This window comes from Ictidomys tridecemlineatus, chromosome 2, assembly GCF_052094955.1.
Source record: "Ictidomys tridecemlineatus isolate mIctTri1 chromosome 2, mIctTri1.hap1, whole genome shotgun sequence".
Classification (NCBI taxonomy): Eukaryota; Metazoa; Chordata; class Mammalia; order Rodentia; family Sciuridae; genus Ictidomys; species Ictidomys tridecemlineatus.
In genome coordinates this window covers 7,094,731-7,149,958 of record NC_135478.1, presented here as the reverse complement: position 1 = coordinate 7,149,958, position 55,228 = coordinate 7,094,731, and the positions used below count along the sequence as shown (strand labels likewise).

At 39.6% G+C, this 55,228-nt stretch overlaps 1 protein-coding gene across 1 annotated transcript; it reads left to right on the top strand.

Moving 5' to 3' along the window:
* Positions 1–23,170: 23,170 nt before the first annotated feature.
* Positions 23,171–42,349, top strand: LOC144369299 (uncharacterized). The gene is made up of 6 exons (XM_078028814.1): positions 23,171–23,302; positions 25,639–25,691; positions 27,277–27,403; positions 35,231–35,329; positions 36,131–36,314; positions 37,219–42,349. Exons 2-6 carry the CDS (start codon positions 25,644–25,646, stop codon positions 38,990–38,992), a joined length of 2,232 nt encoding a protein of 743 aa, XP_077884940.1. The 5' UTR covers positions 23,171–23,302; positions 25,639–25,643; the 3' UTR covers positions 38,993–42,349.
* The last annotated feature ends 12,879 nt before the right edge of the window (positions 42,350–55,228 follow it).

The following is a 55,228-nucleotide window of genomic DNA, read 5'->3' as shown; positions in this document are numbered from 1 at the left end:
AGAGTGCGTATTCTTGGCCTCCACCCCAATCTATGCAATCAGAAACTCCAGGGTCAGGAAACTCTTTGTGTCTAATAAGCCCTCCAGGTAAGTCTTATTTCTCCACAGTGAAAGTTCACAACAACTACTGTAGGATTTGTTAAATGGATGAGGAAAGACCCACACAAAGCTGTGTCCTCAGAGATGCTCTTGCTTTCAAACCTCACCTACACATCTAAAGAACTAATGACGTACTCATCTTTGACTTCATAAAGTTATGTCTTCACTTGCTTTTTCATCTTATGCATTTATCTGAGAGCTTTTTGGCAATAGTTCTTTTCATGTTTATAAGCTCTAATTTCCTAATGCTTCATGTTCAGTCAAATGCTTTCTACTTAAAATCAACATTTTACATATAATTTTAAAGGTGAATCTTTATTTTTCTATCTGAGAATGTGCATCCCTCTTCTAACACACACACACACACACACACACACACACACACACACACACATTTGTTACTGGCTCTAAAGCTATCAAATTCATTTTGATGTTTTTATTATTAGTTGTTCAAAACATTACATAGTTCTTGACATATCATATTTCATACATTTGATTCAAGTGGGTTATGAATTTCCATTTTTACTCTGCATACAGATCGCAGAATCACGTTGGTTACCCGTCCACGTTTTTACATATTGCCATACTAGTGTCTGTTGTAGATCTGAGTTAGAATAATTCATGTGCTAAGTAGTGCAAACAGTTGTTCTGAAAAGGAAGAGGATTTGAATCCCTGGGAGAACCATGACTAGCCTGTGTTGTCTTGTCCTTAACCTACTGACGAAGGTGACCTTCCCTTTCTCATCATCTTGAATGAGCTTTATTTTTAACTATTATATCTCATTTTATTGTTGTTCTTTGAAACAACCAAGTTGTTTTGTTTCTTGTTAATTAAATCTATGCCTTTTTAAAAAGAATTTCAGCTTTAAATAAAATGCTTTAATTCCATTGAGACTTTCTAGGGGTGGATGCATTTAACATTTTCCAGTTCCCTCTCTGCTAGTTAGGGTCATGGTGAGTTTCCCTGCTCATTTCCACAGTGACCAGATGTGGCAGATCCCTGTGCTTTTCTTACTTTGACATCCCTTCACTTATTTGCTGTTTTTACTCTTTATCAGCTAGGATATTAGACACTATGATTAACTTGGCCGAGAAAATAGTAGATAGGGTTCCTTATGGGTGAAGTGTTTCAAGTTTAGTATAGTAAGTTTTTATTTAGCATCATCTTTTTTTAATATTTATTTTTTAGTTGTAGGGAGGCATAATATCTTTATTTTGTTTTTATGTGGTCCTGAGGATTGAACCCAGTGCCTCATGTGTGCAAGCACTCTACCATAGAGCCACAACCCCAGCCCCTTTGCATCATCTTTTGTGATCACGGACACTGACATTTCCTTCTGGGTTTGCAACTGGATGATAAAAAGACAAGTCTACTTGTAATTGCATTTTGGGGTATTTCAGCTATAGTTAAAGCACTTGGCAAAGATTAGATTTTAGCTGGGCCTGGTGGCACAAACCTAAAATCCCAGTGACTCAGGAGGCTGAGGCAGGAAGATCACAAGTTTGAGGCTAGCCTCAGTAACTTAGTGAGGTGGTAAGGAACTTAGTGAGACCCTGTTTCAAAATAAAAATAAAAAGGTCTGGTAATGAAGCTCACGGTGAACCCTGAACTATATCAGTATACATAGACACGTGGCTTCAACCCCCAGGGCCATCACAAAATAAAACACAAGGGTCTGGGGTGGTGGCTCAGTGGTAGAGTGCTTGCCTTGCATGTGTGAGGCACTGGGTTTGATTCTCAGCACCACATTTAAATAAATAAAATAAAGGTCCATCCACAACTAAAACATTATTTAAAAAGATTAAATTTTAGAGACTTTAAAACTGCATGCATGGTGATATTTTTCTTCATAATCTCCAAAATTATTTTAAAAATACATTCTAAATTTCAAATATTTATTTTTAATTAACATTAAAATTGCAAATATTTATCACATAAACATGATTTTTGAAATACACATTTTTTATAAAATTATAAAATTGTGTGTGGTGAGAACATAAATCTCTTATTTCCAATATTCAGGAGTGTAATACATTGCTGTTCACTGTGTTATAAAAATCCACCTGGTAAACATGTTCCTCCTTTCTGCCTGGAATACTGTACCTGCCTGTGCTTTGAGCTGAGCAGACTCTCTACCTCCTGCCTCTCACCATTTAACAACCACCCCACTCTGCTTCTGTGAATTCCACTTTTCCACACGTAAGTGAGATCAGGTGGGATTTCCCCTTTGAGAACCTGATTATAAGAGGTCTCAAAGGGTTGACTTGGTTGAGTTCTATCTGACCACTTATCTTTGACCTGGATTTGTGTATCCTTCTTTAGCTTCAGGTAGATTTCTGTTATTGTATCTTTGTACATGGTTTCTACCCCTTTGGTATTTACAAGACTCTTCCAATCCAACAACCTTAATATTTGCTCATTTAATACTCTCTAAAAATTCCTACAGTCTTTCTTCATCTCGTTTTCTCCTCCAACTGTATTTTCACATGGACTGTCTTCAAGATTACTAATTATTTCTTGTCTTTGATCTGTACTCCTATTGATGCTTTCTATTGCATTTTTATATTTGCTAAGTATTTTTTTGTTGTCTTTTCCTTTCTTTCTTTCTTTCTTTCTTTCTTTTTGATACTGAGGATTAACCATGTGGCATATCCTCAGCCATTTTTTTGTATTTCATTTAGAGACAGGGTCTTGCCGAATTGCTTAGGGCCTTGCTAAGTTGCCAAAGCTGGCTTTGAATTGTGATCCTCCTGTCTCAGCCTCCCAAGCTGGTGGGGTTAAAGGCATGTACCACTGCACCTGACCCTAACTGCATTTTTCATATCAAGGATTTCTGTTTGATTTTTTAAAAAACCTGTTTCAATCTTTTTGTTAAGTTTCTCTGTGATAGTATTCATTCATTTATCCATACTTTCTTTAAGTTCATTGAATTTCCTTTATTTAAATTCTCTGAGAGTTTTCCCACACTGATTGCTATGTGGTTTATTTCTGGCACATTATTATTATTATTATTATTATTATTATTATTAGTAGTAGTAGTAGTAGTAGTAGTAGTAGTAATAGTAGTACTACCAGGGGTGGAACCCACAGTTGCTTAACCACTGATACATATCTCCAGCCTGTTTTATGTTTTATTTAGAGACAGGGTCTCACTAAGTTGCCTAGGGCCTTCCTAAGCTGCCTTCCTGAGGCTGTCTTTGAACTTTGTGATCCTCCTGCCCCAACCTTCCAAGTCTCTGGAATTATAGGTGCACACCACCACACTGACTGGCACCTTATTTGAACTGTTTAGTTAAGTTACATTTTCCTGAAACTCTAACTGTGTTAGGTTTTACCAGCCCAGTACAAGTACTAAGGCAAAGCTTTGTGCTTACTACCCTGTTCTACCCCCAGAGGATGGGGGTCTTACACCACAGTATGCTTCCTAAAATTGAGGTTGTGTTGGTGGAGTCAGTGTCTTGGCCAACTAGACTGATGCTAAACTGGGTCACACTTCAGTCTCATGGCTACAGAGACCTGTACAGCATTGGTAGGAGGGCAGGTATGCCCCAGACCCAATCCAAGGGTGAAAATGATTCTGCTGAGACTTGAGTCTGTCCACTGGTTCACTTATGTCTGCCTGATACTGGGTCCAGTTCAGAGGCTCCGGGAGGTCTAGCCTGTGTACAGGGTCTTCTGTTTTTACTGGATGCCAGGTATCACCAAAGCTGACCTCCAGGAAAGAGCCCTGTGCCAACTTCTGTGCCTGGCTCCCCAGAGAATGGACCCCTGCTCCCTTCTGTCACCTGAGCTGGGAGGAACAGTGTTGATGGAATTCTCTTTGCCAACTGGTCCATGAATTTCAGCAGCTCACTCCATGGTTGTTGGCATGATGGTAAGTGAAGCAGGGCTCTTCCTAGCCCTGGATGTCCCATGGCAAGCCGGGAACTGGATTTCAAGTCTAAGCCATCTACTCTCCCTCCTTCCCCCTTGGGAGGCATTTTGGTATGCACTGGGCTACTTGGGGTAGGGAGAGGGATGACATAGGCAGCTAGTTCCCTCCTAACTTCTTCCATATGTCTTTTCATTTTTTTATACTAAAAGTAGGCACTAAGCATTATCACTTGATTTTCCCAGCTCTTAGGAATGTAATATGCTGTGTGAATATCTATGCAACTGGTTGTGTCTATAGGGAGATGAAAGCTGGTGAATCTCATTCAACCAATGAACGTCTTGCTCTGCCTCCTATGCCTACTTCTGAGATTAAGTAAGATCATACTGGATGTGGAAAGGTGTAAGAATTCCCTAGAGTGAGGGCAAAGAATTCTACACTGACCTAGTATCTATTCATTCTGTGATTTTTTTTGCCTGTGATCCCAGATGTCCTTAATACAGTTGATGCAATTGGTGCCAAACACAGAGGGAAGATCACATGATTATCAGGTCACAATCATTATCAGGCCTCTTCCTAGATGATGGGGGAGGAAGTGGTTATCAAGGAGACAAACCACTAAGATTCTCTTGGAAAGATGTGCTGTGTCTCTAATCAGACAGGCTGAAAAAAAAACATGTCTTCCCTGCTCACTGCATAATGACCTGGTACAAATTACATAAAAACATCATGCTCCTTATTTTGCTGTAAAATAGCAATGAAATAGGTGCTCATGATATGGGAAAGAATGTACATATGAAATGATGCAGACTACTTAGAAAATAGCTCAGGCCCAGGCACCAGGAAGGTCTTAATTATGTTTTGTGATGCTACAGTTACTATCATTCTCATCATCTTCAGCATGACCTTCAGTATTATTTTGGAAGTTAAGAGATCAATTTAGAGGGACTGAGTTTATATTATGTTAACATAAATGAGATGTCTTTGGGAGGAAGAATCCATGGAGGGGAATCAAAACTTTGAATGAGATTTTTGATACTTCCTCCAAGGTTATAGGTTTCACTGTCCTCATACCTGAAATTATGCAAATCAGTAACATACCATCTTGCTACCCAAACTGCAATGTTTGCCCTGATGAAGAGTACACAAAATTAACACCCATAAATCAAATGCATTTGATTTATCAGTGATGATCCACTGTAAGAGAAATCAGGAAAACCACCTCATTCACAGTAGCCTCAAAACAAATAAAATACTTGGGAATCAATCTAACAAAAGTGGTGAAAGACCTCTACAATGGAAACTATAGATCACTAGAGAAAGAAACTGAGGAAGATGTTAGAAGATGGAAAGATCACCCATGCTCGTGGATAGGCAGAATTAACATTGTAAAAATGGTCATGCTACCAGAAGAGTTACACAGATATAATGAAATTCTTATTAAAATCCCATTGACATTCTTCATAGAACTAGAAAAAGCAATCATGAAACTCATTTGAAAAAATACAAGACTCAGAATAGCCAAAACAATCCTTAGCAAGAAAGGTGAAGCAGGAGGCCTTTAAGCAGAACTTAAATTTTACTACAGAGCCATAGTAACAAAAATGTCATAGTATTGACACCAAAACTGATATGTAGACCAATGGTACAGAATAGAAGACAGAGACAAACCCACATAAATACAGTTTTCTCATACTAGAAAAAGGCACCAAAACACACATTGGAGAAAAGATGGCTTCTTTAACAAATGGTTCTGGAAAACCTGGAAATCCACATGTAGCAAAATGAATTTAAATCCATATCTCTCACCCTGCACAAAACTCAACTCAGAGTGGATCAAGACTTAGGCAACAGAACAAAGACCTTGTGCCTAATAGAAGAAAAAATAGGCCCAAGTCTTCACCATGTGGGCTTAGGAACTGACTTTCTTAACAACACTCCTAAAAGTGTAAGAAGTAAAATCAAGAATCAAGCCTGATGCAGTGGCCCATGCCTGTAATCCATCCCAGTGGCTTAGGAGGCCAAGGCAGGAATGTCTCTAGTTCAAAGCCAGCCTCAGTAAAAGTGAGGTGTTAAGCAATTAAGTGAGACCCTGTCTCTAAATAAAATACAAAATAGGGCTGGGGATGTGGCTCAGTGGCCGAGTGCCCCTGAGTTCAATCCCCAGTATCACAAAAAACAAAAACAAAAACAAACAAACAAGCAAACAAAAAACCCAATCAACAAATGGGATGGAATCAAACTAAAAAGTTTCTTCACAGAAAAGGAAAAAATAACATGAACAGGGAGCCTATTGAATGGGAGAAAATCTTTACTACATGTACCTCAGATACAGCATTAATCTCTGAACACCAAAAAAAAAAAAATGACCCAATAAAAAAATGGACTAAGGAACTGAACATACACTTCACAGAAGAAGAAATACAATCTATCAACAAATATATGAAAAAAATGCTCCACATCTCTAGCAATTAGAGAAATGCATGTTAAAACTACACTAAGATTCCATCTCACTCCAGTCAGAATGACAATCATCAAGAATACAAGCAACAATAAGTATTGGTGAGGATGTGGGGAAAAAGGCACTCATACATTGCTGCTGGAACTGCCAGTTGGTGAAACCACTCTGGAAAGCAGTATAGAGATTCTTTAAAAAACTTGAAATGGAATAACCATTTGACCCAGTTATCCCTCTCCTCAGTTTATACCCAAAGTACTTAAAATCAGCCTACTACAATGACACAGCCACATCAATGTTCATGGAGGCTCAAGTTATGATAGCTAAATCATGGAATCAACCTAGGTGCTCTTCAACAGATGAATGGATAAAGACTATTTGGTATATACACAATGTAATATTACTCAGCCTTAAAGAAGAATAAAATGATGGCATGTGCTGGTAAATGGATGGAGCTGGAGAATATCAAGCAAAATGAAATAAGCGAATCCCAAAGAACCAAAGGCCAAATGTTTTCTCCTATATGCAGATGCTAATTCCCAATAAGGGAGACACTAGGGAAGAACAGAGGTACTTTGGATTAGACAGAGAGGAGGAGTGAAGGTAGGGGAGGAAGTATATGGGTAGAAATGATAGTAGAATGAATCAGACATTATTACCCTATGTGCCTATATGATTACACAACTGGTGTAACTCTACATCATATACAACTGGAAGAATGAGAACTTATACTCCATCCATGTATAATTTGTCAAAATTTATTATACTGTCATGTATAACTAACTAGAACAAATTTTTAAAGTTAAAAAAACATTAAGCAATTTTGATTGTCCTTCCTCCATTGAGCATCTCCCACCACACTTACTGAGTTACATTGCATAACTGCTGAGTCATTATTAAGGAGTGTAGACCCAACACCACCTCCTTCCTACTTGTCCAATGAAGGCATAGGCAATTGCATTAAGAAATTTTGATTGTCCTTCCTCCATTGAGCATCTCCCACCACACTTACTGAGTTACATTGCATAACTGCTGAGTCATTAAGGAGTGTAGACCCAACACCACCTCCTTCCTAGTTTTCAAATCAAGGCACAGGCGCCACATTCAGGATTGATATGAATACAGTGTTAGATAAGAGTTTCTGAATGTGGACAACCTTGGAATGAGGATGTGCAAGTATGGAGCCCAGTACTCTTGGAACCACCAGTGAACAGCTGGAGGCATAGGCAGACTAATGACTACCCCTCACCTGAAGACTCTGTGCACAGAGCTTATAACTCACCAAATTGTTCCAAGTTATCCCGTCCTCTCAGGACTGCCTAGTGGAGGAATAAGAAGAGAGAATAAAATGTCCACAAAAGGTTTTGGGCTCTTCCTCTTCTCATGAGGAAGTTCATGTGGACTGTGTGCTATTTTAATTTCTTTCATTTTTTTTTAAAAAGGGACCACGTGTATTCCATTTCCATTGTTTACAATGGAACAACCATTGTTTTAATTATTAATAAAACAGTTCAGTTTTATTAATTGCACTCACATTATTGTACAACAACTACCATCATCCACTTCCAGACACTTTTTTTTTCTGATTTCTAAATTGAAAATTTTCACACATTTGTAAAACTTCCCAATATTCCTTCCCCCAATTCTGGCTACCACTCTTCTATGATAAAACATAATGACGGATTAAGACCACTGAACTACAAGAGTAATGGTGATTTTAAACCTTTTGTGTTCTGTCTTCCAAGTGAATGCTGTGATCTTGAGATTAAATAGTCTTCCTGGGCAGCCTCCGCAGGGCACTTTTAATGTCCCTGTTCCTCAGGCTCTAGATGAAGGGGTTCAGCATGGGGGTGACCACAGTGTACATCACAGAGGCCACTGCACCCTTCCTAGGAGAATGTGGTGCAGCTGATCCAAGGTACCCTGCAAGGCCTGTCCCATAAAATAGACAAACAACTGCCAGGTGAGACCCGCAGGTGGAGAAGGCTTTGTCCTTCCCCCCTAAGGATGGGATCCTCAGAATGGAGTAAACACTTTTATAGTAAGAGAAAAGGATCCCTGAGATGGGACAAAATCTAGAAATTGCAGCAAGAAAACACATGATTTTATTACTGGTGAAAGTATCAGAAATGGCCATATTGAGGAGCTGAGAAGGATCACAGAAAAAATTAGGAATTTCCCATACTTGAAGTAGGGAAAATTTAATGTGGTCATACTGTGCAGATGGCAGTCCAAAAGGCTAACCAGAAAAGATATTAAGAAGCCACAGAGGTGAGGGTGCATGATTACTGGGTTATGCAGTGGGACACAGAGGACCACAAATTGGTTATAAGCCATCACAGTCAGAAGCATACCATCCATACCTCCAAAAAGAATAAACAGGGACTTCTGAGTCAGGCAGAGGACATCTGAGTCAGGCATCCCACATAGGAGATGTGAATTTGTATGTTCACAATCATCTTTGGGACCGTGGTGGAGATGAAACTGATGTCAGCCAAGGACAGGTTGGAGAGGAAGAAGTACATGGGGGTATATGGGTGGGCATCAGAGCTGATGGCCAGGATGGTGAGCAGGTTTCCAAGCACTGTGACCAGGTACATGGACAGGAACACTCCAAACAGGATGGGCTGCTAGTTTGGGTCCTCTGAGAGTGCCATGAGAAGGAATTCTGAGACATATTAGATTCAATGCTTCCATATTGCTCGGACATCTTTTGAAATAGGAAGAACTGTTTGGAAAAGTGATTCAAATAAACAGACATACAATACTCTGTACATAGTTTTAATTCAAATATTGACATGTATTCACATTTGGTTTCCATAAACTTCAACAATATTTATCATTTGTAATCAACATAAATTTGTTATCACTCTTTCCTTGTTCATTTTTGTTTTTCATATCTTTCTATGCATTCTTACTTTATTATTATTTAGATATTATTTTTCAGTGATATTAGAAAACCAAGAATATCAGAGGTAGGTATTTCATAAACACAGTAAAAAACAAAGTATTCCTTAGATAACATAGCTACTAAATATTTTTACTTGCTTAAGGAAAAAATTCCAAATAAGGCAATTCAAACAATTGAATACACCTTATTTTTCTAAGGTAGTAGTACTTCCCTTAAATCAGCATATTTAATGTTTATAAACATTTTTCTATGATCTAGGACAACATTATCTAAACACTTTATCTATGTTGACAGTTCATAATCAGGAAACATTATTATATACCAGTTTTTTCCTAGAAGTTTTTCTTCATTATTGTTTTCTGATTACGTTCCTTTGTGGGTCTAATTTGTCACTCATTCATATTTTGTTTTTGTCTCTTAAAAATCATTTAATATGGGGCTGGGGTGGTGACTCCGTGGTAGAGCACTTGCCTAGCTTTTGTGAGACCCTGGGCTTGATCCCCAGCATCACATATAACGAAATAAACAAAATAAAGCATTGTGTCCATCTACAACTAAATATATTTTAAAAACATTTAATATAAGTCCCTTTTTTTTACATTGGTGGACATCAACATTTCCAAAAATGGCTTAGTTAAATGCATATTTAACATCTATTAACACAAAGGTGACTTTAGTGTTTGGTGCACCTATCAGTGAATACAAAATACTAAAGTATGAAGAAACATAGCAAGGATATATGCTTGCTTTTCTCCTTTATTCTGTGTTCAATAATGGCCTGTTCACATAGGGAAGTGGTTTCTGAAAGCTTCACCCAACTTTTAAAAGTGGAGGTCTTTAGTGGCAGTGAAGATCACAAAGTGCATTTTGAGTCCCAACCTTATGATGGATCTATGCATTTCTGGCCAGTTCTTCCTGATACATGGTTTGCAATTCTCTCACTTCAACTACCCTTAGGTTTATTATTTTATCTGATCAGACTATGACTTAAAAGGAAAAGTTGAAAAAAATTCAGGAACTATGAAAATATGTTGACAGATTCTTCATCTGTATAACAGGGATAATAATTAACTCCTTAGAGGTTTGTTGTAAAAATATATATTCTATTTAATTCTTTTAATTTGCATAGAATATTGGTCCTCAGCCCCATTTATCATCATATCTACCTGTGGGTATCTATAAATGCCCAGATATGTGGCCACAAGTGAACATATTCAATCAGAGTGTCTGCGTGGTGAAGTTCTTGATGGTCATTTCTTCTTCTCCTTCTTCTCCTCCTCCTCTTCTTCCTCCTGGGGGTGGGAGGAATCAGGGAATGAACTCAGGTGCACTCGACCACTGAACCACATCCCGAGCCCTATTTTGTATTTTATTTAAAGACAGGATATCACTGTTTGCTTAGGGCCTCACTTTTTGCTGAGTCTGGCTTTGAATTTTTGATCCTCCTGTCTCAACCTCCTAAGCCACTGGGATTACAGGTGTGACCCATTGCACCCAGCTCCCGATGGTCATTTCTTACACCATAATTAACAACAGCTGCCTTTGAGTATTCCCTGGCATTAAAACAATGGTCCATTTATATTAGTCACATTGATAATACCACTACTTCCAAGAACATATAAAACTTTAATATTTTCATAAAACTCCTACTTTGTGGAAATGCGAATTATCCTCTAGACATTTGAGTTCTTGGTATTTCTTCATGGTTCCATTCTCTTGTATATCTGTTCCCCAGAAGCAACTGCCATCATGAATTTGGTTCATTTATTTTCCTCTCAATATTACCATAGAAGTATTCGTTTAGGTATCAATGGACATTTTTCTTTCAAACTTACCTTAAAGTTTCTAAAGTTAATCTAAGTAGTAACACCTCCTGTCCCTCAAATACACTAGTGTCCCTTGACATGTGGTTTTATATATTACCTTGTGTAATACATACATTGACCTCAAAAGCTTTGTACTTTACAAAGCATTACCCAGGAAAAGGATATCATTTAGTATGTCAGTTTATTGTGGCAACAATCCTTTAAACTTCCTGTGACTCTGTCTGTATAACACAAGTTAGAATTTCTATGTGCCATATTTATGGGAGATAGTTGTTTGACCTCCAATAATTGATGTATGTTCAATTTTAATATTAATTATCTACATTTGATACTCTGATCAAATCGGTTATTATCAATTACATCATTGTATTCTTTATTTATACTATCAAAAATATCCCTGCATTCTGTTTTGTGATAATCCTTCCACAAGAACTCATGAAGACATTTCATAATGCATTGGAATAATATTTCCATTTTTCACTAGTAGTGGAGATAGGAGAATAGTGCACAAGTTAGAAAATGAAAATTTTAGTTCTGTATCTTGGAGTTGCCATTATATACAGAACATGTGTAAAATATCTGTAAAATTGCACACGCTAGGCAACTGAGCTACAACCCCAGCCACTTTCATATTTTTTATACTTCCTCTATGGCATGCAAGGTAGAATAGAGAATAAGAGGTGAAGAGAGCTAGTCATTCTTGTCCAAATATCTGGTATATGATTATCAAATATAACTTTTGCCTCAAAATAGAAATTAGAGAATGGTAACTTCAGGCAACAGCATATTTTGGTTGAATGGTAGGAGATTACCCTTATAATTAATAATTAGTAAAAATAATAATATCTAAATTTTATTTTGCATTATTTAATACATTCATCACATGATAATCACATGGGAGCATCCATTATCTCTTTATTACTAATTCAATGCAGTTGTATCACCAGTAGATCAACTCAGATGACAACATTGTCTTAGAAATACTAACAACCTTCCCCTCTGAGAAGAAATAACAAATTCAATAGATAGTGATCAAAATTAAATAGTCAAGGGGAAGACAGAGCCCCCATAGAATGGGAGAAAAATCCTTGTCATCTTCTCTTCTGACAGAACATTAATATCCAGAATACATAAATAACTCAAAAATTTAACATCCAAATCCTTCAAATATCCCGATAAATAAATGGACAAATGAACTAAATACACATTTCTAAAAGCAAAAAACAAATACAGATGGCCAACAAATATGTGAAAAAAAAATGCTCCATATCCTTAGCAATCAGAGAAATGCCAATAAAAACTACATTGAGATTTCACCTCCCTCCAATTAGACTAGTAATCATCAAGAGCCCAAATAATAACCAAGGCTGGAGAGAAGGCAGGGATTGCAAGTTAGAACATCAACCATTGAAAGCAGTGTGGAGATTTTCCAAAAGAGTAGGATTGGAAACAGCATATAACCCAGCAATCCCATTCCTTGGTATTTACACAAAAGAACTAAAATCAGCGTACGATAGGGGCACAGGCACATCAGTGTTGGTAGCAGTGAGATTTGCAATGGCCACGTTATGGAACCAGACAGGGTGTCCATCGATAGATGAATGGATAAAGAAAATGTGGTAAATACACACAATGGAAGTTTATTCAGTCATACAAAGAAAGAAATTATATAATTTGCTGGTAAATGGGTGAAACAAGAACTTCATGCTACATGAAATAAGAGACTCAAAAAGCCAAGGATCAAATGTCTTTTCTCATATATGGAAGCTGGAGAAAAAATAAATAAATAAAAATGGACCCAGGAAAACAAAAGGGAGGACAGTGGAATAGAGGAAAGGGCTCAAAGGTGGCAGAGGAAGGAGGGAAAGCAGAATCCTGGGGAATGAAACTGACCAAATGTTGCTAAGTGCATGTACAAATGCACCCCAGTGAATCCCACTTTGGGGTAGAATTAAAATGCACCAATTAAAAAAATAGTAATAAGACCACTAAAGTAAAGAAGTAGAATTAGGGGGAAGGAGAAGAAAAGAAATAGGAGAGGCCCGGGGAAAGAAATAGACCAAATTTTGTTTTGCACATGCATGAATAGTCCCAGAGTATTCCACTATTATGTATAACTATAATAATAGTTATAGTATAACTATAATAATGTAAAAAAATTCAGCAGTCATTGTCTGGGTGTGATGCAGTAATCTTGTCTCTTATTTCCCAATTATCAGAAAGTTTTAAGCAGAGGTCCAGGACCCTGACCACCAGTACATCTGGAGAACCCTTTAAAACTCTCCAGTTTCTTGTGTAGGAATGAAACCAAGAGGTGGCATTGACTCCTTTGAGACCGAGTGGGCCAGCAGCAAGGAGGATAGAGAGGGCTTCAGAGTGTCCTGCAGTGGGGAGAGGTCTGTGCCCCTGTTTCCTGTGATCTCTGCCCTTGATCTATTCTTCCCATGTTGGATGTTGCTTTTATGTCAACTGCTCTCTCTTTGATCTTCTGGAAACACCCACAATGAAAAGCAGAGTGAGCAAAGGGTCACTTCTGGAGTGACAGGAGTGGAAATGGCAGATTAGGTTGTCAAGGAAACAGCCTGCTGGGGTTCCTCGGCCCAGAAGCCTGGTGTCCATATTTAGACCACCTCAGTCAAACAGATTTACTCATCTCTGCCTAACAACCTGGCAAAATTTTCATAAATATAATATTCTTTTATTTTCTATATAATAATGTGAACACATGTAACTAAAGAAAGGCTCTGCAGAGACTCTGAGATGAGCCAAGCTGCATGAAACACAGCTCTGAACCTGGCATTTAGGAAGCCCTTGGCGATGCATCACAAAGCTATGTGTGCTGCTATTTTCCTCTTAAACATCATGATCACCTTCATACTCCTCTTGGATTGCTGAGGAAAGAGTTTGGGAGGCCCGCTTTCTGCTAGACTGGATGAGGTGTCTTTTGGAAGTACAGATAGTGGAGGTGAGCTGGAGTTGGAAGTCTCACTCTCAAAACAATCAAGAATATAAAAACCAGATCTCACAACTCTTTGTTTTGCACACTGATATCCTTTCATTTGTCCACCCAGACTATCATATTCATCCTGATGACGTAGAAACAATATTTCTGACAGCCCTTTTTCTATCCAATGTCTCCCTCAGACATACTGGTTAAGTTTCTTCCCTGCTGGCTCATGAACAAAGATTGAGGATCCAAAGTTACACCCTAATCAGGTGCCTGTGAAGGCTCAGAGTCACTCCTCAGGACTGATAGGCACACAGGGTCAGGTAGGAGCTTCCTGCTATAGACAACCCTGGGAGGAGGAGACCATGAATGGAACCCCCTGAACTACCAAAATCAAGTGCTAGAGACACAGGCTGATTCATTTTAATAAACTTGGAGGATCCATGCACAGAGATTGTAATTAGCCAAGTTGCTCTGTTATCCTAATCTCCAAGGACTTCCTCACATGGGTAGAGGTAGAAAAAGAAGAAGAGAAAATAAATATCCCCAGGGTTATGGTCTCTTCCTCTACTCAAGGAAGCTCTGGGGTATTGTTCACTCAATTTGTTTCTTTTCCTTGTTTTGAATGACCCATTTGTGCCTAATTCTATTTCTTGTGATAAAATATACAGGAAACAGCAACTTCCATTTTTATCTATTTTATGTGCATAGTTCATTAGTATCAATTATATTGCTTTTGTTGTTTAACCATTACTATTGTCCATTTCCAGAAAATTTTCATCTTGCTAAACTGAAAATTTGTACCCATTGGCACAACTACATACTTATTCTGATTCTGACCCTGGCTAATGCAACACTATTATCAAACATCAGAGCATATATGTGGTCTACAAAAATAATATTAAGAGGGAGAAGGAATACATTTGTAGAGGCTAGCTTTTGCTGCAGTTTTTCTAGCCTACCTACTAACTATATTCTGCAGGTCCTGAGATTGGACTGTTCTGCTCTGTGTCCTCAGGTCCCAGCATGGAGATGAATGCAGTGCATGTCACTGAGGTCTGGAGTTTTGGCGGAATGGGATACCAACGTGTACTCCAAATCTGGTTCCATAAAATATACAACACCTTACAGGTGAGGCCACAGATGGAGAAGGCTTGATAGCACAACTCTTGATTTGACTCTCACAATGAAGAAACAATTTTTTAGTAACAGAATAAGCTCCCTGAGATAGGAAGAAATCCAGAGGTAACACCAACACCATGCATGACTGCGGGCATGGTGACACACATCTGTGATCCCAACAGCTCTGGAGGCTGAGGCAGGACGATGGGAAGTTCAAAGCCAGCCTTGGGAATTTAGTGAAGCCCTGAGCAACCTAGTGAGACCCTGTCTCAATATAAAAAAAAATAAAAAGGGCTGAAGGTTTGGATCCATGATTTAGTGCCCCTGAGTTCAATCCCTGGCATCCAGAAAATTAGTGAAATGATAACAAACATATTTACATTTTATGTTGTAGATAATGAATAAGTGCTATGTGGATCCCTCCTCCCATCCTGTCTCCATCAGCACATTCTTGGTTGCGCTGACTACCTGCTTGGTCATGACTAAGGACTGCAGATGTGAGAAGCCTCCCCTGCTGGGGGCACAATCAAGGCTCTGACTTGCTACTGAGGACTGATATGAGCACAATAACCAGGGGTGTCCTGGTTTAGAATCCACACTCCAAGAAAAGATGAAACAAAGAAAAATTAGGCCATCCTGCTGTGCAGCCTCCTCAGGGCACTCTTAATGTCCCTGTTACTCAGGCTGTAGATGAAGGGGTTCAGCATGGTGCTGACCACAGTGTACATCACTGAGGCCACTGCACCCTTCCTGGGAGAATGTGAGAGAGCTGTGCCAAGGTACTCTACAATACCTGTTCCATAAAATAGACAAACAACTGCCAGGTGACACCCACAGGTGGAGAAGGCTTTGTACTTTCCTGCTGAGGATGGGATCCTCAGAATGGAGAAAACAATTGTATAATACGAGAAAAGGATCCCTGAGATGGGAAGAAAGCCAAATATGCCACCTATAACATAAATGACTATGTTATTGGTAAAAGTATCAGAACAGGCAAGATTGAGGAGTTGAGAAGTGTCACAGAAGAAGCTAAAATTTCCACATCCTTGAAGTAGGCAAACTGTAGTATAATCAAACTGTGCAGCAGGGAGTTGAAAAGGCTAATTAATAAAGACACCGTGAATAAGAAGCCACAGAGATGAGGGTTCATAATGACTGGATATCTCAGGGGGGTGAAAGATGGCCACAAACTGATCATAGGCCATTAGAGTCAGAAGTATGTTATCCATACAGACAAAATTGGCAAAAAGAGACATTTGTGTCAGGCAGCCTATTTAGGAGATGGCTCTGCTGTGAGTTTGGATGTTCACAATCATCTTGGGGACCATGGTAGAGATGAAACATATATCTGTCAAGGACAGGTTGGAGAGGGAAAAGTATATGGGGGTGTGGAGGTGGGGGTCAGAGGATGATGAGCAGGTTCCCAAGGACAGTGACAAGATACATGGACAGGAACAGTCTGAAGAGGATGGGCTGCAAGTCTGGATCCTTGAGAGGCCTAGGAGGAGGAATTCTGAGACACGTGTTAGATTAGGTTCTTCTATATTACTAGGACATCTGTAGGAATAAAAATGTTAGAATAAGGAAACAACAGGGGTTCAGCACAAGCAAGTACTCACACTTGAATTCCATGCACCTTCAGAAATATTTTCTGGACAAACTGAGTCTTCTCTGAACTCTTGCTTTTCTGGTATCTGTGTTTCATACCCTTCTCTGCTCATATATAAATGAGCAGTGCTAGAGACCAAGATCATTACACATAGCAAGTCTATGATCACAGTGAAATATAGTCCATTTTGACAATTTTATGGGTGTATATTACTTATATAGAAGAGTAGGTTTTATCGTGGTCTATTTGTACATGCATTTAACAATTGATCAGTTTTATTTCCTAGCACCTACCGATTCCTTCCTCACCTTCCCCAAGCTCCTACCACTTCCTTAATGTCCTCCCTCTTATTTTGATGAGTACCATTTCCCCCCTCTTTTCTCTCTAACTTCCACATTGGAGAGAAAACCTGTGCTCCTGAGTCTGGCTTGTTTTGTATAGTCTACTTTTCTAATAAAATAGCAGAACCAGCATTCCTTTTGGACTCCATTCCCAGCACCATAAAAATAATAATAAGAGAGAAGAAGAAGAAATACTGTTCCCATTTGAAAATTATTGTCATTAAAAGAAATCACAAAGCTGTCAAATATAACTTACCTTAAGGCAATGAAAAAAAAATGCTGGCATTAAAATGACTATAAACACTATGTCAGAGAAATTCCTGTCTCTGACTTTGGTGATCTTCAAATTTGATGTATAGTTTAAATGCACATAATAACATAACATCAGTTAGCACAAAGGTGATATTAATGTACAGTGCACCTGTTAGTCAGTGGTTAAAGAATAATGTAATAATAAGACACCCTTATGAAATTTTAACTTTTTTTGGCATTATATTTTTGTTCAACCCCAAGCCATCGCAGGAAGGTACCTGTTAGGAAGATGGATTTTTTGTTCTTATTTTCTCTTGATAATTCATTTAATGATGGCCTGCCAATGCTGCTAGATTGTTGTTCTAATCATAAGCTTTTATTTTCATTTGATGATTTTAGCACCTAGCATATGACCGAGGGTAACAAATCCTTCTCTATTTTTTCTTTGGGTACTAGGGATTAAACCCAGGGGCACTTAACCATTGGCCACAACCCCAACCCTATTAAATATTTTATTTAGAGACAGTATGTTGCTGAATTGCTTAGGATCTCACTAAATTGCTGAGGATTGAACTTCAATCCTCCTGCCTCAGTCTCCTGAGCTGCTGGGATTACAGGCATGCACCCTGCCGAAGTCTGGCTTGGCACAAATCAGGAGCCACTTGTCAAAAAGAAACTAACTTTATTTTTAGAACTACAAACGCCAAACAAAACAGCTTCTCAGGGAAAAACCCTCAGAGCCCAACTGCCACCACCGGCTTCCACAAGCCTCTCTCTCCCACACCAGCCTCTCCACCTCCCACAATCCTCCTGCTCCTGAGGCCGATTGGCTGGGTTGCGTGGGCAGAGCCAAAGAAGTCACCCAATGAGCAGCTCCGTGGAGGAGCCAATCAGCTAGATGTTGCTGGGGCCGCTGTGAGCCAATCATCAGCTGGCAGTCTGAAGGGCAGGGAAACAGCCCAATGAACATCACCGCAGAGGAGCCAATCAGCTAGATGTTGCTGGGGCCACTGTGAGCCAATCATCAGCCGGCAACTGGAAGTTTGCTGGCAGCTGGATCATCAGCCGGCAGCTGGAAGTTTGCTGGGGCCCCTTTGGCTGTGGCTCTCAACACACCCCATGAGCCAGCTTTCTCTATTCATTACCTTCTGGTTGTGCTCACTGGGTCCACACTGATCAAGAAAAGAACCTATTACATTAGGGTATAATTCAGAGTGCCCCAACCAAGTCTGCCCACTATATTTATTTATTTATTTTTATTTAGCTGGAGAAAAGGAAGTGAAATGCAGAAACATCCTGATTGGCTGCAGTTAGCATTTGCCTTATATGCACTTGGTTGTTGAAGCATCTGCTTCACACGAGCATGGGCTGATCAGGTGGCAACCTGTGGCTGGCTGAAACTTGATTACTGTGATTCGCTGAGACTCCATTGCTAAGGTTAGATCCAAATTGCTTACACATCAAGCTACAGTCCACTTCACAGGGGCTCTTTGAGGCCAAACTTAATTTAACAATATCTAATCAGGTTCTTAGCTTTTAACATCCTGGTGATGTATGATCACTTTGGCCTGTGTTTAGCAAGAAATCTGTTAGGTTGGTTGAACCAAAATGCCCCCTTTATCTGTGATAGTTTCCTCTTAGTATATTCCTTTCTGACTTCCCCTCCACACAACCAAGGGATAAGGAGATAAGATGATACCCGAGATAAGATCTTTCTGGAAATCAATGTATTCTTTGATTTTCTTGTCTTTGCACGAGAAGATTTCAAGCAAGACGTGAAACTGAGTAAAAGAATAGCAGAATTTACTAGAAGAGAAAGAAGGGGAAAATATCCTCACAAGACAGAGTCCTTTCTCTCAGGAGAGTGACAACTCACTTCTTCCTGAACTCAGTTTTTATTAGGACAGAGGGGAAGGTTTCTAGAGAATTCCACCTAAGTGTTAAACCACAACTCAAAAAAAAAAAAAGACCATCAATTCCAATTTAAATCAAATTAATGCAAGCTTGTAATTCTGACAGGCCAAAATCTGTGGGAATAGTAGACAGCCCTCCAGCTCTCTAGGAGTGTAGCTTTATAGCACAGAAAGTTGCAAAACGGGGAGGTGTCTTGAGAACTTACAGATAACAGGATTTTTACAAGCATAACACAAAGGCAGGTAGTAAATTTAATGATCCAGCACTTAGGGAGTAAATTTAGATCCTAACACCAGAATTTATGATGTGCCATTAAAGCTTCAAAGAGGGTCATTATCTGGCCAGGAAAAGCCAGAATTTATGAAGCACCACTAAATTTTCAGAGAGGGTTGCTTTGATCAGGGAAATCAAGGCATGGGTGAGTTCAAGACATGGGCAGGCATTCCAAGCAAGTTTAGAAATCACAGTAATTTATAGTAAAGCCAAAATGGGCTCAAAAAATAAAATGTGACGAGATGGTTCCCAGTCTTAAGAGGAAATTAGGCTGGGTTTATCACTAAGCACAACCTCTTTTGACTGATGGTAGGATTGTATCATATTTTTTGGTCCCTACTGTTCATGTTTCTACTGAACAGAAACTCTAGGTCATTTTGGTTTGTGTAAAGTCAAAGATCCTCTTTCATCCAGATCCATCCCAGATCAGTGTAACTTGTGCTTTTTTCTTTGATTTCCATTTCTTTTTCTTATTAGTAAAGGAGTTTTGGGACCTGTGCTCTTCAGCCCTAGATAAAAGAATGTGACAGTGGTCCATGTCATGTTTTGAATATATCCCTTGTTGCTTTTCCAATGAGGCTTATTTTAAAGCTGACTTTCTTTTTTTCTCTTCTCCCTTTTCCCTTTCCTAACTTCTAGGGAAACAGGTTTACCCTTTTTCTATCCTAGGCCCAGTTATCTGTCCTTGAGCACACATCAATCACAGGAATGAAGTAAATAGATCTCTGGGGATGGAACCAGAAGATTTAAGAAATGGTTATCTCTCAAATTAACAAATGAATTACATCAGGGTAAATGTGGACAGTAGCCTTTGAATCACCTCTTTAAAAACCCTCTGTTCCCTGGATAGGCAGAATCATAGCCTATCAGGACAAGGACCAGAACATCCTGAAAACAATAAGCTCCTTAGTCAAGGATTGTAAATACTTCAATCTTTTTATTAACATATTGTATTTTTCATGTTTATTTTTATGTGGGGCTCAGAATTGAACCCAGTGCCTCATACATGCTAGGCAAGAGCTTTACCACTGAGCCACAACACCAGCCCAAATACTCTTATTATTTTTAAAGCACAGCTGAGTTAGAATCGCCTTGTGTGAATTGTTTCAAAGAAAGACATGCTGAGAGTTAGCATGTAGGCTCATGTAATCCAAAATAACTGGAAAAAGGAGTAAACCTCAGCTCAGCAAGCTGTCTTTATTAAGCAGTAGTCGAATGGCACATTTTCAGGGGAGAAAATGGTGACTGGTTAAAAGAGAGGTTTGTTTTTTATAGATCTTAATGAGAGTTAATCATAGCAGAAGATTTTGTGTGACTTAATCATGAGAGACTTGGGACATGTTGGTTGGACAGTCAGGAAACTAGTTGTGCAGGTTAAACATCTAACTCAGGAAAATAGTTGTAAAAGCTTGAAACTCATTGTTACTGGGATAATAATCCAGAGCCCAGAGCCCAGAGCCCAGAGCCCATTTGTTTGCCTTCCCCTCCAGGATACTGGGAAAGGAGGAAAGACCAGAGAGAGCACAAGGCACTTTCTTTGCCTTTTCTCTCCCAGGACCCATTGTCCTCCCTCAGCCCTGGGGGTTCTCATTTCCCTTTTCTAGGGACATGTTGTTTTCCATATTCTTCACTTATATATAGAATTAACCCTTTAAACACCATATTCCCACTGTTCATGTCTACCTAGAACCACCACCATGTTCTTTGGCTTATAAATTTCCACTTATCTGTGCTGTATTCAGAATTGAGTCCAGTTCTATACTGAGGTCTCTACTCCCCTACTGCAATTGTCCTAAATAAAATTCATTCTGGGGCTAGGGGTATAGCTTAGTGGTAGACCACTTGCCTAGCATGTGCAACACACTGGTCTGATCCCTAGCATTGAAAAAAAAAATTCTTTATTGCATTGTAAGGATGAAGCAGACCAGTTACCCTCATCCAAAAGACCCTTGCCATAATTAAGCTTCTTTTCTTGTCAGAAGAATTTTACAAAGGTGTCAATAGGATATCACCAAAAATTTCTGTGGTTTATAGCTTCCTCTTTCTTATAAATGCCAGGTTTGCATAAGACAAAATATGTGAAACCTCTGTCTAGCCTAAAAATGTGGGAAAAGAGTAACTGTTATGTACCCACCCAGTGACATGTAACTACCCCACTGAGTATAAATGTAAAAGAATTTTCAGATTCAGGGTCCAAAGCTTTTTAGGGTTATCCTCCTCTGGACTGTTGCAGCTAAAAAAAAAACCTGATTTCTGGTGTCCAGCCACATCTGTCCTATATCAAGGGGACAGACAGTCTTAGATGTAAGGTGTAAGGGGACAAATAGATGAAGACGGTGGGAACACAAGGTTAAAAGAATAATTCTATAAAATGAGTTCAGTGTGCTGATTCTCCATATGCTTTCTTTTCTAGAAAGCAATCTGCCTTCAGCCCTATCTAGCCTTGGGGGACAGGAAAATCACATTCCTTGCTTTTTTTGGCTATACCTTTTGTTTCTTAATCTATTCTTTAGGTTTGGACAGGAGAGTCTGTTTCTTACAGACATGACATCATAAATCAAGTTGGAGTAAACTATTATGAACTTAATAGTTTCATATACATTGTGTAATATTTATCAAAACTACTGATAAAATGTCTTCACAAAGCAGATTCAAAATAGGACTTGATAAAAGCCACAAACTACAGCTAACATGGGAACCTTGGTGATTATTATTAACCAAGACATATTCATGTTATTTCCTTATTTCTTATCTAACTTATAGTTAGGAGGCCCTGCACAAATAACAACAACAACAAAAATAAACGACTTATGAATATTATAATAACAAAAATGCACAGGAAATATTATTTATATTTAAGTCCAAAATAATGAACTTACAGATATTAAAGTTCAGCAAGGTTTCCAGATAGAAGAACCTAATTAAATACTTTTCAATAGCTTTCCTCTAGCAGAGCAATAGTCAATAAAACAATGAAAGGGAAAAGTAAAGACCTAAAGGACTGAATCAATGGAAAAGAGTTTATCGCACAGGTTGGTAGACTCAGAGTTTTAAGCATGATGGCCTGTGGACAGCGCTCTAGCTAGGGTATTAATGCATTTGATGAGCATCCTACTCCTGGGCCTCAGGGAACCTGTGTGACAGGCTCTAACCTTAGCCCCGCCTCTAGGAATTTCCAGGGGTCTCCCTTGGCAACCAGGACCCATCTTAGACCCAACCTCTGGAATGTTAAAAGTCACGCCCCTTGATCTGGTCTCACCTGAGTCCACTCGGCGGGCCTAGCCTGGTCCCTCCCCAGCCTCGGCCACGGTTCTGGTTCTCTTCTTACCTACAACCCCAGGGAAAATTAGCACATTCCCTGCGATGGTGGACTGAGTGGCCGCCCCGCGCCACGCCCAGCTCCCGAAGCTCCGCCCCTTACGCAGATCGTTTCTCAGAATGAGGAGGGGGGTAGCGGGAGGCAGAAGAGCGTGTCTGCGCATGCGCACCGTAGGTCACTGTGTGCCTTTGGCCGCCATGACACTTTACGCTGTAGCCTGCATCTGAGATATATTCTTGCCTCAGTCCGCATCTTATCCTTCTGGGCCCGAGCCATTCACGTATGGGCCTCCGGAGGCGGAAGGTTGGCTTCCTGTCGTCTGCCGCCGCATCCTAGCCGTCCGGCCCCGCGCCATCCAGGTATGGGCCTCGGGAGGCGGAGGCTGGATTACTCTGGTCCGCCGTCCCAGGGCCCCCTTCACCCGCGCGGACCAGAGTCCCGTCAGCTCCGCCGGCGCCGCGCTCATCCCGGTGACCGCAGCGGGGACTCCGGGCTGCGCCAGCGGCGGGCGCGTCTCCTGCAGGCGGGAGCTGGGGAGCCCCGCGGCCTCTCCCTGCCGAGAGCAGAGGCCTCGCCTGCGTCGGGGTCCGGGTCCGGAGCCTGTGCGGGTCCGCTGGTCTGCACACACCCGGCGTGGGGTGAGCTCGGCCCGCTGCCCCTGGGCCTCGCGCACTGCCCAGCGCGGGTCTGAGAGTTCCCCGGGACCTGGGGCCTGTTTGACGCATTGCATTCAGATACACAAGAGGGAGCTGATTTTAAAATACTGTTAACCCGCCTCCTGGGCAAGTGCATTTCATCCTTAATAAAGTGATGCATTTTAGCCTGGCGCGGTGGTGTACGCCTGTAATCCCAGCTACTCGGGGCTGAGGTAGAACTTGATCCCAGTTCAAGGGCAGCCTGAGCAATATAGGAAGGCCCTATCTCTACACAAAAAATTAGAAGGACCAGGGGTGTACTTCAGTGGTAGAGTGCCCCTGGCTTCAATCCCTAGTTCTGCAAAATTCAGGGAGGAAAAAAAAAAAAAAAAGCTTGGTCACTTATTTATAGATTCTTTAAATTTTGTACAGAAAATGTGCCAGTTTGAATTTTTTTTCTCCTAAATATTTGTGTTTTCCTTTTTTTGGTTTCTAATTACTGCACTTGCCAGGACTCCCAGCTGAATGGAGATTAGCATATAATTTTCATTCTTGTTCCTGATTTCAGAGAAAATTAATCAGTATTTCCCTATTAAATAGAATGTTTGCATTTTGTAACCTATAAAATCTTTTGCTTTCTAATGGCCTAAATTATTATTAGCAATGTACACTGAAATAGATTAGTCATTTCTTTATGTCTAAGGGAATATGTCAAATAACCTTTCTATGAATACTGTGAATTTCATTAATCAGTGACTCAGTTTTTGTTTATTTTATTCTTGTGGTGCTGGGATTGAATCCAAGAACTCAACACTAGTAAGGCACTGTACCACTGAGTCCCAGTGATTTAGTTTTATTCTTTTTTATTTTCTTTCTTTTTTTTTTTTTTTTGGTGATTCAGTTTTTAAGCATCTGTCATTCCTAGGATGAAATGAACTTAAATTGTGATTTATATTTATTGTTTATTTCTCAACTGTTACCAATAGTTTTGTATTATTTGTACTTTGTATGTGATCTTGCATATTGTTTAGTTGTACCCTTCTGGTGTTGGAAGTAGGAAATTACCTTTCCTCTGTACACTGGAATTATGAATTTCCTACTTATTTTGTGAAACTTTCTGTAAAACAATTTGCAACTTCTGTTTCCTTGTGCATGTTTTAAGTATGATTCTTTTAATGACTGGTTACAATGAAATTTTCTTCTTCGTCCTCCTCTTCTACCACTAATATCACCATCCACCACCACCACCACCTCCACTACTTCTTCCTTTTCCTCTTTCTCATCTCTTCTAGATTCTACCTCTTATAGTTCCTGTTACCTCCCAGTAATCCATTCAAACTCTTAATCTATAAAATGGATTAATCCACCAATGAAGTCAGACCCCTTATAATCCAATCGCTTCCCCCAACCCCAAACTCTGAACACTGCAGCACTGGAGACCAAGCCTTCAACACAGGAGGCTTTGAAAGACATCCCATATCCAAACCATAAGAAATAGCTTGATGCTCTTTCTCAGAAATTAGGTTTTGTGGAGCCCATTGGGTGGGTTTGGGATGACAGCAGTGTTCAGGGCTTTGTAGTAATGCCTATTATACTGTAAAATGGTAAACAAGTAAAAATGTTGGTCAAGGAGTCCCAAGAAGCCTAGTGTTTAAATAAATTAGTGCTTTCTTAGATATGAGTCAGGGAGTCTATATTCTTAGGATTGAAGGCACCACTTGATACATTTTATGCTTTTTGTTATGGGGAAATGGACAGCCAGATGTTCTTAAGACTTGAGTTAATTTACTAATAAAATGTTACTATTAACCTCTTTTGTATCATTGACAAGGATAAGAATGTTGTTTTGTATCTCTAGGGGAGAACGGATTGTTCCAGTTTCACACAAGTTCAGTTTGTATTTACTTAGGAGTCATGGTATGCGTGTTGAGTTGTCACTGGTAATGGATGTGCTACAATATCCAGGCTCATGAGTATGGGAACCTCTCTGGAGGATTGGATTCCCATGTCAGGTTCTGTCTTACCTATAACTTCTCAATGTCTTACTTTTCTTTATGAAGGTGACATGGAGGAAGAAAGAATAAGTGTTGGGTTACAGAAAAGTATGATGCAGGTAAGTAAAAGGTATAATGCTCTAAAAGAATATTTCTATTTCATTTGATATCCTGCTGCTATTTTAGAGCACAGGTTAGCAATCTGCTTCTTCTTTTTTTTTTTTTTGGATCACATGGTAAGTATTAGGTTTTGAAGGTCATAGAATTTCTATTACAAGGAAATTGTCATTTTAATACAAAAAAATATTCATAGAGGAACATAAACAAATATTTTATTGTATTGCAATAAAACTTTACTTACATAAGTATGTGATCGGCTAGAGTAAGTGCATGTGCTATAGTTTGGTGAGCCCAGGCCACAATACTATAAAACGGAGCCAGCTGTGGGCCTGACTTGAAAGATGTGCAGGCTCTTGGGCCTCTCAGGATTGTGAGAGGGGAAAAAAGGAAAAGTTCCCATTCACTCTCTGTGTGTTCATTCATTAAAACCTCATCAAGATTTAAACCTGAGTTTGATGTTGTGCTCAATGCCTTAATAGGAATAAAGTAGCAGGTCAAGTTATTCTTGCATGAGGAAGAATTTCTGAATAAGGAATAATATGATATTGTACATCTTGGTTCCATATCCTGACATAGGGTTCCTATAACCCTTCAAATGTTTCTGGAGTGATAAGAGTAGCTTTGTATGATGACTGGTGACCAGGACAGATAGCCTCAGGATGAGTGCTGGTCCAGAAGAACTAAGGTATGCTTGACTCTTCAGCCCTATCCCCTAACCTTGAAGTTGAGAGGTACTGAAGGTTAAATTGATTACTTAAATTGCTAATTTAAATCAGTTATGCTTTCTAGTAAAGCCTCTGTGAGAACCCAAAAAGAATGAATTTAGGGAGCTTCTGTATAGCTGAATTTGTAGAGTTTCCTAGTACAAGACACCCCAATAGGCGTGGAAGTTCTGCAGCTTTTCCTACCCTGCTATGCCATATATATTTCTTTATCTGGATACTTCTCTGTATTTATAACAAGCCATAAGCACAAGGAAGTGTTTGCTGAGATTCTATAAGCCATCCCAGCATATTACCCAACTCAAGGAGGGTACAATGGGGACCCTGAGATGTAGCCATTTGGTCAGAAGTATAAATGACAATGTAGTAGTTGTTATGTTGTTTGAAATATGGGGAAGTTTTGTGGGACTGAGCCCTCAACCTGTGGGATGAAGCTGTCCATGTAGATAGTGTAAGAATGTTATTGAATAACAGGAAACCTAGCTACTGTCTGTTGGAGAACTGCTTGATGTGTGTGGAAAATTATCCACACACCTAATATCCAGTGTTCTGTGCAGGTTCGAAGGAAAATAACTTTGATTTTTTTTTCTTATTTCATTATCATCAACTGCAAAGAGACTAATGTAGTAGTTTAGAAGTATTTTGGTTTTTAGACAGGATTTGTTCAGTCATTAAGTATGTGTGTGTAGAAAGGGAAAGAGATCTGCTGACGGAGTTCTGCCATAGACTTGGGGAGACCACAGAATCTTCTGAACCTCCCCTGAATTGATTCTCAGGTCCCCAGTGCTGTCAGCCTCACCCACCATCTCACACACACTGGAGGAATTGTACCTTTCTGAACAGAGTTTGTGGCATCTTTTAGGACTCGGTGACCTTTGAGGATGTGGCTGTGGACTTTACCCAGCAGGAGTGGGCTTTGCTGGATCTTGCTCAGAGGAGCCTCTACAGAGATGTGATGCTGGAAACCGTCCAGAACCTGGTCTCACTAGGTAAGATTGGCAATGTTGGTTCATGTAGTGGTTTAGAAAACAGTTTTATCTACTAGTTGACCTTGTTCCAGGATCTGTGCTGAGGAGTGGGAGTACTTGGTAAATAAGACAAACGTGGTCACTAACCACAAGATGCTTAGGATCTGGAGGCTTCTTAATGTAAATTAACAGGGGCATAATAAACTTTTTTTTAATTTTTCTTTTTGTGGTTGAAAGCCTTGAGGATTATTAAGTATTGAATGTGTTGGGATTGGGGGGCTTCTCTGGGGTACATGGGGAGTTTGTGATTTGAGACCTTTGAAGATTCTACTGCTGTGAATGTCATTTACCCAGAGACCACCAGGAGCACACCTGTAAGTTAAACAAGCGGGGTTTATTTTGCAGTCATGGGAGAACATACCCATGGGGATTCGAGGGCCATCTTAGTAAGAGGCCGTTAGAAAGTACCTATTAGAGAATTTGTGCTTTTTGGATGATTTAGAGATGAGTCTATGGGGTAGATTATATTGGTTTCTTAGGCTCTCTATGAACAAGAACCATAAGTATAGAAATTTTTATTCTTTCATATTTCTGGTATCTGGGAGTGTGAAATTAGGTGTCACCAGAGCTATATTCTTTCTGAAGGTTGTAAGGAAAAAGTCCGTCCCTGTCTCTTTCTAGCTTCTGGTGGTTGCTGGCAGTCCTTTTTGTTTATAGATGTATCATTCTAGTCTCTGCCTCCACCATTACCTTCCCTGTGTACCTATTTCTAATCTCTGTCCATATAGGGACATCAGTCATTAGATTTAGGGTCCATCTTAATCCAGAATAACCTCATCTTAACTTTACTATATTGACAAAGACCTAGTTTCCATATAAGGCAATATTCTAAGTATGGGTGAACATTTTTAAAATAGGCTTTAAAAAAATGTATGTGTGTATGTATGTGTGTGTTTATGTGGTACTGAGAATTTAACCCAGAGGCTCTCTACCACTGAGCTAAATCTAAATCCCCAGCTCTTTTTTATTTTGAGAAAATGTCTTGCTAATTTGCTCAAGTTGGCTTCAAATTTGGGATCTTCCTGCCTCATCCTCCTGAATAGCTGGAGGTATAGTTGTGCACCACCATGCCCCAGAGTAACAGGCTTTAATTTTTAGAGCAGTTTCAGTTTTAAAGCAAAATTAAGTGGAAGCTAGAGAGATTTCTAACTACTGTCCTCACAACACAGACAGCCTCTTTCACTATGAACATCTTCCACCAGAAAGGTCCATGTTTAATTTACAAATGATGAATGTACATTGACACATCTTCATCATTAACTAGAGTCCATAGCCTATATTAAGGTTCATTTGTGGTGTTGTACATTTTATGGCTTTGGGCAAATGTACAATGACATGTACCATCATAGTAATACATAGAGTAGTTTTATTCCCATAAAAATTTTCTGTGCTCTCAGTTTTTAATCCCTTACTCTCTCCTATCCCTTTGGCAGCCACTGGTCTTTATATCATCTGTATATTTTTTATCTTTTGTGGAATGTCATAATTTTGCAATTTATATAGTATGTAGCTTGTTGAGATTGGCCTATTTCAGTAATGTGCATTTAAGTTTCGTTCATGTCTTTTTATGATTTTCCTTTTATTGTTGAATAATATTATGTAGTATAGATGTGCCACAGTTTATTTATCATCCCGATTACTAAAGGGCATCTTGGATGCTTTCAAGTTTTGACAAGTATGAATTATGCTCTCATAAACGTGTAGTTTTTTGTGTGCAGTTTTGACTCCTTGGATGAATGCCAAGGGACACAATTTAATTGCTGGATCATATGGTAAGAGTTTTTTTTAATATTTATTTTTTAGATGGACACAATATCTTTATTTATTTATTTTTTTTGTGGTGCTGAGGATTGAACCCAGCGCCTCACATGTGCTAGGCGAGCGGTAGCCCCAGCCCCATGGTAAGCGTATTTTTAATTTTATAAGAAACCACCAGATTGTCTTCGTAAGTAGCTGTACCATTTTGCATTCCTATCAAGAATGAATGAGAGTTCCAGTTTCTCTACATTTTTGGCAATATTCGGCATTGTCAATTTTCTGGATTTTGGCTGTTCAAAAAGGCGTGTAGAGGTGTGTCACTGTTTTGTTTTACCTGAATGATTTTAGGATGTGGAGAGTACTATTACTTTTTTACTTGCCATTTCTCTGTATTTGTTTAAGTGTTTGTTTAGGTCTTTGGCTATATATTTACGGTATTTTTTTATTCTCTTATTATTGATCTATAAGACTTCTTTGTATAACGCAGGAAAAGAAATGATTAAGTGTGAAGAGATAGCCTTCAGGATGAAAGAAAATCTTTTCCATCTACTCCTCTGACAGGGGATTAACATCCAGAATATACAAGGAATAAAAAAATTCAACAACAGAACAAAACAAACAAACAAACAAAAAATCCAAAGCAAACAAAAACCAAATAACCCAGTCAAGAAATGGGCAAAAGGGACTAAACAGATTTTTCAAAAGAAGAAATGTGGGCTGGGATTGTGGTTCAGCAGTAGAGAGCTCACCTAGCATGTGTGAGGCCCTGGTTTGGATCCTCAGCACTACATAAAAATAAATAAATAAAATAAATATATTAAAAAAAGATTATTTCTTAAAAATAAAAAGAAGAAGAAATGCAAATTGTTGATTGATTGCATTTCTTCTTCTTTGAAGTGTCTATTCAGTTCCTTAGCCCATTTATTGATTGGGTTATTTATTTTTTTGGTGTCAAGTTTTTTTAGTTCTTTATATATTATAGAGATTAATGCTTTATTGGAGTTGCATGTGGTAAAGATTTTCTCCCAATCTGTAGGCCCTGTGTTGACGTTATTAATTGTTTCCTTTGAGAGAAGAAGCTTCTTAATTTGAATCCATCCCATTTGTTGATTATTTTGACTTTGCTTCTTGCATTTTAGGAGTCTTGTTAAGGAAGTTAGATCCTAATCCAAAGTGGTGAATATTTGTGCCTATTTTTTTCTTCTATTAGGCATAGGGTTTCTGTTCTAGTGCCTAAGTTTTTTATCTACTTTGAGTTGATTTTTTGTGCAGGGTGAGAGATAGAAGTTTAATTTCATTTTGCTACATATGGATTTCCAGTGTTGCTGTACCACTTGTTGAATAGGCTATCTTTTCTCCAGTGATTGTTTTTGGCATTCTTGTCTAGTAGGAGATAACTGTATTTATGTGGGTTTGTCTCTGTGTCCTCTATTCTGTATCATTGGTCTACAAGTCCATTTTGGTGCCAATACCCTGCTGTTTTTTGTTACTATAGCTGTGTAGTATAGTTTAAGATCTGCTATTGTGATGCCTCCTGCTTCACTTTTCTTGCGTATGATTGCTTTAGCTATTCTGGGTCTCTTATTTTTCGAAATAAATTTCATGAATGCTTTTTGTATTTTTATGAAGAATCTCATTGGGATTTTAATAGGAACTTCATTGAATCTGAATAATTCTTTTGGTAGTAAAGCCATTTTGACAATATAAATTCTGCCTGTTTAGGATCATGGGAGATCTTTTCATCTGCTGAAATTTTCTTCAGTTTCTTTCTTTAGTGGTCTATGGTTTTCATGGTAGAGGTTTTTTGTTAGATTGATTCTCATTTGTTTTGAGGGGGGGGGCCTATTGTGAATAGGTTAGTTTCCCTAATTTTCTTTCAGTGGATTCATTGATGATATATAGTAATGTGTTTTGACTTAGGGGTGTTGATTTTATATCCTGCTACTTTGCTGAATTCACTTATTCTAGAATTTTTCTAGTAAATTTCTTTGATCTTCTAGATATAGAATCATGTCATTAACAAATAGTGATAGTTCTTCTTTATTTGTATTTCTTTAATTTGTTTCTTTTATCTAATTGCTCTGGCTAGAGTTTCAAGGATGATGTTGAATAGAAGTGGTGAAAGAGGACATCCTTGTCTTGTTCCAGTTTTTAGTGGGAATGCTTTCAATTTTTCTCCATTTAGAATGATGCTGGCTTTGGGTTTAGCATATATAGCTTTTATAATGTTGACATATGTTCCTACTATCTCTAGTTTTTCCAGTGTTCTGAGCATGAAAATGTGCTGTATTTTGTCAATTGGTTTTTCTGCATCTATTGAGATGATCATATGATTCTTGTTTTTAAGTATATTAATATAATGAATTACATTTATTGATTTCTGTAAATGGAACAAACCTTGCATCTCTCGGATGAATCCCACTTGATCGTGGTGCACTATCTTTTAAATATGTTTTTGTATGTGATTTGCCATAATTTTATTGAGAACTTTTGCATCTATGTTCATCAGGGATATTGGTCTCAAGTTTTCTTTCTTTGATGTGTCTTTGTCTGGTTTTGGTATCAGAGTGATATTGGCCTCATAGAATGAGTTTGGAAGGGTTCCCTCCTTATCTAGTTCATGGAATACTTTGAAGAGTGTTAGTATTCATTCTTCTTTGAAAGTCTTGTAGAACTCAGCTGAGAGTCCATCTGGTCTGGTCTTTTCTTGGTTAGTAGGCTTTTGTTGGTGTTTTCTATTTTATTACTTGAAATTGATTTATTTAAAGCATGCCTGACCTCATCATTCAGTTTGGGTAGGTCACATATCTTTAGAAATTTGTTGATATGTCTAATATCTTCTATTTTATTAGAGTATAAATTTTCAAAATAGTTTCTAATTATTTTCTTATTTCAGATGTGTCCATTGTGATATTTCCTTCTTCATCTTGTATTTTAGTAATTTGGAGTTTTCTCTTTGTTAACATGGCCAGAGGTTTATCTACTGTATTTATTTTTTCAAAGAACTAACTTATGGCATTTGCTGGTAAATGGATGGAAATGGAAAATATCATGTTAAGTGAAATAAGCCATATTCAGAAAGCCAAGGGTCCAATGTTTTCTCTGGTTTGTGGAAGCTTGAGCAAAATAAGAGAGAAACAGGCAGAGGGAGCCCATGAAAATGAAAAGGGTAGGATAGGTAGGGGGCAGATGGGAAGGAAGGAGGAAGAGGGAAAGAGGGGACTGCAAAGTGCACCTGGCCAAATTGTGCTGTGCACATATAGGAATATACCACAGTGACTTTCACTATTGTGTGTATCTGTAAAGCAGGAATTAAAACAATAGGTAAATAGAAGGAAGACCAGTAGAGAAGAGGAATCGGACAGGGGAAGGGAGGAAGGAAAGGAAAGGAGAAGTCCTGGGAATTGAAATGGAGCACATTAATTCCAAGCATGTATGGTTGTGTCAAAATGAATTGCAATATTATGTATGTGATAATACACTAATAAAAATATGTAAAAAAAGAAAAAGCATTCTGGGCTGGGGTTGTTGCTCAGTGGTAGAGTGCTCGCTTCACACATGCGAGGCCCTTGTTCGATCCCCAGCACCACATTTAAAATAAATAAACAAAAAAAGGTATTGTATACAACTAAGAAATATATATATATATATTTTTAAAACCATTCTTTGTGTAAAGAACAGGAAAACAGTTTCTTACCAGAGAAATTTCTTGCAAATGTCTTCTTTTAGTCATAGCTTATCTTTTCTTTCTCTAAATATTATTTTTCACAGAGCAGGAATTTTAATTTTAATGGGGTGTATTGTATCAATCTTTTTCTCATCAATCATACCTTTGATATAGTATCAAAAAAGTCATAGCCAAATTCAACGTCATCTAGATTTTCTCCTTCTATCTTGTACAATTTTTCTAGTTTTATGTTTTACATTTAGATCTATGATACATTTTAAATTAATGTTTGTGAAAGGGCATAGATTCATTATTTTATGTGGGTATGTCCAGTGTTCTAACAGCATTTGTAGAAAAGGCTATCTTTTCTCTATTGTGTTGCTGTCAATATTTTGTCAAAGATCAGTTGACTACATAGTTATTGCTTTGTCTGTAGGGATTTGATACTAGTATCTTCCCAGAGACCTACATCTGTGGATGGTCAAAATCTCTTAATTAAAATTCCCTGGTATACAGCCTAAACTCTCATATACTTTACATCATCTCTTGATTATGTTTAGTGCCTGACAAAATGTAAGTGCTATGTAATTGAAACTGGAGTTTGAAATGAAACCAGATTCTCCACTCTGCTGGTCTGTAGGTCCACATAAGTTACATGCCTCTGCAGCTGAGAGAGCCCATTTTATTATTGCAACTAATCACAGCAGGGAAATGCCTGTCTGGTCAGCTCTATGGGTCAGAGCTGACTCTTCTTCACTATTACTGAGCAGTGTATTGTAGCTCTCAATGGCAGACCTCAGCAGCTGGGTGCCATTTTTTTCCCCCCAAGGTCTTATTCACAGATTTGAAGACAAATCCACAGACAACAGAAGGCAAGAATGAAGATGTGCTATTTTTATAAGTGAAAAGAAAAGAAGCAGAACTCTCAGGGGCCAGAGGGGAACCTGAGAGTAGGTTTCTCCTTAAGTGTACTAGTCTAGGGACTTAAATAGCTACTGGATGAGGCATTCATCAATATCTGTGCTAATCAGGTCTTGGAAAGATACTAAAGGTGTTGGTCAGTATCTATGCTAATCATGTCTCATAAAAGTGCCAATACTATTGGTCAACACCTATGCTAAACAAGTATTGGAAAAGTGCCAAGGCTCTTGGTTTGGTCTGTGACATTCTGATTAGTTAGGCCTTGAGTCTGTAGTCTTCACTCAGGTCGGCTCTATCTCCTTTTTCCTGCCACCCGGGACAAAGAAGTTGGCTGTAATGTTTGGAATGTTTTCTATAGGTTAGTTTTGTGAAATAGCCTCTTCATTTAAAGTCTGTCTGTCTCTCTCTCTCTCTCTCTCTCTCTCTCTCTCTCTCTTTGTTGTGGGGGAGTGCATTTTCTTAACTGTCTGCCTGTTTTACTATCTATCCTATCTTATTCATAATTACTTTTGTACTTCATTGATTTGGACATAAGCACAAAAAAAATACATGTTTAATACAGATGTAATTTTTTCCTATTGTATTTTCTATCCATGGTTACTTGAATTCACAGATAAAGAGGGCCAACTTTACTTATGTAGATCTGTGTCTGTGCTCTCTACTCTGTTTCCTTGATATATTTGGACATGACTTTTGGTGAAACCCTGTTCAACCTAATAAAATAAAGGTATTGTGTCCAACTAAAACTAAAAAAATATTTAAAAAAATAAAAAACATTCTGGCTGTGTCAAATCAGCTCATAATAATATTGAGGTTCCACTGTGAATGTAGGTCAATCTTTTTTTTAAATAATTTTTTACACCTTTATTTATTTTATTTATTTTTATGTGGTGCTGAGGATCAGTCTCAGCACCTTGCACATGCTAGGCAAGTGCTCTACCACTGAACTACAATCCCAGCCCAGATCAATCTTTCTTTCTTTGTCTTTTTGTGCTGGGAATTGAACACTGAGGGCACTTTACCATGAGCTACATCCCCAATTCTTTAAAATTTTGTTTTTCTTTGCTTTGAAACAGGATCTTGCTAAGTTGCTGAGGTTGGCCTTGACTTCATGATCCTCCAGCCTCCCAATTCCACCCTGGGATTATAGGCTTGTGTCACTATGTCTGATTCAGATCAGTTCTTCACATTAGAGGCTGCCTTTCTTCCCACATCTCAGCTTTTTTTTTTTTTTACCTTCTCTATTTTTCTTTTCTTTCTTCCTTCATCTCCCTCCCTCCTTTGCCTTTTTTTTTCTTCAATGGATTTGACATTTGGTTCAGTTAAACTCATCCTTCTCTGTCTTTAGAGTATCAGAAGACCAAAGTTTGACCCAATCTTATGAACAGATATATGTGATTCTTCATTGCTTTCTCTCATGATATTCCTTTCCTCGTATGCAGGGTACCCACTACTCACACCCAATCTGATCTCCCAGTGGGAACAAGAGGAGGAACTGCAGACAGTGAACACAGAACTTATCCTGGAGCAGCACCAGGAAGGCAAGAATCCCTGGGAGAAACTGGCCTGGGAGGAGACAAAAATAAAATAGAAATAAAGCCAAAGTTTTTTTTTGTCTGAGGAGGCTCATTACCCACACATGCCTCAGAGGACTATTTTGACTGTTTATCTGTCCTCTCATACTTTCCGTGATCTTGGCAAAGATCTCATTTGTGCTTTTTTAAAGTTTATTTTGGTATGTGTATTTTATCCTTTCTGTTTTCCTCTCCTAATAATTTTTTAAAAATTATTAATGAAAAATTTTAATATATTTTCTATACTAATATGAAATATCAAGTTAACAGAAAAATTTTAACATAACCTTTCTTTCTTAAAAATGATTTATGTATTTGTTCTAATTTGTTATACATGTTAGCAGAATGCATTTCATATGGAGCACAATTTTTCATGTCTCTGGTCCCAATCATTTCTACTGGTCATGTTACCATCACTGTCGTTCTTCAAAGCACTATTTTTTATTTTTCAGCATTGGGAAACCCAGGACTGCTTTACCACTGAGCTATGTCCCATACCCTTTTTAATTTTGAGACTGGGTCTAAGTTGTAGAGGCTGTCCTTGAACTTGTGAACCTCCTACCTCAGCCACCCATGTAGCTGGGAGTACAAGCATGTGTTACCATACTATGGTGATGTTACCATACTATGGTTTCATGGAAATATTTTTTAGTGAATTGTTTTAGGTTTGACCCTTGTGCCTATTAATAATGAAGTCCTGAAACAGCTGCACTGCTCAAAGTCCTTTGCTCATAGGTAACTTTATTTTGTTTTATTTTTTCGCTTCAGAATTTGAGTCTCTACTTAATACTAAGGAATTAGTTGCTCTTCAAGACAACAATGGAGAAAAAATATCCAATGAACAGAAAATAGTGAGATTCAAAAGAAGTGGTTCCTGCTCCTCTATTTTACATGAAAACCAGGACACTCATCATGTGAATGATTGGAACATCAGCCATGAGAAAGGTTTAAGGTGAGTGCCCTTCATATAAGAGAAGGTATGCATCAGGAAACAATTTTGAGATTTAAGAAACATATTGGGGCCGGGATTGTTGCTCAGTGGCAGGCAGAGTGCTTGCTTCCCACATTTGAGGACTGGGTTCAATCTTTAGCATCACATAAAAATGAATAAACAAAATAAAGATAATGCATCCATCTATAACTAAAAAATATTTTTTAAAAAGAAGCATTTTCAACATAAACCTAGGTCAAAAATTTTGCTTTCATAAGAATGAAATCATGGCATTTGCCAGTAAATGGATGAAGCTGGTGCAAAGAACCAAAGGCCAAGTGTTTTCTCTGATAGGTGGATGCTAATTCACAATGGGGTGGGTGGATTGGGAAGAATAGAGGTATTTTGGATTAAACAGAGGAGAGTGAGGGAAAGGGAGGGGGTTTGGGCATAACAGTAGAATGAATTGGACATTATTATCCCATGTGCATATATGATTACATGACTAGTATATCTCTACATCCTGTATAACCAGAAGAATGAGAAATTATACTCCATTTATGTATGATGTATGAAAATGCATTCTGCGCTCATTTATAACTAATGGAATACATGCAAATAAAAAATAAATTAAAAAAAAATAAAAGAATTCAAATTCAAAATAAAAAAAAATTGTACTTTCACAAAGAATTTTGTCTAGAGAGTTTTTCCTACAAATGATACTGACATATTGAAGGTTTGACACATAGATTGGTTTGACAGAATTATTGGAAAAATCATATAAGTCAAAAGCTCAGTGACAGTGTTGGCTGTGGAAGAGCCTTCTTGAGAACTTTTAGCTTATAAGTTGATGGGGCAGAAAGCATACATATTTACTGAAAATGATAAATTTTATTACTAATAATCTGTCTTTTATTTTAAAAAGTCATGTGGTAGAGAACATCTGTGAATACAATGAAGAAAATCAATGTGGACAAATTTCAAATCTTATGCTCCAGAGAACTACTGAAGTCAAATCCTTTGAATGCTATGAGTGTGGAAAGTCCTTCCTATTTCATTCATCCCTTAAAAATCACACCAGATCTCATGCTGGAAACAAACCCTATCATTGTAAGGAATGTGGGAAAGCCTTCCATTTTCTTTCTTGTTTTAAGAAGCATATGAAAACTCCTACTGAAGAAAAACCATATGAATGTAAGAAATGTATAAAGGCCTTCAGTTGTTCCTCCATGTTCAGAGCACATATGAAAATTCATAGTGAAAAGGCAAACCATGAATGTGAGGAATGTGGGAAAACCTTCAGTAGTTCTTCCCACCTGACAGAACACAAAAGAATTCACAGTGGAGATAAGCCCTATGAATGTAAGGAATGTGGGAAGGCCTTTAGTTGTTCCTCATCACTCTCCAAACACAAAAGAATTCATAGTGGAGATAAGCCATATGAATGTAAGGAATGTGGGAAGGCCTTTAGCTCTTCCTCTCATCTTATAAGACATATAAGAATTCACACAGGAGAGAAGCCTTATGAATGTAAAGAGTGTGGGAAGGCCTTCAGTGAATCCTCAAAACTCACTGTACATTTGAGGACACACACTGGAGAGGAGCCCTATAAATGTAAGGAATGTGGGAAAGCCTACAATTGCCCCTCCTCCTTAAGTATCCACATGAGAAAACACACTGGAGAGAAACCTTATGAATGTCTGGAATGTGGAAAAGCCTTTTATCTTCCCACTTCCCTGAACACACATGTGAAAAATCAAAGTAGAGAGAAACCCTATGAATGTAAGGAATGTGGGAAGGTCTTCAGTTGTCCCTCATCCTTTAAAGCACATGTGAGAGATCACAATGGTAAGGTGCAATATGAATGTAAGGAGTGTGGGAAGGCCTTTAGTCGTTCCTCATCCCTCACTGAACACCTAAGAACTCACAGTGGAGAAAAGCCTTATGAGTGTGAAGAATGTGGGAAAGCCTTCATTAGTTCTTCCTATCTTACAGTACATAGAAGAACTCACACTGGAGAGAAACCTTATGAATGTAAAAAATGTGGGAAAGCCTTTATTCGTTTCTCACCTTTTAGTATCCACATGAGAACCCACACTGAGGAAAAACCATATGAATGTAAGGAATGTGGGAAGGCATTTCGACATTCTTCATACCTTACTATACATGCAAGAATGCACACTGGAGAAAAACCCTTTGAATGTCTGGAGTGTGGAAGAGCTTTCAGTTCTCCCTCATCCTTTGGGAGACATGTGAGAAGCCATACTGGAGAGAAACCATATGAATGTAAGGAATGTGGGAAAGCCTTCATTAGTTCTTCCTATCTTACAGTACATACAAGAACTCACACTGGAGAGAAACCTTATAAATGTAAAAAATGTGGGAAAGCCTTTATTTGTTTCTCAGCTCTTAATATCCACATGAGAACCCACAGTGAGGAAAAACCCTATGAATGTAAGGAATGTGGGAAGGCATTTCGACATTCTTCATACCTTACTATACATGCAAGAATGCACACTGGAGAAAAACCCTTTGAATGTCTGGAGTGTGGAAGAGCTTTCAGTTCTCCCTCATCCTTTGGGAGGCATGTTAGAAGTCATACTGGAGAGAAACATATGAATATAAGGAATGTGGGAAAGCCTTTATTTGTTCAGCCTACTTTTGAAGACGTGAAAATTCACACAAGGGACAACATATAAATGTAAGGAGGAAGGGAATCTCTGCAAGACTTTTTCTGAACTAATACAATTTTTGAAGTCTTATTTTGTGAAGTCTCATACTGTAGAGACACTATAAATGTGTGAAATTGGGAAATTATCACTCATTCTTTTGAAGACTTGAGGACAACTGAGAGAAACACTTTGTTTGTAAGTTATATGGTAAAGCCTTTTGATTTTGAATATAACTTGTGCCACAGTCCGGCTGGGCTGTATCCGGGGGGCGACAAGGAACTTCTGAAGGTTGAAACAGCGGGAGCCCCTTGATTCAGAAGAGCAGAGCTATATATATCCAACTGAATACACACAGGTTATTTCAATTAACATCATCCAGTTACAGCAATGAGTCATTAAGGAATCCTCATCATCTTAATAGCTTGCTGGCATTACTTCTCAAACCACTCCTCCTGGCAAAGTGCCAGGCACCATTTTGACTTGGCTGTGGCTCTCAACACTTGTATAAGAAAATTCAAAATTTGAGCTAGAAGAGAAGATCAGTGCCTCATTAAAGTGGACTTCTAGAGAGTCATTGATTTCCAATGTTTTCTAAGAGGAAGATTTAAGGTTATGTTTCCCTTTTCAGCTTTTATGACATACTTTTGAGTATGAGGTGAGTTTCTTTAGCTGAGATGTAAATGTTATCTTCATTACAAAGTCTTTTGGACTCTTGGGAGATTGTGTGTGTACGTGTGTGTATGCTTCTCCTCTGAGACAGGGTCTGGCTATGTTGTCCAGGCCTGTAACTCCTGGACTTCTGCCTTAGCCTCCTAAGTTTGGGAGTGCAGGCATATATCATTGAGTCTGGCACGAGTGCATTTATTTTTTTTTTTTGCAAGAAGAAAAATGGTGTTTATTTTTTTAAAAATTGTTGTTTCAGTTTGAACTCAAAGCATGGGCACCTTCTTCTTCTTTTCTTCGTGTTTGCCTTGCCTTCTTCTTCATCTTCATCTTCCCCTTCGTTGTCTTCTTCGTCTGGGTACTGAAAGTTGCCTACCCAATAATTCCCCCCTTCCCTTTAAACTAAGAATACCAACTGTTTTTGAAAATATCAGTGTTTACTATCAAAAGCTTTTCATGTGTAATAAAAAGTTTAAGTAGAAATTAATTAGTACAAAGGCCTTGAAAGAGTATAGTGTCATCTGATTGCTGTTTTGTGTTTTATTCTTTATGTTTGTTCATGACTGGAATGTTTATTAATTTAATTTTTTAAGTTGTTGATCTTTATTTTATTTATTTATATGTGGTGCTGAGAATCGAACCCAGTGTCTCATACACGCTAGGTAAGCACTTGACTACTGAGCTACAACCTAAGCCCTCATGGCTGGAATTTTGATCCAATGTTTTAAGTTAATAAAGTGTGTTATATTAATTTGGATATAGCTGAGGACTACATTTTCCTTAATCACTTCTAATCCTAGGTGATAGTTTTCTAAAATAACTTTGCAAGAAGTTTGAAAGGCTTTAGGGAGGGAGCTACAATTGCCTGCTTATTAGGACCACGATATAGGTAGACAGATGAGTAGGGACCTTGTGGGCCCCAGTTTTCAGCTCATTTTTCTGAGTATTGAAGGCCCTGATCCATACTTGCTCAAAACTGAAGGTTAAGTGCTTCACCTCAGTCTCCTCAGGGGCTGCACCTCCACAAACGTCTCCATTAACTCCTGTATCCTGGCCAAACACAACTTAGATTTCTCTGGCAAGCTCTGGTGTTGCCATTTTGGCATTTTTGCTTCGGTTTGCAAAGGATTGTCATCATGCTCACAGTCCAGTCCCATACTTCACTCTGCTATTGATGTCTGCTATTGATGATGGGATTGATGTCTATACAAGCCTACCATAGTCCCAAAAGTGAGTAGAGCTGTGGTTAATGAAGTTATTCTGACTGTTATTGAGGCAAGCCTCAGATAGGCGTCATCCTATTTTGATAGAAGAGTATTTATATTTGATACCTTCAGACAGGGAAGATTTTACTGCCTTTATGTTAAAAGAGGAATGCTATGAGCTGTTTCAGGTACATTTTGCTACCTCCTCTTGTTTTTTAAAACATTGTATTTTAAGGGGTGGTGTTGTGGCTCAGTGGTAGAGCATTTGCCTAGCATGTATGAGGCACTGTGTTAGATTCTCAGCATGGCATATAAATAAATGAATAAAATAAAGGTCTATTAACAACTAAAAATATTTTAGAAAATTTTATTTTATCTCTTAAAAGCATAACTATACCATTTCCCTTAATCACTTTTTACTGTTTATCAAGGTATACATACACTAATGTGCAAGCTGTGTACAGCTTGATGTAATTTCACATAGATGTATACATCCTGGTGGACACATTTCCAGGATTCCAGGAAGTTTTCTCAATAATCACTCCACAGAGGAAATTGGATTTTGACTCTTATTACGCTTGATTTGGTGTGCTTATTGTCACTTTTCAAATAAATGTTAAAACTATAACATGTACTGTTACATGTTTGGCTTCCTTTACACAACATAATGTCTGGTTTGTCACTTGGTTTCTATATGTGGGGAATGCAATTACGGATTGATAGGGCAGTCTTCAATTGTAGTTTTGGTAGATACTTCAGATTTTCAAAAATGTTGGTTCTACCAGTAAGTCCCCAAGAATGCATGTGAGTATTGGCTATTCCGCATATTGGGCCCACACTTTCTAACTTAAGCTCTTCAGCAGAGTGTGTGGTGATATGTTTTTTTTTTATTGTTGTTTTTGTTGAAATATTCATTTTCCTGATATGTCATGATTTTGAGTACTTTTTGGTGTGCTTATTGGTTATTTGGATATCTTTATCAGGTTACCTTTTGAAGCATTTCACCCATTTTTATTTCCTTTTTTCTTTTGAAGTGTTTCCTTGCTGCTAAAAAGTCCTTGGCTATAACTAAGCTTCAATCTGGATCCTGAGGCTAAAAGATTTGAATTTGTCTGTCTCCATGTCTTGGCTGTGCATCCTTTTGCATTGTCTTTTCTTCCAGCTGGGATGTTTTCTTCATAGTAGGCTTCAGAAGTTCTGTGCTGCTTTCTTCCCAAGATAATGCTTCAGGGAGAAGAGTGACATCTTTTTTGAACAGTTCCAATATAATTATCAAAATGGAATCTGAGGAGGGAAGGGGGGATAGTAGAGGATAGGAAAGGCAACAGAATACAACAGACACTACTTTGGCAGTATGTAAAAACGTGGATGTGTAACCGATGTGATTCTGCAATGTGTATATGGGGTAAAAATGGGAGTTCATAACCCACTTGAATCAAATGTATGAAATATGATATGTCAAGAGCTATGTAATGTTTTGAACAACTAATAATAAAAAAAAGAAAATAAAATGAAATCTGATTAATGGCTCATTTTGTCCACCATGGCCAGGGGAATGTTAATACTCTGATTTGTTTAGGACCAGCTCCCAGTTTCTCATTGAGAAACTGAGGTTAGTATTTGTACCCCTAAATCATAGAGCCCTGGCAGTTATGATGCACATGGAGAAGAGAGAGAGGCAGCTGTGAGCAGGTGGGGGCTCAAAATAGAGACAATATTGCACCTTATGCTGACTTCGGGAAATACAAAGTCTGGGAACTTACCCAGTGTTTGTTCCTAGAAATCCTTTTAGAATATCAGATGCCATATGTCTTTTAGATTGCTAAAAATTGCTCTCAGTCTTTACAGCACATAAAAATAAGTAGAGATCTGAGTGTTCTTTATGAAGTATTTGCCTAGACCAAGATAATGAATATATTTTATGTTTTCTTCTAGACCCTTCATTGTTTGACTTCTTGTATTCAGGTTGGTGATGCATTTCAAGTATTTTTGTTTGTTTGTTTGTTTGATAGGGTGTGAGGTAGGATGCAGGTGTATGTGTACAGATTTATCCACTAGATCATGTTTTCCATTTGCTTAGGTAGGCAATCTATGTCTTTTGGGTTGTTTGTCTTTCCTTGCAGCAGCACCATACTATCTTAATTTGTAATGCTTTGTAGTATTTCTGGAAATCTAGTAATAAATTCTAATTTTAGAATTTATTAATTTTTATAAAAATATTCAGGGTCTATTTTATAGAATAACCTAAGGAAAATTAACATCTTTACAGAATTGCATCTTCCAATTGATGAACATGATGCAACAATCCATTTACGTAGGTTGTCTTTAAGTTTTCTGAAGGTGTTTTGTAGTTTAATTGTAGAGGTCTTGAATGCCTTTGTTTAATTTATTTCTAGATACGTGGTGTGTTTTGCTTGTTAAATTTTTTTATTTGTAATTTTTGAATTAGGACATACCTTTACAATATCTTTTTCTTCCATTAGCTTTATAGCTAGTGAGATAAATTTAACTCACTCAAGTAATTCTCACCTGGTTTCTAAAACTTTTATTCATTTTTCTTGTCTTATTTAATGAATAAAGGTCATGAAAATGAATATCTTTTCCTTGTTCCTGTAAAAAAGAGTATTCAACATCTTACCATTAAATATAATGCTACTTGTAATTTTTCATAGATAACTTCTATCAAATTAAGGGAATTCTGTTTTGTTCCTGGATTGTCAGATGTTTTTAAAAATCACAAACTGATATTGGATTTTATCCAGTGCCTTTTCTGTATGTATCAGGGTCTTTAAAAAATTCTTAATTCTATTAACAAAATGAACTATACATTCTTTGATTTTCAGATGGTAAAACAACATGTAATACTGGAATAAATTAAATTTGTACATATTGGTCTATTACCCTTTTTATTTTGCTAGGTTCAACATGCTACTTTAAAAAATCATGTCTCTCTATTTATATTGATGTTTGTTTTATGAATTATCAAAATATATATATGATTTTTTTTTCTTGGTTCTTGTTTTTGGTACTGGGGATTGAACCCAGGGAAACTCTACCACTAAGGCACATATCCAGCCCTTTTTATTTTGAGACTAATTAGTCTTACTAAGTTGCTCAGGCTGACCTTGAACTTACAATTCTTTCTCAGGCTCACAAGTTGCTGGAATTACAGGTGTGTGCCCCTGTGCCTGGCTTGCCCCTTGTTTTTTTTTTTCCCCCACTTTTTCTTAATTTTATTCTTCTTTAACCTCCTGTTGGCCCAGTATTCTAGTTTTTTGCAGAAAAAAAAATCTTTTGGAATCATGCTCCTGGTTTTTGGAAATTATTGGACTTTGCCTCACCCCAGAAAACCATTAAAAGTTTCCACATCTTGCCTTGTTGAAACAGCCTAATTCCTCAATCAGTGCTGTCCACCTTTGGTGTAGCCCTAATTAAAGGCTTGCCTCTGAGTGCCCACAATATTGGACTTGGTCTCATTCCTATTTCCAAGCCAGAAGATCCTGTCTTCAATAACAAAGGCAGCCCCTTGTCCAGCCAGGCTGGTATTTAACTGGATCATGCCCAGTTCTCACACTTCCAAAATTGAAGCTGGTGGTAATGAAGGTGGAAAAATTAGTTCATCCCATACGTCTCTGGTGCTGAAGAAGTTCTAGAACCTCATCTGTAAGTATTGGCCTCTCAATAGCTGTGCTGCCTGAGACTGGGTGACTGGTGGTAGAAATGGACCCCAAGACTGACACTAAGCTGGGTCACATCTGAGTCTCACATCCAGAGGACAGATACAATTTTGGGGAGGCTGGTGATGATATAGGCTGAATGATGTAGTCTATCCCAGGTGGCATGCAGGTATCTGCCTTATGCTGGTTCATGTCTAGAGGCTCCATCTGTGAGCTTGGGCCTACATGGGGGCCTTGGTCACTAATCTGCTCAGTCTCACAGTTGCAGGCCTGGCACTGAGCTCCAAGACAAAGACCCATACTAGACTTCATGACCTTCTCTCCTGTGGAGGTAGTCCTGCTCCTCCCTCAGCTGTCCACTCTTTGGGGAAGGGTGATGGAGAAGTTCTGTGCCCTGGCAAACACAGTTTCAGCAGCAAGCTCACTCAGCTAGTATTGGAGGTTGTGGGACTGTGCATGGCCATAGGTGGTGGTTTTTTTTTTTTTTTTTTTTGTACTGGGGATTAAACTCAGGAACACTTAACCACTGAGCCAATCTCCAGACTTTAAAAATTCTTTTTTTTTTTTTTTTAGTTGTAGATGGACACAATATCTCTATTTTTATGTGGTGCTGACATTCAAACCCAGTGCCTCACGCATGCTAGGCCACTGATCTACCACTGAGCTACAACCCCAGTCCCCAAACATTTTATTTTACTTTATTTTATTTTTTATTTAGAGACAGAGTCTTGGCTGAGTTGCTGAGGATGCTTTGAACTCTCAAGCCTCCTGCCTCAGCCTTCCAAATTGCTGGGATTACAGGGTTTACAGGCTGTGCCACCTTAGCATGGCAGCTGGTTTCACTCAGGCCTGGTAAAGGGTTGGAAATCTAAGGCCTAGACTTGTTTCTCTCTCCCTTGCCTAGGTGGAAAGTATCTCTCCATGTTGAGCTGCTTAGAGATGGAGGAGGATGCCAACTCTTTTTGTATCCTCTTCAAACATCTTTTCTTTCTGTTCTACTAACAGCAGGCACTATGGTCTCTCAACTGGTTTCCTTAACATCCCCTGCCTTCCTACTTGGGAAGGAACCCAGGCTAGGCAAATGCTCCACTACTGAGCTAAATCCCCAGCCCTTTTTGGAAATTATTTATTTATTTAGGTACTGAGGTCTTAACTCAGGGGCATGCGACCAATGAGCCACATCCCCAGGCCTATTTTTGAATTTTACTTAGAGACAGGGTCTCACTGAGTTGCTTAGGGCCTTGCCCTTGCTAAGGCTGGCTTTGAACTTGTGATCCTCCTGCCTAAGCCTCCTGAGCTGCTGGGATTACAGGTGTGCGCCAGGTTGGAAGTTTTTATCTTAAGACAAGGTGTTACTAAGTTGCCCAGACTGGTTTTGACCTCTGGCCTCAGTCTACCAGGGGTGCATTGATTTCCTCAGCTCTTGCGAAGGTAGCTGAGAGCACGCATAGCTCTTCAACTTGGTATCACAGCCAGAGGATAGTCGCCATTATGTTCTGCTTTTCCAAACGACCTGATTATTCTTTCTTTACCCTCAGCCCCAGCAAAAACCATCATTTTCCGACAGCACCCAAGCAGGCCTCAATCCTGCTGGGATGTACCGCCCCAAATCCCAGCCCCCGAGGCCCCGCCCCTTGCTTGGTGTGCCCCGCCTCCTTCATGCAGAAACCGGAAGCGGAAGTAGGCCTCTACACCGGTGCTTTGGGGCCTCCCGGTCAGGTGGTTCCTCACGGGCGCTTCTCCTTAACAAGGGGTTCTCTCGGTCGGTTCCCAGCCGTCCTGGGGCGCATCCCCTGCTCCTAGCCCGGGCTTCCCTCAGCAGGGTGGCCCTAGACCCAGGTGGGCTCCTCCCATGCCTGGCTCCCTGGTGACCGCAGCGGGGACTCGGGGCTGCTCCAGTGGCCTTGGCTGGCGTGTTTCCCATAGGTGGGAGCTGGAGAGTCCTGAAGCATTTCCGGTCTCCACCCGCGGCCTCTCTGCAGAGAGGACAGGAGCCTGGAGAGGGTCTCCGTGGGGTCCCTTCCTTTCTAGCGGGCTACATTGTAGTGACCCAGGCTCCTATGTTGAAATAGGTTTGTCACTGTGTCATGACGAAGGGGATGAACCAGACAATCTTTTTTCTATTAATGCTGTGAATTTTACTAACCGGTGATTAACTATCCTTGTGTGTTTTGTGGTGCTGGAGACTGAGCCAAGGGCCTCACCCATGCTCAGGGATGTTCTCCCCCTGAGCTAGGTCCCCAGCATTTTTTTTGTTTTTTTTTTTTGTTTTTTTTTTTTAACTTATTTTTAAATTTTGAGACTGGGTTCTCGGTGGCCAGGCTGGCCTGCAATTTGTGATCTTCCTGCTTCAGCCTTCCTAGTAGCTGGGTTTAGAGGTGTGCAGCACTGTGCTTGGCACTTCAGGAATTTTCTATTTGGTGCTTTATTTCCCTTTGTTAGAACAAAAAGACTAGGCCGGATGCAAACTTCATGACCATTTCAGTATATTTTTTTTCAATTTAAAATATGTTTTTAGTTGTAGATGAAAACACAGTGTCTTTATTTATTTTTATGTGGTGCTGAGGATTGAACCCAGTGCCATTTTACTTATTACCTAAGTAAAATGATATTAAGGAGTAGTTGGTGTGGGTATTAAGAAAAATGTTCTTGCCCAAGGCCAATGGCTTGGAAGAGGAGCTTAGAGATAGCACATTTGAATAAAGTCTTTCCTCTGACACTATAGTGCCCAACAGTATTCTAGGTGAAATTCTGATAATAGGCAAAAAGAATTCTAATAACAACTAAATTGTAAGGCATGTGTCCAGAAATGTACTCAGGCATTTAGGCTTTGAAGACAAGTAGACTTGTCATACTCTGGCTTAGCAATTTTGTAATAGTAATCCTCCTGCCTCAGCCTCCCAAGTAACTGGGGTTATAGGTGTGTACCACTGTGTCTGGCTTTCTAGCTGTTTTATATATTTATTTAAAAGGAATATATGGCATTCAATTGAATGTGAACGTGATTACAAAGGTCTCACAGAAAAGAGGTTCCAGATTTACATACTTGGCTTCACAGATTAGAATTCATTCATCCATCCATTAACAGTTTTCATTCATCAGATATTCAAAGGTTCACATGTTCTAGGCAGTGAGGAACAACGAATTCTGGTTCTTGCTATCACAATGTGTCTTGTGATGGGTATTGCCTAGCTGTTTTAGAACACAGGTTGGCCATCTGTTTCTTTATTAGATCATATAGGAAATATTTTAGGTTTTGAAGGCCAGAGAATTTCTATTGCAAGGAAATTCTCATTTTAGTACAAAAGCACAAAGGGAAAGCTTATAAAGAAATGTTTTGTTGTGTTCCAGTCAAACTGATGTACACAAATATAGGACTGATTAGCTCATGCCTATTTTGCCAAATCCTGGCCTAGAATAAAGAAAATTTGCTACTTGTGGGCCTGCTATAAAGATGTGCTGTGCAGGCTCATTGGCCTCTCAGGTTTGTGAGGGAAAAAAAGGGGAAAATTCCTTTTCCCTCAGTGTGTTTTTATTCATTAAAACCTCATCATGTGCCTGTAATGCCAACTACTTGGAAGATTGAGGAAGGAGGTTCTGAGTTTAAGGTCATAGGCAATTTAGGAAGACCCTGTCTCAAATTAAAATATGAAAAGGGCTGGGGATGTAGCTCAGGAGTAGAGTGCTTCTGGATTCAATCCTCAGCAAGGTGGAGAGGGTACAAACAAACAAAAGCTCATTTAATCTTGGGTTTCATGTTGTGCAGATTTGCTATGATGTAACTAAGGTAGCATGTGAATTTGTTTCTGTTACAAGGAACTGATTGTATCATTGTGGAAATTATTTCATTTAGAGTATTTCTCTCATTTCTGCCACATGTTCTGGAGCAATATGGAACTGGAATTGGTCATCAAATGTGATATTGTGCGGTCTGTATTTGGTCTTAGTCCAGGGTCCTGGTACAGAGTTTCTAAGACATGTGGAATGTCTGGAGTGATAAAAATAGCTTTGTATGCCCATAAGATGACTAGTGGCTGGTAGGCTGTAGATAACCTAAGAATCATGGCTGGTCCAGAAAGATGGAGGCATGGTTAAAGGACTGGAACTTTCACACTGGCACATGTCAAACTATAGGAAGGGAGACAGACTGAGGGTTAAGTTGATAACCATCTCTTTATCTGGCCATCCATCTATGTACTTTGCAATATTCTTTATAAGAATCTAGTAAACACTGGGAAGTATTTCCTCCCTCAAGGAGGAGGTAGCCTGTTGGTCAGAGGTGTATGTGACAACCTACTACCTGTGAGTGACTTCAGGACTTGGCAAAATATTGTGGGACTGAGCCCTCAACCTGTGGAATGACAGTATCTGTCGCGACCCCCCTTGCCCGCAAGGAAGACGCGACTCAGGAATCTTCTTTCAGCAGTTTATTCAGGCCCTTGATATTCTTCTAATAATTCTTCTACTACTCCCTCGGATGCCCCTCCCAGCCTTAATAAAGCACCGCGAACCCCAATGCAAAGCTGCCACGTGTACCCTTCTCACAGGGTGCTAGAAAATGACACGCCAACTTTCTCTGATAAGGAGCTGGGAACACGCCAACTCTCTTTGATATGGAGTTGTCCTTCACAGACCACAACGGAGCCAGCGCCATCATGTAATGGCGACCACAGTCCGCAGGAACGGCTCACCACAGCTCCCCCTTTTTGTTTCACTAAGACAATACAGGCGAGAGTAGAGGTCCTATCCCACTGTGCAAAAGTGGCTGCATAGTATGGGCCCGCCCCAGGGGGCGCCTTCCCCAGATCTGACACCATATCAGCCGACGCCTTTTTTCGTGGGGCGGGGCGGAGACACATCAAACCCGCATGCAATAGAACATGCTCCCCTTGAGGTCCCTCTTCTCAATGGATCACTCAAGTGCAGTGCCTTGCCTCGCATCCTGTATCGTGACGATGGTGAGTAAGAGGGAATAGCTGAGGTTGAACTGTGGCCATGCAGAAGTACAACTACAAACAAGTTGGCAGCACCCTGAAAGAAAGGCACGGACTTTAAAGTGATAGATAAAGACCAGTGTGGAAACCCTTCTGCGTGCAATGGCAACAAGACCTGCAGAGTGCAAGGGCTTTCCAGCACTAAAAGAAAGACAAAAGAAGGACATGTCGTACCCAGTGCAATGTTATAATAACCTGGGGTGTAACGACCATGTCAAAGGCACTAGTGTAGAAACCCATCTGCGTGCAATGGTAGCAAGACCGGCAGAGTGCAAGGGCTTTCTGACACTAAGAGAATAACGAGGAAAGACATGTCAATCCCAGTGCAATGTTATAAGAACTTGGGGTGCAATGACCATGTCAAAAGTTTAGTGCTTAAGATGCGCAAGCCAGACCTGTGGCGAGTTGCCAGTTTCTAAAGCAGCAAGAGCTTGTATGATCATAGCCTTATCTTGAGCACTACGAGCTTTAAGGCGACAGAGAAACCACAAACAGAGGAACATACCAAAACAACACAGTGCACCAAAAATGCCTACTCCCACCCACTCTTTAAAAAAGGAAAAAGCAGAAGATATCCAATTGGTGAATTGACCCAGAGTCACGGGATCGACACGGGTACTATTCAAGACAGCTATCTGGGTTAGTTGAGATTGGATCATGTCTTCCGCTTCCATGGACCAATTTCCGGCCAGATATCCACCAATGATGTGGGAAGCATTCCTGGAATCATTAAATCTGACAGAGGTTATACATAAATGTGCACGTTGGTCAATGCAGCCTAAAAGTACTAGGTCAGCCAATTCTTCTACCTGAGCTTGAAGAAAATCTATTCTCTGGTTGGTAGCTAAAATCCCTGACAAAATATGTTGATTAATCGCATTTTGCGATTCAAGTATAGTGGACGTTTGTTGAACAACTTGATTAATAGTGGCAGCAGTTTGTACTTGACTGGCCATGGCTACTCTGGCCGTAACTGCTGCAGCAGCAGATGCCGCCACGGCTGTCACTATAACTGCTGTGATTCCAAAATCTCTGCGGACTCTAAGTAGCTCTACAATAGGAAATTTATCTGGATCCGCAGTGACTGGTATTGGGACAAAAGTCGGAATTTTCATAATTACTGCTACAGTCCAAGAACCATTCCAACACTCAGATAAGAAACAGGTAATAATAGAACAATCCAGCATCCCCGATGAGGTGTGATTAGCTAAAAGGAACAGGAACGGGGATTGGATACAGACCATTGCAGGAGGCAATGTGGCATAATGTAACAGAGAGTTGAACGAAACAGATGTAAGCCTATTACCTCGTTCCCTCTCCTTAGTAGTGCCAGAAACATTAGCCAGCCAACTTTTGGCTCCTAGTAATTGAGCCAATGCGGAAATATCGGCTGAAGCCCCCTTCTCATTGGAAATGAGCCATTGAAACCAGGACCAACCTGTTCCTGTAGAGGAGTTGGCATTGTTGTTAAAGTTGTAAACATATCTCTTCAGAGGGGGGGAAAAGGAGAAACCTTTAGCAACTTGATGTTTCTCCCAAGAATGATCCTGACAAGGCGTAAATGTCGGGGGGAAACCAAAATTAGGGGTACAGTAAGGAGAGGCCTTGAAATGAGTGGCATAGCAAGTACTATTAGAAGAAGGAGGCATTGGGATTAATACCTCGGAGATAATAGCTAAAGTAGTTATGTTTAAAACAGAGCTAGTTGCGGGGGTCCCTGAGCCTGATTGCTTCCCTGAAACTACTTGGCTCAATACAGCACTGAGAATACTCCCTGAGACTCGACTGGACCGCAATGGGTCCTCCCAGTTAGTCAAATTTTTGGTCTTAAGGCTAATACAATTAGTGTTCCCAAGACTGAAACAAAAAACTCCTGTGAGATTAACTTGAGACTGATTAAAAATATTTTCCATGTCCCCTCTAGGAGAGGTACAAGGAGCAGACATCTCACATGAGGTAGAAAAAAGAGTGGGGAGGACACTAGAATTACTATGAACTGGCATTGGCATTGGCCATGCCCGTGCCACTGCCCACCACTGCATTGGTGCCATCTGTACCGTTGGCACCAGCATCAGAGCCAGAGCACTCATCAGAATGAAGCTCCTCATCATGGGACTGTTGTGGCACCTCCTGCTGCTGGTTAGTAGATCTCGAGACTCTTCTTGTCAGGCGTTCAGGGATCCACAGCAGCTCCGTGCGATCCTGGGGAAAAACACATACAGATCCTCGTGCCCATGTCAGCACGGGGTCAGGGCCGTTCCATTGGCCCGTAAGAACATCCTTCCACTTAACATAGCCAGTCACAGAGGGCTGAGGGGACACATGTCTATCGGCCGCAGAGCGGCCATGAATATCCAAATTCAAAAAAATTAATGGTAAAAAGAGCTAAGGACAGGCGTTCTTTAGGAGTGTGGTCAACTCCTATTCCCCCTTTTTGTTTTTCTAAGGTTTCTTTTAAGGTGCGGTGGGCACGTTCAACAATGCCTTGCCCTTGAGGATTGTAAGGCAACCCATGAGCAAGTTGTACTCCCATAGTAGAACAAAAAGATGTAAACTGTCTGCCCGTATAAGCAGGTCCATTATCAGTATTAAGGGATGCAGGTGCACCCCATGCTGCCCATGCCTCTAAGCAATGAGTAATAACATTACGTGCCTTTTCTCCCGATAAAGCAGAAGCATGAATAATTTCAGAACATGTGTCAATAGAAACATGTACATATTTGAGGTTACCAAAGTTAGGCACGTGAGTTATGTCCATTTGCCAGACAACCAATGGCTTCAATCCTCGTGGGTTTACACCATAAGTAGGAGGATGAAGAAATGTGACACAATGGGGACATTGTAATACTATCTGACGAGCATCTGCTCTGGAGATGGAAAAACGTCTACGCAGTGTCATAGCATTGACATGAGAGTTGTGATGAAACAATTTAGCTTCTTCTAAGGAGGAGGCCAAGCATACCAACTGGCTTCTAGTTGCCGAGTCAGCACAGGCATTACCCTGTGATAACGGGCCAGGAAGAGAGGTGTGAGCCCGAATGTGCATTGGATAGAAAGGGGCAGTACGGCTACGGATAAGCTGTTGAAGCTGATTAAAGTAAGCAGACACAGTACGGGTGTCACTAATAGCTCCTACAGCCTCCAGAATTTTGAGCGCCTGCACCACATAGATGGAGTCCGAAATGAGATTGAAAGGAAAAGAACACTGTTTAAAAACTTCAATGACAATTTGTAGTTCTACCCATTGTGGATTTCCAGGAGCAAATTGATGCTGGACAGGGGGAGAGTCATTAATCACATAAGCTCCCATTCCAGACTTAGAGCCATCAGTAAAAATATTAACAGCTCCCGGAATTGGAGTGGGTGAAGTTACTTTAGGGAAAATGATAGGATGCTCTTTAACAAAATGGAGTAATGGATGAGAAGGGTAATGATTATCAATATCCCCTTGAAACGAGCAACATAGAATGGCCCAGTTGTCTAGAGTAGCACACAAAACATTAAGTTGAACTTTAGAATAGGGTATGATAAGAGAAGAAGGTGCTTGTCCGAAAAATTGAATGCTCTGTTGAATCCCTCTAAGTGCTAACGCTGCAACAGCATCAGGATAGTATCCTAAAGATTTTCCTGGGGATACATGTGGGTGGATCCATAGTAAAGGCCCATCTTGCCAAAGTATTCCAGTAGGCTGCCGCATAGTGGCAAGCACACATAACTGGAAAGGTTTATCACTCTGGAGCCTGCATAGAGTAGCATGTTGTATAGCTTCTTCTACTTTTATAAGGGCCGCTCTGGCCTCTTTAGTGAGGGTACGAGGGGAAGTAAGATCTGGATCACCCTTAAGAATAGCATACAAAGGCTGGAGCACGATATTAGGAATATGTAAATAACCTCTTATCCAATTAATATCTCCCAACAGTTTTTGAAAATCATTTAAAGTTTGGAGATCTTGAGTTCTTATAGTAACTTTTTGTGGTTTTAACATGTCATATTTAATCGTCGCTCCCAAATACTGAATAGAATCCCCTGTTTGAACCTTCTCAGGTGTAATATGTAATCCATACTGAGCTAACAACTTCACCAAGTCTTTATAGGCCTCATTAACTGACTGCTCTAATTTGGCTGCCAATAATACATCATCCATATAATGAATAATCTTGATGGAAGGATATTGTTGTCTGAGAGGTGCGAGTGCCTTCCCTACATACATCTGACAAATCGTGGGACTGTTAGACATTCCCTGTGGTAAAACAACCCACTCAAACCTTTGATCTGGTTCCTCGTGATTACACGAGGGAAGGGTGAAGGCAAAACGCTGTGAGTCCTTAGGATGCAAAGGAATAGAAAAGAAACAGTCTTTAATGTCAATAGCAATGATATGCCAGCCCTGAGGAACAGAGGAAAGCAGCGGCAGCCCTCTTTGAATGGGCCCCATAAGTTGCATTTGAGCATTAACTGCTCGTAAATCATGCAGTAGGCGCCACTTCCCTGATTTTTTCTTAATGACAAATATGGGAGTATTCCATGGAGAAGTAGAATGTTGAATGTGGCCCAAGTCAAGTTGTTCTTTAACTAGGTCATGGGCTGCTGCCAGTTTAGCCGAGGGAAGGGGCCACTGAGGCACCCAAACAGGCTCCTCGGTGAGCCAAGTTATGGGTATTTGAGCCCCAGCGGCCCCTATGAAAAACCCAGACCGAATCTGTCAAGTTTTTGATGACCTTGCACAGGGTGTTTACGCCCCTGTAGATGTTTTCCTAGTCCTAGACCTGGCCTATACCCCATATTTTGCATAATCTGTTGAGACATTAGGGAATAGTTATTACTAAGGGTGAACCCCATGTCTTCCATCAGATCACGGCCCCATAAAGAAATAGGTAAATCAAGCACATAAGGTTGAAAGGTACCACGGTGTCCCTCCGGGTCCTTCCAGGATAGATGTCTGCAGCTAATTTGAGGAGCTTGGGCATATCCAAGTCCCCTTAAGGATTGATCAGAAGTCTGTACTGGCCATCCCTTAGACCAGTCTTTAAGGGCTATAATACTACGGTCTGCTCCTGTATCCAGCAGTCCCACAATAGATTTACCCTCTATGATTAATTCCAAGGTGGGGCGGTTGCTCATACCCAGTGACAAATAGATACAATTCCCTCCAGTGCTACCAATCTCACTTCCCATCCATGACCGTGAGTCAGCCGGGAAGTGGTTATGTAAACTAGGCAAAATTAGTAACTGAGCAATCCGATCCCCTGGGGAGATAGACACAATGCCTCTTGGAGCTTCCACCATGACTTTTACTGTCCCCACTGTATCAGGGCTTATGACTCCGGGAAAAACATGAAGACCTTGTAAAATAGAGGAAGCACGTCCAATCAATAAGCCCACAGTGCCAGGTGGTAAAGGCCCTTTGAACTCAGTTTCTACCAACTGGACTCCCATCTGAGGTGTTAATACGAGTCTGGAGGTGGAACAGAGGTCCAATCCCGCTGCACCTGTAGTGGCTCTCCGCGTCTCATGGGATGGTGTAGAGATGGCCATGTCTCGGGTTCGGGTGTGACATTCTCCATTGCCCCATATATTTGTGGGCCCTGGGGTCGAGGGCCCCTCCGGCCGTTTTTTGACCCAGTTAAAATAGGCTGCCCATGGATGTCCCTCACTGATCTACACTCTCTTGCCCAATGCTTCCCCTTTTTACATTTTGGACACAACCCCGGTAAATGAGGGCCA

Coding starts and splice junctions, on each gene's coding strand:
- LOC144369299 (XM_078028814.1), top strand. CDS start 25,644: ATGGAGGAAGAAAGAATAAGTGTTGGGTTACAGAAAAGTATGATGCAG. Junction 27,404..35,230: donor CCAGAACCTGGTCTCACTAG/GTAAGATTGGCA, acceptor CCTCGTATGCAG/GGTACCCACTACTCACACCC. Junction 36,315..37,218: donor AGCCATGAGAAAGGTTTAAG/GTGAGTGCCCTT, acceptor TATTTTAAAAAG/TCATGTGGTAGAGAACATCT.